This window comes from Muscardinus avellanarius (genome assembly GCF_963383645.1).
Source record: "Muscardinus avellanarius genome assembly, chromosome: 4".
Taxonomy (NCBI): domain Eukaryota; kingdom Metazoa; phylum Chordata; class Mammalia; order Rodentia; family Gliridae; genus Muscardinus; species Muscardinus avellanarius.
This window is the reverse complement of record NC_137789.1, coordinates 154,818,527-154,889,257: the sequence shown is the minus strand read 5'-3', so window position 1 is coordinate 154,889,257 and position 70,731 is coordinate 154,818,527. Positions and strand designations below refer to the sequence as shown.

General features: G+C 51.6%; 1 protein-coding gene across 1 annotated transcript; it reads left to right on the top strand.

The window, feature by feature from the left end:
* Positions 1–39,317: 39,317 nt before the first annotated feature.
* CHST15 (carbohydrate sulfotransferase 15) lies at positions 39,318–68,078 on the top strand (the record flags this gene model as incomplete). The annotated part of the gene is made up of 7 exons (XM_080694554.1): positions 39,318–39,866; positions 40,563–40,902; positions 43,244–43,390; positions 47,203–47,359; positions 61,058–61,214; positions 66,047–66,194; positions 67,888–68,078. The coding sequence occupies 7 exons, from the start codon at positions 39,318–39,320 to the stop codon at positions 68,076–68,078; spliced, it is 1,689 nt and encodes a 562-aa protein (XP_080550680.1).
* Between the last annotated feature and the right edge of the window lie 2,653 nt (positions 68,079–70,731).

The window sequence follows — 70,731 nt, the reverse complement described above, 5'->3', positions numbered from 1 at the left end:
TCACTTCCAAGAGAGTTCTCAGGCAGGGCTGTTAAAGTGCGGGCTTAAATTTGAGAAGTGTGGGAGAGGGGTGGGGGTGAGTGTCCTCCCAGGAGTCGGAAGTTTGACATCTGGCCCTGTGTTTATGTTTGGGGAGGCTGTCATGCTGGTGGAGAGAGCCGTGCACAGCAGGATATAGGAAGTATCTCCCATGGCAGAGAGACTGAGGCTCCAGGGCCGCCTGGCATGCCTGTGGCTGGGTGGGGCTGGGCGAGGCCCCGAGGGCTGGTGTGTCAGACATTCAGTAGTAAATCCATGAACCCATCATGTGGACAATGAGACTCTGCATAAAACTTCTTAAATAATTTTGTTCACCAAAACTGAACCTCTGGGAGGATATTGTGAGTAATAAGATAGATGGGCCCAGCCTTCATAGGAGGGAACCGACAGATAGCTGTTAAGCAGACAGATGAAACCTAAGTTTTGGTTAGACCCAGGCAAGATGATAAAACAATGTGAGGTACAGGCAAAGAGTGAGCTGTAAGGGGGGCTCCTTTTCCAGGGGTGACAGTTGAGGCTCAGAGCAGTGAAGCAACTTCCCCAAGGTCACACAGCTGATTAAGTGGGAAGTCAGCCCTGGTCTCTGAGCTCCAGCTCTCAGGCTGGCTCTTCCATCATTACTGTGCGTGGCTGGGACCTCTTACAAACTTCCTGATGAATCGGTGTGCCCTGTGGTTGGTAGATATCCATTTTTCTGTCCATACATCCTGACTCTGTCCACTTTCCCAGAACCTCAGAGGCCCAAGATGGCAGAGATACCATGTGATTGCGTGAGAGAGGAGTCGTCTTAAATGCTAAAAGCAGAAACTATTTTTAAAAGTCATAGCTGGCTTGGGAGTGGCATTCATCTGAGCAATCAGTGAGCGAACGTGTCCTTAGCAGTGTGTGATTTAGAAGGACTCTTCCCGTCACTAGAGAGAATAAGGCGCCCCACCTCCCCTGCCCTTCCTCAAGTTGGGAAGCTCAGGTATGATATTAAGTTACTTCAAAGGGTAACTTTGTTCCTGTGCTGTGAAAAGACATCTTATTTGCACTTAGCTGCCTAAGCACAGGAAACAGTTGCAACTTGTACTATATATTATAAAATATATATATATATATATATATATATATATATATGTATATATGTATATATGTATATATGTATATATGTATGTATTTGTTCCAAGGGATGGAAACCCAGGGCATTCTATCATGGAGCTACATGCCCCAGCCCTCTTTATTTTTATTATGGTAATATGTTTCCTTATGGTCCTCAAATATTAGAGTCCGATTTCTTCACTGAGAGCTTCCCTTCTAAAACTGAGCACCAGTAGGGACAGACGGACACAAAGCTCGAATCTCCACCCGTGCCTTCAGCAGGAAGGTGGGGGCTACCTACAATATGGCCGCTGAAATATTCAGGAAGAAAAGTAAAGTTTTTTGTGTTGATTTGGGCCAGTGTACTCTGTTTTTTTTTTTTTTTTTTAATATGAGAGTCGAGGAGGAAGGAGGTCAGCCATGCCAGCCATCACGAGCTGTGTCCCTGCAAGTTCACAGTGGCCCCACAGGCTATGCCTTTGCCATCTTAGAGGACTGGGAGGCTGCTGGGGGTTGTGCAGGTAGGGTTTGGCCATTGCATGTGCAGGAGGAAGGAGCAAGGACTGTGGCTGAGGAGGGAGGGTGGCTGGGGGAGGGGGAGGGGAGAGGGAGTTGTGAATCAGCAAGTGGTTAAGTTGGGGGAGGCGGTGAGTGGGAAGTGGTTTCTCATCTTTGCACAATTCAAAGGGCTGGAGAGGGAAGGGGAGCGGAATCTGTCACTTGCAGCAGCCATCTTCAGCATTCATGCGTTCTCCCCTCTAGGCACAGCCCGGCCCAGGTGCAGGGGGCAGAGAGCACCCCGCAGGCAGCAGCAGTGCTGAGATGATTGGGGCCAGGAAGACTTACAGAAGGTTGCTGACGGGCGCCTCTGAGGGGCCCCGGGAAAACGCAGGGGGCCTGGTGAGCCTCTTGGAGATGGGCGTCTTCTGGGGTGACCTCCGGCTCTGGCTCCCCCACCCCTGTCCTGTCAAGAGTTAAACCTTGCTGGGTGCTTGCAGCGGTTCCTGACATACAGCAAGTGCTCAGGACACACTGGCTCCTTGAGAGCTCATAATCAGGGATGGAGGAATGTCTTGGAATCCTCTGGAATTGCATGCTGATTTTTTAATGTTTATATTTATGTTTCTCGGGGGAGAGGAGAGGCACACCTCCAGCATATTCTACCCTCGAAAAGCACAAGGCCAGGGACTCTGGTGGCTTGAGATTCAGCTGGGGATCCTTGGGCTGGTTGCTTGACTGTCTACGCTCTGTTTTCACATCTGTGCAAGCGGTGCTGGGTGGAGCGCTGCCCTCTCCGCAGACCTTGTGGGCAGGCTGTGGCTCACTGGGTCCCTGCTCTGATTTGACACATAAGAGGAGACCAGGCAGCTCGAGAATGTGCCGGTGCGGCTCACTTTTGAATGTCACATCTTGAGTCCCTCTCTGAGCTTAAAAGAGTCCCGAGCAGGAGTGTCGGGGCCTCCTGGCTGGGGCAGGCACTCCCTGACACCTATGTTTCTAGAACGTATCCTGGTTCCAGGCCTCTAAGGTTTCTGAAGAAAGTGAGGCTGACAGATCCTCAAAAGCAGAGGGTGTCGTGCTAATGGAAACTTGGACCCTTTCCAGAATTGTGTTTCTGGAGGAGATATGGAAGCAGCCTAGTCACCCAGGTGCCTGGAAAATACCCCAACACGGGCGAATAATTAGAGACAGGCCAGGCCTGGTGTGTTTTTCCTACACGATGGAACCTGGTGGTTTTACATTTTCTCTTTAAATGAAGTACTCGCGTGCTGGGCCATTCTCCCTCCCTGTTGACTACCCAGCCAGGACAGAGGTCTGTCCAGCTTCTCTGTGTCCTTCTCGGTAGCTGCTCTGTGGGACTGGGCCCTGGTGGACCCTGAACTGGTGATCCTCCTGCTTCAGCCTCGAAGGTGTACGATTCCTGTCTCCTTTTGTAGAGGGGGAAGTGGCGGCTGGTCTCACGCGGTGCATGTGAGACTGGCAGGCCCTTCCCGATTTCCATCCTCACTTGATGTTTTAGGCCGGCCCAGGTTTGGGGCAGACAGATGTTCTTCCCACCCAAGGGTTGGGCTTTGTGGTCCCACACGTGCTCAGCCTCAAGCCCCTGTGAGTGTCTTTGTTCCATCCAGTCACCCCAGACGAGTGGCTTACTCTTGTGTCTCAGTTTCCTCATCCCTAAAATGGGCTCGGTGATCTCTACCCTGTGAAGAGGTTTGAGTAACCGGAAGTAGTACTATTTAGGGTTCAGGGGAGCTCCCTGAATTGAAGCACTCTTCTGGTCCAGTTCTGACTGCGGAGACGTAGCTGAGGAGGACAGTAGAGACCAGTTGTGATAGCTGTTCCTGGTGGAAGCTGGTGTTGAAGGATGGCTCCGGGCCGCCTCTTTCCTTCACTGGGATGCAGGAGGAAAGTGCGTGCTCGCCCGAGGGCCGGGCCTGGCTGGCCTCTCCCAACACTCTGGGATGGTGTAGACACCTGCAGAGTCTACAGATCGAGCTCCTCCTCTGGGCAGGAAGCAATGAATTGCGGAGCCCAGTGCTTGGGCTCTGCTGGTGAGGGTTGAAAAATGGCATCTGGTGGCCAGTAGGGCAGCCGCCGTGGGCGTAGAGTGGCAGTCCATATTGTCATCTGCTGCAGGAAATTACCTGGCTATTATTATTATTATTATTATTATTATTAATTATTATTATTATTAGTTGTTGTTTTTATTATTATTTGTGGGTCTGGGGAAGGAACCCAGGGGCATTATACATCCGAGCTATACCCCCTGCCCTATTTTTATTCTTAATTTTGAAACAGGGTCTTACTGAGTTGCGAAGGGCCTCACTAAGTAGCTGAGGCTGTCCACAAACCGCAATCTTCTGGTCTCAGCCTCCCGAATGCTGGGATTACAAGCGTGCACCACTGCACTCGGCTTTATTTTTAAGTGTGTGTGTGTGTGTGTGTGTGTTTCTGGGGACCAACCCAGGGGCATTCTACCTCTGAGATACACCTCTAGCCCTTTTTACTCTTTTTTTGGGAGGGGGGTAGAACTCAGGGGCTTTCTACCTCCGGCCTATACCCCCAGACCTATTTATATATTTTATTTGGAAACAGGGTCTCACTAAGTTGCTGAGAGCCTCACTAAGTAGCTGAGGCTGGCTTCGAACCTGTGCGATCCTCCTGTCTCAGCCTCCCAAGTGCGGGGATTACAAACGTGCGCCACCACTCCCGGCTACTTTTTGTTTTTTGAAACAGGGTCTCACTAGGTGACTGAGTCTCTATACTTGCTGAGGCTGGCCTCAAATCTGTCATCCTCCTATCTCTGCCTCCCAAAGACTGGGATTATAGTCACGGCTTTTAAATTCAAGAAGAATGTCTCTTTCTCACTTCTTGCAAATAGGACCGATGGGCCTAATCTGTTAACAGTTACGGGTGGACCTCAAGTCTGGGCTTGAACACAATTTCCTCGGAAAGTATGCAGTGGCTGACTGCTGTCTGGAAACCTCTTCTGCCCTTTTCCGTGGTCCCCCTGCTCCCAGATGGCCTGCCCTTCTGTCTTTACAGCCGGGCAGGGCTTGGCTGTGCTCAGGTCCCCTGGCCCTCTACAGTGAGGAGGGTCCAGGGCTGGCCACACATTTAGGTAGCTGGACACACTCCTGTCCCCAAGTGACTCCATTCCTTGAATTCTCACCTTGATGGAAAATGATACTTCCAAAGGGTGGCTTTTCCTGGAGTGTCTCTCTAAGGTACACTCAGAAGGCGGAAAGCAATCCTGGATTGGTAGCGTAGCCTGGGAGAGTTAACGCTCACCATTAAACCTCCCAAGGAGTCCAGAGCCTACTGTAATGACCTTGGACTTCCCGGCGTCAGGTTCTGGGGCTATTAAAAGGTAGTAACCACAGCACTTTTTATGTGTCTTGAGAGTCTTGGGGAAAAATGCTGTGGAAATTTGGTTGGTGTTTCAGGACTAGAAACAGGAGCCGTCGACTAATGGGGGGTCTGCTAGCATTTCTTAGAGCTGGTATAAATAGCTTGTCTTTAGGTTCTACCTGCCTTTGTTTGGAATGTAAACGTTTGCGTTAAAAACATAAAGTATGTCCTGGCGTTTATTTTTAGGGACCATAATTTCTAAGCCCCAAATCAGACGATTGGTCTACAGAGGCTTATTTTCCCCTGATTTGTGAACCTGTTTATATAAAGAGTCGTCCAAATGTACACACACCAAGCGGTGTTTGCTTGTGGGCACAAGGGATCTCCAGGACTCCAGAAAAGTGGGTGGCCTCGGGGGGCTGGGGGAGCGATGGAGGTGGAACTTCTCAGGGCTGCTTGGATCCTGGTGTCTGTTAAGTTGTGGCGCCGCCGGGGGTGGGGTGGGCAGGGGGAGTTGGGGTTGGGGCCCCCTGGGATCCTGGGCGTGACTCCCCTGTCCCATTTCCTGGACCTATGGGTGGGCTTGGCCGCCACTGGCTACCCTGGAACTGACTGCGTTTCAGAGCTGCTGCTGCTTTGGAAAGATGCTGTGGATGCTGGGGAGTGGCCGTCTTCCGTCGGGCTGGTGTTAAGCTGGGGAAGGCCTCTGGGTCATGGCTTCCTCTGGAGGATTCTCAGGAGTACTTTGGTTTTATTTATTTATTTATTTATTTATTTATTTATTTATTTTGGTGTTGAGGATTGAACCTAGGGGCATTCTACCATTGAGCTACAACCCCAGACCTTTTTATTTTTATTGTTGATTTTGAAACAGGGGCTTGGTTAGTTGCTAAGGGGCTTGCTAAATTGCTGAGGCTGGCCTCGAACCTGTGATTGTCCTGTCTCAGTCTTCCAAGTATTGGAATTACAGGCATGTGCTACTGTACCTGGTATAATTCGCTTTTAAATTATCCTATGAAGCTAGGAGTGCTGGCACATGCCTGTAATCTTAGTACTTGGGATTCTGAGACAGGAGGGTCACAGGTTTGAGGCCAGCCTTAGCAACATAGTGCCCTCAGCAAATTAGATCCTGTTTCAAAAAAAAAAAAATAGAGCTGGGGTATAGCTCAGCAGTAGAATGCCCCTGGGTTCAATCTCCAGGCCAAAAATAAGAGAGGAAGAAAGAAAGAAAGAAAGAAAGAAGAGAAAGGAAGGAAGAGGAAAGGAAGAAATGGTCTTAGGAAGAACATCTACACCTGTCAAGTGCTCGCCTGCTTATCTGGCCCTCCATGTTCTCTGGGTGTGGGAGGCTGGGGGCTGCCTGGATCTGCGCCAGGCTCTCTGTCCCTGTCCCATACTGGGGAGGCGGCTCCTGGGACTATATCACTGGGCAGCCCTGGCTGGAAACTGTAGCTGGGTGAAAAATGGCTTCCCTCCATGCCTCTAGGTTTCTTGGCTGGGTCACAAGTTAAATTGACGTAAGACAGATGAACAGGAGGAAAACTCTGTGTAATTACATATACACAGGAGTCCTGCAAAGTGGGACAGCGGCAGAAGGGTAGGAGTGATGGAAGGTATCCTGAGCGGGGGAGGGAGGAGGGCTGGGACCTTGGGGGTCACCAAGGGTGGACAAAGGTCTTCGCCTTGTGGGCAGCGACATAGACCTGTAATCCCAGCACTTGGGAGGCTGAGAGAGGAGGGTTGCAGGCCCAAGGCCAGCCTTAGCAATTTAGGGAGATCCTGTTTCAAAACAATAAAAAAGGGCTGGGGATATAGCTTGGAGGTAGAACCACCCTGGTTCAATCCCCAGTACCAAAAAAAAAAAAAAAAAAAGATTGTATCTTTATGCAGATAAAGTCTCAGGTCATCAATTGGCCTTTGGAACAGCCCCCAAGAGGAACTGGTAGAGAGTGTGTCTGGGTGAGGTGGCTTCCTTGCCCTGGCCCCAGGGAAGTCCCTGGCTGATGAAAGTCTGGGGGTGTTTGAGTGTCTGTGAAGAGCCTCTCTAGGCAGTTGAGGGGGCTGGGAGAGGTCCTCTGCCTGCGTCTTCTCCCCCAAGGCCCCAGCAGCGGAGTGGCCCATGTGGGCTAATCTGCAGGATTCCTGGCCTGCTTGGGTGTGGTGCTGACTCTGCTTTCTTTCCCTATTTCCACCTTGAGAAAGGGCACGGTGTTCTGGGTACAGAAATGTCTAGCATCTCTTGGCTTGGGAGCCTTTCCTTTACTGGAGTCCCAAGACACTGAGCCCCACTGGGAAGAGAGAATGAAGGACGGGGTGTCCAAGAGGGGAGGAGTGAGGAGCTCTGAGTTCAGGTCCTCTCCGGCAAATCCACCGCCAAGCATGGAACCTCCCACTTGGTCCTTTGACCAAACAGTGAACATCCCACATCCGGAAGGCAGGTTCTGTGGGCTCTGGGAAGGGCCATCGCCTGGGGTTCTCTGGGTATCGTTGAACTGAGCCGTCGTATTCTCTGCGGTCATCTTCAGCCTGATCTGTGATAGTGCGGCCCTCCTCGCTATTGGTCTGAGTTTTTTGATAAAGATAATATGTTTTAGAAAGTCACTGCCTGATAGGTTGTATCAGGCCAATGCATTCTATTGAAAGCCGGAGAAAATAGCTGCTTCAGTCATTTATCAGTAAGAATAAATGAGGGGACAAAAGGACCGGGCCGTTAATGAGAATGGTATCAGCCTGACATTTTGTGTCGTCCTAACTCTGAGAAGCTATTTATACCCACTCGATAGCAGTTTCGGTGAGAAATTAGATAGGAGAGGATGTAGGAAGGCGGAGAATGGGAGCTTAGCAAATGCAATCACCTCGGCAGACATGTCTTCCCAGCCCTCCACCAAAAGCAAATCAGATTTGCCCGCTGACCAGCACTCGGGACGACCATGGGTCCTTTGCATTGTACCCAGTTTGGCTCGGAATAAAGATGATGGATTAAGAAGCTGATGACCCTTCAGCTGCCATCTGAGACGTAGAAAATAAATTTGCTTTCAGCCATTAACACTGAAGGAAATCAATAGAAAAATGCAGCTCTGTCCACTTTGGAGTTAGCAGGGTTTTTTTCTTTGTTTGTTTGTTTGCTTATTTGTTTAGAGGAGGAAGATGTTGCCACTGGGAACATCTGGATCCATCAGAAAGCTGTTGAACTGGCTAGTTTATACATACATATAAAACAAAGCTCTCATCTGATTTATTTTGGAAAATCATCCAGCAGACTTTTAAAATCCATTCAACCCATATTATTCACAACTTTATTGAGATATAATTCATATGCCATGCGATTTATCCACTTAAAGTATATAAGTCAAACCTGTGGGGTGGTGCATACCTGCAATCCTTGTACTTCAGAGGCTGAGACATGAGGATCGCCGGTTCAAGGCCAGCTTCAGCAATGTAGCATGACTCTCAGCAACCTAGTGAGACCTTGTTTCAAAAATAAAAAATAAAGTGGGCTGGAGGCATAACTTGTAGGTAGAATGCTCCTAGGTTTAATCCCCAGTACTGCAAAAGAAAAAAAAAAGTATATAAGTCAGTGTTTTGTCCTCTATTTAGAAATAGGTGCATTACGCCAGCACACCCTATTAGAGCACTTCATCGTCTTGAAAAGCGGCTCCTGCACCTTTAGCGATTACCCTCTACCTCCTCGTGCCTCCATCTCCACTCCCCTGCCCTCAGCAACCACAAATCCACTCTCAGCCCCTGCCGATGTCCACATCTCTGCTCTGGACTTTCCTATGGACAGGGTCATGTGGAACGTGGTCTTTTGACGACTCCTTTCCCTTTGCGGGGGTAAACACTGTTGGCCCGGGTGGGAGCATGCACTCTGCATTCCTTTCTATGGCTAAATAATAATATTCTATGGTATGGACAGGCCACAGTTTTATTTTTCATTTGTCCAATGGTAGAAATTTGTATTGTTTCCACATTTAAGCTCTTATGAGTAATTCTGCTAGGAACATTTATTCACAGGCGTGTGTGTGTGTGTGTGTGTGTGTGTGTGTGTGTGTGTGTATTTCTAAGGTTATGTTTTTGGAGATGTTTCTATCTTCTCCTAATAATGAGATTTGTTTATTTCCCTTTCCCTATCCCTAGAGAACTCTTGATTCTCAAATGGGGTTCTGATCTGCCTTACTGAAATCTTGGCTAAGATGGCAAATGCTCCAAATTTTAGAGTTGGAAGGGCTTCAGAAGAGGCAGTTCAGAGGCTTAGTTTCAGAGGGAGAAACTGAGGCCAGAGAGGTCTTGCAGGGTCAGAACTGAGTCCAGGTTTGGGGAATCACAATTCAGTTATTCTGACTGTTCCCTTTAAACTCTTTGTGAAACCCAGGCTGCCTTTTTGCCTAGCCAGAGGCACAGGCCAGGGTTGAGGGGATGGAGGGTGGCTGCCCCGCCCCAGTCCGCTGTTCTCACGTTCCCTGATCTGAGAAGGTCCCAGAGCATCTCATTCGCCACCAGCTGCCAAGCAAGAACTGCAACTTGTGGCGCCAGCGTCTTTCTAGTCCTTTCCCCTGCAGCATTGGGAGGCCAACCACTTATCCGGGGAGTAATTAAATTAGGAACCAATTCAGAGAATGAAATTTTATCTGATCTGGCCAAGCCCATAAACAAGGGGCTAGGATTGTGACTCCAGGATACATTAAAAAGTTGTTTTTCAAAGAATTGTGCTGGGCTAAAAATATTGGGAGAACTGTGGGGGCCGAGCTGGAGGCCTCCTGGGGCTGGGGTCTTGCGTGGGCTGGGGTGCAGTGCTGGGGTTTGGCTGTGTCCCTGGACCAGCCTCTCGAGTGCTCAGTTTCCATCTCTCATTTGGGCCCTGATGAGATGGACGCACATATTTTGTGTCTGGAATGTTCTCTCTGCCTGGGAGAAGTCTTCAGGGAGCAGCTAGTGGAAGGCTAGGGAGTATTACACCGTATAATGTGCCCAGTGCTGCCCAGGCACAAACAAGGCGGTCAGGATGGCTGGAGCCGATCCTAGGAAGCCAGAAGGAATGCTATGCCTCTTCAGATGTGCAGAGAAGTGGGAGGAAGACCCAGAGGTCCTTGTTAGTTTTGTAGAAATGTTTAAGAAGTGCCCTGAGAGGTGCATTGTCTGGGTAAGAAAAGCCTACGTTTGATAAAATGGCAAAGGTGGATAAAGTCCTCTGTGATCAGAAAATTATGGATTATGGACCAGCGCAGGGAGGCCAAAAAGGACTGTCTTGCCCCCAGAAGACCACCACGTGGGTACTGCCTGTGCTTCTCAGAATCTGCCCTAAGATGAATCCACAGACGCCAGCATCTCTTTTGGAGACGTGGCGTGAGACGCAGGGTGTGTGAGCAGCGTCAGAGAGCAGCTGTCCTTCGCGACAGCGGTGACGCTGGAGGAGACGTACCAGCAGGCAGCGTGTTGCTGACTCTCTCCAACGAGAAGTTTGATAACGCCAAGGGTCCAGCTAATATCACCGGGAAAATAGCGCTAGCGGAAGATGAAGAAGAAGAGGAGGAGGAGGAGGAGGAAGAAGATGAGAAGGAATAGGAGAATGAATTTTAAAAACAAAGAGAAAAAGATCTTCATGGATATATATAATGTTATCATTGACAGGCCAACCACCTTCACAATTGGAATAAGACATAAATTTGGTAGGAAACTCGATGACTCTAATTAGGGGTGCCGCATCGGGGCTCCCGTGGTGCCTTTTGAAAGGAACACACATCCTCTGTTTCCAAGTCTGTTGTGTCAGATCTTTGGAGGTGAGCTCTGGGCATGTGTGTGTGTGTGTGTGTGTGTGTGTGTACGTGTGTATGTGTGCACACCTGCCTCTGCACACTTATGTGGACTTGCATGCAGTAAGCTCTTCTGCTGAGAAGCGCTGCTAGGACTTGGCAGGGATGGTAATCACCTTTCTGAGGAGCGTGTCCAGTTCTTCTGGCAATGACAAGAGGCAGGTGACCAGTCCAGTGACCGCGGAGCCAGCCTCATCTGTCCTCAGGCTTCCACTGTGACTGTCTCCAGAGTTCATGTCCAAGGAATGTAACCAACATACCTTGTCCCTCCTTCTGCCGCAAGTGTGGAATTTTAGATCTGTCTTCCTTCTCTTTGTGGATGGCTCTGGCCGTGTCTCCACAGCGGTCAGGCCGGAGATACAGCCCATCCCCTTTGACAGGGCGCTGGCCAACGCACACCTGCCTCTGCCGCTAGAAGGTTCTCGGTCCCTGTGGGGCAGGAAGCGTGCCTCATTCAGGGTTGTGTTCTAGGTCCTGGGAAAGCACTGGATGGCTGGAGAGACAGAGACAGGGGTTGAAGGAAAGGGGATGAAGGAAAGAGACAGGGGCTTCTCGGGCAATCACAACCCTGGACCCCCCAGTGCTGGGACGAGAGCCTCCAGAGGGCACCCTGTTCCTCCACCTGCTCACTCCCCTTCACAGCAGGGGAAACCGAGGCCAGCTGGAGTAAGTGACTTGCCCTGGTTCTCCATCTTCCTTCCTAAAGAATACTTAGGAACTTGACCCTTTGGCTTCCCCAAACCTCTGACTGGGCCTCTGCATGTCTCCTCCAGGGTAAAGAGCCCCCTAAGGACAGGGCCCAGCTGTCACAGCATCTGTTCTCATGGGGAGAGGCGGATGGCGAGTGAGTCATAGATACTTGGGGACACACACACACACGCACACGGACAAACTTACCAATGAGGTGACATCTTGGCTGATCCTTGAATGACATGAAGGTGTTCCTGGCTGAGTCTTGGGCAGAGGAAGACCAGCGTCAAGACCCCTCAAGGGGCTCCCAGCCGACAGGATGGGCTTCTGTTTCCCCAGGCATACGTGATTGGTTTAGGACACCCATGGCCAAGTCTCTATGTCCTCCACATTGGCCTGTGCTCCCCCCTCACTGTTCCCCTTGGGCTGGAGAACTCTTGTCTGAGCCTGACTGGCCGGCAGCTGCCTCAGTTTCAGAACATGGGGAGAAAGAGAAACAAAGACAAACCCAATGCCCTTGTCCTCTCTCGTCAGGTTTGGCTTATGAGCAGAAGCTATTTTTATGTGAGCACGTGCTTGAAGGGGGAAGTCCCGGGTGGGCAGCTGAAACCACACTCAGAAAAACAAGACCAAAATAGATTGGCAAGTCCCAAAGGTGAGCGCAGAGCCCTGCCCTGGGTGGGCCTTCCCAGAGCACCACCTTTACGCTCTGATTCCCGCAGGACCTGACCTCCCCGGACCCTTCTCAGGGGGAAGTTCTTGACCCTTCCCATGGCAACCTCCGGATGTTTCTCCTCGTCTGTAGGAACCTCAGCTTTGTGAGAGTCTTGGCTACAATCCTCTCCCTGCCTTCTTGATACCGGATTCCAGGCTGCCTCCCACCCCAAGTCCTGCTCTCTCTCAAAGGACCGTGGTCTCCATGGGACAGCACTCTGGCTTCCTGGGCCCTCTGTTGGAATGTTCTAGATCATGTTCATACTTGGACTGCTGCAAACAGTATGTAGCTGGTTTATGCTAACGCAGCCTTTCCAGCATGGAGACCACACCCGAGGTGCCAGTCGGCTAACTTGACGCACAGCACGTTGTTCCTGTCTTATTTCCATAACTCAGTGTCTCTGGTCTCCCTGGACATCTATGGGTGCAGCCTAGCACAGTTTTCCAATTAAAAAGCCTACCAGTAGTCCTAGCAGTAATATACAGCTCCATTTTATGTTGTTTATAGTTGATTTTTAAACTCTGGACAAAACATAAGTTAGCCTGTGTTTTAGTAAGTGGAGAGATGAAAGGAGACAGTTTTCTTTTACTTCTTCCAAATAGTTTGATTTAGAAGCATTCCAGATGTTTACTCAGCATCCTCTTCCCAAGTCCACGTGAGGCCTCGCCAGCCCCCGGAAACGATGTTGACATGCTGCAGACTTGCTGAGAGCCCCCTTAATCTTTCAGCACTCCTAGGCGTTGCCACATAAGTTTATCTTTTTATTTGGAGATAAGTTTACACTCATGAGAAGTTGCAAAAATAGCTCAGAGTTCCTGTGTGCCCTTCGTCCAGCTTCCCACAATGGTAGCATCTTTCTAGGACATCCGAGCCGGGCAGGACGCTGGTGCAATGCCATTAACCAGCCTGCAGACGTGCCCTGCTGCCTTCTGACTTCTTTGCAGCTATGGGTCCATAGCACTTTGTAAACATTTTAGAATCGCATACATTTCAGTGTTGTTGCTTATCTTTTAGATTAGTTTTGGATCCTGTCCAATGGTCAGCCAATTAAAATTCATTTCCATCAGGTCAAGGATACCGGAAGAGTCGTTTCTGGTGTTCGAGGGGCTCACACAATGCCATGTCTTACTTTCGTAAGGCACTGACCCTGGGGTGTGCACACAAGAAACCTCCCTCCCAGGGCCTGAGAGATTCTCCGAGGTGAGAACAGAAGAGAGTAGTTTGCTATAATTGAACTTGGGCCAGGCAACTCGAGGAATTTGAGTTCTGAGCGCAGTAACCAGCATGGGTTGACTATTTGATGAGCTAGGCTCATTCTACTTGGTTTCCTTTAGTACTTTCAGAGGCCTCTGAGGTGGATATAATTAGCTCTATTTCACAGAAGCTGGCCTGACTGCTCGGAGCCTCGTCGCCACATCTGGGATGCGAGGGGCCTGAGACCTGCCATGTCCCTTCTCTCTCCACACAGTCAGTTTTCCTGGTGAAGCGCCTCTACTAGTACTTGTGTCACAGATAAATTTCTACCCCGCCCTCAGTAGGTACTTCTAAGGTTGGGGAGATTTCTGCAGCCTAATTAGGTTTGATGGGAGGCCCAATTCCAATGGAATTATGCTCTGGTGTATTTTAATTAAACCATCTCCAAACAGATTTTTTTCAAGATGCAAAATCTTCATGTAACCGACTATGCCTGTATCCTCCACACTCAGCTCCAGAGTCGAGAGATACTTGGCCTAACCAGAGGACCTGGGCGTGCGTGCGTGCGTGTGTATGTGTGTGTGTGTGCGCGTGCGTGCGCGCATGTGCACATGTCTACATGTCCACCTTTTTCTTGGCCTTCCCAGCAGCATTATTGTGAGATGCCACCTGATCGGATACAAGGGCTTAATCTATATAAACCTAATTGATTTTGCATTCTCCACCAAGGAAGGTTAAGGCAAAGCCTGTTTGTAAATGGCGTTTAAACTGAGCAGGCTTGGGATGAGTTGTAAAACTAACAGAGCAGGGCACTGGTAGAAGGGCTTAATTTTCTCTTCAGGGTGTGGACTGAGTGCATCACTCCACGAAGTAAAGATTTTCCCGTTTCCAGGGGCTGTGCGCGTGAGCCTTGGCTCATAAATTTCACCCGCGGCCTCAGTCGAGTGCCTGTGAGATGGCCTGGACTCGGGCTGAATGTGTGATCACATTAGCGTGATAAATTAAGGGGCCTCATATTTGCCAGGCAGAGCTGCATTAGAGGAGATAGCACTAGAGATGGGAGTTAGGATAAACAGGCTCGTGGCTTCGACTTCCGCTGACCTCCTCCTGGATCAGAGTAGGTGATTCTGATTCTTATTCTGAAACACCCCTCGAAAGGCCCCGCTCACCCCAGAGATGAGCTAAACCGGGGTGCGATCCCATTTCCTGAGTGCTTGCTTGCTCTACCGCTCTTAAGTGTTTCAGGAACAGGAGGCGCTCCCTGGATGCGTTCTCTTTCTCCTTTTAATCCTGATTATTTAGGTCTTTAGGGATCTCCAGGACCAGCTACCAGCTATATAATTTGCAGGGCCCCAGGGAACATGACAATGTGAGGGCCTTGTGTTAAAAAATTACTAAGAATTTCAGAATGGTATAGCAGAGCCGTGTGTGTGTGTGTGTGTGTGTGTGTGTGTGTGTGTATATATACACACACACATATACATACATATAAATATACATACATATTTTATTTTTTATTATTTTATTTTATTTTTTTGCGGGTCTGGTGATGGAACCCAGGGGCATTAGACCTCCAAGCTACAACCCCTGCCCTATTTTTTATTCTTTATTTTGAAACAGGGTCTCACTGAGTTGCAGAGAGCCTCACTAAGTAGCTGAGGCTGTCCGCAAACTGCGATCCTCAGGTCTCAGCCTCCCGAATGCTGGGATTACAAGTGTGTGCCACCACGCCCAGCTATATACATACATACATATATATATATATATATATATATATATATATATATATATATATAATTTGGAAACAGGGTCTCTTAAGCCAGAGAGGCTGGCTTTGAACCTGTGCGATCCTCCTGTCTCCGTCTCCCAAGCACGGGGGTTACAAGCGTGCACCACCATGGTCGGCACTAGCAGAGCCTTTTTTTTTTGTAGTGGAATTGAAGCCATAGGGCATTCCACCTTTGAGCTAGATCCCTAACTCTTATTTTTATTTATTTTTTGTCTTGTATATATGTATATATTTATTTATTTTTTATCTTGCATATATGTGTGACTGTAATCGTGGGACTGCTGTGTCCACACCACAGAGCCGGCTCAGGGACTTCGGAGGATGCCGAGCCTGGAGCGATTGGGGGAGCAGATCGTAGACCCCGGGAGGGTGGGGCTAGGGCAGGCTCCTGTCTGCGCTGTGCCCATGGAGTCTGGCAGCGTGCCTGGCCCAGCGCATGCCCAGGAAATGCTCATGGCACTCAGTTAGCACTTAGTGATTCCCCTGGTCTGCTGCTGGAACCTCTTCCATCTCGGGTTCCACGCATTGGGAACCTGGAGCAGTCTACCTTTATGCTCTTCAGAACGGACAGGGACAGGAACATGATTCTCTCATGAAACGCATCGTCTTGACGGTTCTACTTTAATAAAGCTTGAGTAGAAAGCCCAGTTCAAATTGTGTGTGTAGAACCAGGTGTGGTGGTGCACTGTTTTCCCAGTACTTGGGAGGCCGAGACAGGAGGATCGCAGGTACGAGGACAGCCTCAGCAAATGGTGAGACTCTCATCACCTAATGTCTTCAAATAAGAAATAAAATCGGGCTGGGGTATAACCCTAAGGTAGAATGCCTCTGGGTGTGTGTGTGTGTGTGTGTGTGTGTGTGTGTGTGTGTGTGTGTGACCCTCAAGGCCTGGTGACTTTCCCCTGCAAGTGGAAAGGACCAACAGAGCCTGTCTAGTAGTCCAGTACTATGAACGGCCATGCTGGGATTCTGTTTGTGGTTCCCTGTCTCAGTCCCAAGAGGAGGAAGCCCGTCTCCTCTTGGCTTCTGATCTCGGGTTCTTTCTTTCTGCGAAGGCCTCTGCCCTTCCTTCTCAGTGGAGAGGAAAGGTAGGATTTCAGCACCACCATCTTACTAGTCGCTTCTAGATCAAGAGAGGCAACTTGCAAAGTGGGGGGTGCACAGGGAGGGGGGTGCCACATTTCTTGAGAGGGAAACAAAACCCGGTTCAGGGGTGTCGTTCCCTGGAGCAGGGCGCCAGTGCTTGGAAGGGCCCCAGGCTCCTTTCTGTCGAGCCTTTGTCCTGCCCAGCATGGCCAGGCGCAGTGGCTGCCCTTTCTCTCGGAAGCTGAGGGAGGGCCAGAGCAGCATCCAGGGCTGACTGCCAGCGAGGGGTGTTTCCAGCCCAGGAGATCCCAGCTTTTTTAGGTTTTAAACAGGAACTGGGAACCTGGCCTGAGGATTAAAGTTACCTTTATAATGGGGTGGGGGTGGGGACGGATGTGAATGCACAGGCATCGCTGCAGGCCCTTCAGAGCAGTGCTGCCGGGAGGGCCCCGCTAGGGTCTCCTCCTTCTCGCCTAGGTTTGCGCAGAGGCCCCTGGACGCGGGGGCTCAGGGGGGCCAGCACGCTCCTCTCTCCCTGCATTGTCCCAAGAGCATGGGTCTGAATGGGGCTGTGATCCTTGAAGAAAGAAAGAAACCTCCTTTTATCCATCCGGGCTGCAGAGAGGAAGCAGGGCCGAAGCCGGGGACGGGAGGGAGGTGTGCGCTGTACCTGGCCCTCGGGAATTGTGTCCTCCGGAACCTGGGAGTGCTCAGCCAAGACCTAACCTACTCTGCAAATAACAAATAGAGTACCTGCGCGTTTAATTAAGCGGAACAGGTTGTGTTTATCTTTCCTGTTAATGCGTCCATAATCATTGTTTTTATTTTGAAAAAGAAAATAAGAAGGAGCTTTCTTCTTCACCCCTCCCGGCCCCCCATCACACACAATACTTTTATTACCTGATGTGGGAGTCTGAGATAGCTTGAATAATAAGTTGTAGTTTAAAACTATTGGGGAAAAATCGTGACACATCCTGTCTGTCTGTCTGTCTGTCTGTCTCTCCCCATGCCCTAGTTGTGTGTCCCTTTCTTTTTATGTTTTACAAAGGTCTTGTTTGCACAATTTCCCCCCCCAATAGTTTTAAACTACAACTAATTATTCAAGATGCTAGGGAGGGAGAGAAATGACATTTGTGGGCAGCCAGGTGTTTGGGGTGCCTTGGCACCTGTACTATGAGCTGTAACCCACAGAGGGACACAGATAGGGCCCTCTGCAGAGATGAGGGGCCCACCCTCATGGACCAGGTGGCAGCCCCTTGGCAGGTGACCAGCTGGCTTTAGCTGTGGGGAGTGCCACCCAGGAGCGGCAGGGATGGCTCTGATCTGTGAGCGGCCTCGCTCTGTTGCTGTGGCGAGCCCGCTGAGGCCGAGGGTGCAGGTGCTGGTGGAGAGCTAGAGGCCTCAGTGGGGGGAGCCTGAAGCAGAGCCCAGAGCAGGCAGGGAGGGCAGGCCCTGCAAGGCTTCCTGGCGGGACAGAGCCTGGGGTTCTTAGGGTGTTGAGGGCCCTGGGGAGCATCCGTGTGGAGGTGACATAAACCCCAGGTAGACGCCTGGACTTGTGGTTCTCTTGTTAGGTACAGAACATGCTGGGATGCTTGTTCCTCAAACTGGGTTGATCTCCATAGCTGGCTGATCCTCTCCTCTGGCACCCACAGCCGTGCCCTCTGCTGGAGGGGACCTGAGCTTCCTCAGCTGCCATTTATGATTCCAGGGATTTACTTGTTTTCTTTCTCCTTGGGGAGAGTTAAGAAATTCTCTGGAAGCAGCTTGCAGGGTGGAAACTTTCCTGGAGCAGCGGTGTGAGCTTTGGAGGTCTTCCTGGCCCAGGGGCACTGGCTCCTTCAGTCCACAGATTGACAGAAGGATCCTGGGGGGGACAGCCGTGGCCTTCTGTGGGGGTGCAGGAGGACCTTCTTGGGCTTGCTGCTCCTTGCAAATGCTTCTGCCCTGGGAAAGCCTTCTATGGAAAAGGCTGAAAAGAATAGGTGGGTGACATACTTTAAAAGCCCTACCTGAGCCTGGCTTGTAGGTGACTGCCACATGGAACAGCCTGCAGCCTCTGTCTGAGTCCACCAGAGGAGGCAGTTAAGACCCTGGAAGCCCAGCAAACCTGGCAACTGGAGGTCATTAGCCGTCTGACTGCAAGCCGGGTCGTAAAATAAGCCCTAAGTGGTTATGAGCTCTGCTAACCCCTTAAAAATGTATGGACAGAGGAAGCTTTGGTTTGGCGCCTCTGGAAGAAAATGGGCGTTGGTGTGATGGGAGAATTCTCACCTTCATGGTCGAGGTGCAGGGGCCAAGTCACAACTGTGTTAGCTCCCCCATCTTGCATGAAATTGCCCCTGGGCCCTTTGCCTCTCCTTTGGTTTCTTACAGGGCAGAAACTTAACATCACCATCTAACTTTCTTTGTTTTTGAACTGTTTTGAGTTGGAGTGTAATATATGTTAGATGAACAGCATCTACCATAAGCTTGACTGGTTTCCACAGAGAGCCTGTGCATCTAGCACCTAGAACAGGTGTATGAACAAGCAGCCCCAAAGCCCTGGCCCGTTCGGGTTGTTAACCACTGCCTCACCCCGTCCAAGGAAAATTCTATCCTGACTTCCATAGCCTAGATTGCTTTGCTTAGTTTCGGAACTTTGTGTAAATGGAATGTTCTCCTTTGCATCTGGTGTCTTTTGTTCAACACTACCTTTGTGAGATTTTCCCCATGTTTGCTTATTTTCTTAGCTGACTTGCATCGGTCCAGTCCACTGAGTAGATACCGTGTGGTTGCCAGTTTGGGGCGTGGCTTTGCAGTGACTGTGGGAGGTGTTACAGCACGTGTCTTTTGTTAACATGGGCCATGTTTCTGTTGGGCACATGCTCAGGAGTAGATGGATGATCTGGGGTGAGAGTGTGAGGCTTCAGGGGATGCTGCCAGCCTTCTAAGAGATCATACCATGATCCAGGCCCCACTGGGAACTCCCAAGAGATCATACATGATCCAGGCCCCAGTGGAACTCCCAAGAGATCATACATGATCCAGGCCCCACTGGGAACTCCCAAGAGATCATACATGATCCAGGCCCCACTGGGAACTCCCAAGAGATCATACATGATCCAGTCCCCAATGGGAACTCCCAAGAGATCATACATGATCCAGGCCCCACTGGGAACTCCCAAGAGATCATACATGATCCAGTCCCCAGTGGAACTCCCAAGAGATCATACATGATCCAGGCCCCACTGGGAACTCCCAAGAGATCATACATGATCCAGGCCCCACTGGGAACTCCCAAGAGATCATACATGATCCGGGCCCCACTGGGAACTCCCAAGAGATCATGGCATGATCCAGGCCCTACTGGGAACTCCCAAGAGATCATACATGATCCAGGCCCCAGTGGAACTCCCAAGAGATCATACATGATCCAGGCCCCACTGGAGGCTTCCAAGAGATCATGCCACGATCCAGTGAACTGAGAACCTGGCAGGGTGGAGGATGAGATGGAGTCCTTTTCATCGCTTGCCCAGGTTTCCTGAAAGAAAAAACTCCAAGGGAATGACCAGGGGAGTGAGTGGAGAGAAGGCCCATGGTGCCCCAGAAAGATGGCCCTGTCCCCCCTGGGGTTCTGCACCCCTCACTCACGTTTTATTGGAAACTAGTCTCCGTGTCCAAACTTGGGGCAGGGATTGGATGGTCTCCGAGAAGAGCCAGAGGCAGCAGTTTAATCCCTGCACTGCTTTTGCATTCAAGTGAGGTCCGACCTCCTACGATGCTGGAAACGCCCTGCCCTGCCCACACCACAGCCCAGCTGATGTGGCCAGAGCACTTCAGATGCCACTCCTACAGCCAACAAAATGAAGCTTCACGTTTCCCTTAACTTTACATTTAAAGATGGATTTTCAGTTCAGTTACTGGAACACAGGCTATTTGGAGCAACTTGGGCACATACCTTTCTTTGCTCACCGTAAGATTTATGCAATTTGTGTGTGTGATACTGGATATCGAACCCAGAGGCATTCTGTCTTCTGAGATATACTCCCAGCCCTATTTTATTTTTTAAATTTTGAGACAGGGTCTCACTAAGTTGTGGAGGGCCACGCTAAGTTGCTGAAGCTGGCCATACACCCGTGATCCTCCTGTCTCAGCCTCCCCAAGTCTTGTGATTATAGACATGTAGACATGTACCACCACGCCTGGCTTAGATTTGTGCAATTTAAATACAGATCAGATACTTCTGATGAAAATCTGGCATTCAAATTGAGACATATGTAAGTGTAAATTACATACTGGATTTTGAAAACGGTGTGGGAAAATACAAACCTTTCATTAATGACTTTGATACTGGGATACATGTTGGAATGATAATATTTGGCTAGATTGGATTGAAGAAAATCTATGACAGTTAACTTCTCCTGAAACATTCCAGCTTATGTGTGTGGACCATATTCTGTTTTTGTTGGGCAAAACATCCCTTTCTTTTTTCTTTCTTCCTTTCCTTTGTGTGTGTGTGTGTGTGTGTGTGTGTGTGTGTGTGTGTGTGTGGTACTGGGGATTGGATTCAGGGGCATTTCACCTCTGAGCTGTACCCCCAGCTCAATCCTAATTTTAATTTTTTTGGAAACAGGATCTCATTGAGTGGCTGAGGCTGGTTTTGCCTGTGATCCTCCTGTCTCAGCATCCCGAGTCCTGGCATTGCAAGTGTGCGTCACCATACCTGGCCCAGAACCTCCCTTTTCTGTTGGAACTTGACCCAGGTGAGGGGAGCCCCTCTGTCTTGCATCAATTTACTCACCTGGGAGTAGGGTTTGGACTGTCTACCCATCTGGCCCTGCAGATGGCCTCCAGGCTCCGAGCCAGGTGCCCTGAGCACTCGCTGGCTGTGGCAATCCCGCCATTGGGCACTTTGTCTAGAGAGCACAAGACCTCAAAGCCCAGGCTCTTACCCCAGGTGGTACTGTACGAGGTGTTCTAATGCTCCAAGCCAGGAAGAGAGAGAGTGAGTGTGTCTGTCCTGGGCAGCACCACCGCTTCCCCCTAGTGGGTCAGGGTGAGAGCTCTGCTTTTGAATTCAAATTTAATCTAATTCTCTACCCCACTGGGGTAGAAAGTGCCTCTGAATAGAAAAGCAGTGGCCCAGAGAGTGAATTTTCTGACTACCTCCTCTGCCCCTGTTTCTGGAGGAGCAGCAGGACTTGCAGAATCCAGCTGAGCCCGGCTTGCTTGCTCTCTGTATTTGGGAATGTGGGAACTCAATGTGATGTGGGTTTGTGGGGTTTGCATCCTGGCGGGTGAATCTCCAGGTGGAGACTCCTCTGGGGAAATGCCTGGTGGGGGCTGAACCCCTGGTGTCCACAGGTGACAGCTGAGAGGCCACTGCTCGCCCTGCCCAGTCCGCCCGGTCCGCCTGAGCAGCCAGCTCAGAGCACATGCTCGGGCCTGTCTAGACACTCTAAAATAAAAATGATCCTGTCTTCATCTTTTGAATTTGTGTTGCTTATTAAAATGGAACAATTTACAGTTATCCACAAGACAAGATCTCCCTTTATTTATTTTTATTTTTAGTGGTACTGAGGATTGAACCCAGGGACATTATTCTCTGAGTTCCTCTTTCAGCCCTCTTTCTTTCTTTCTTTCTTTCTTTCTTTCTTTCTTTCTTTCTTTCTTTCTTTCTTTCTTTCTTTCTGCCCTGGGGATTGAATCCAGGGGCCTACTATCTAGGAGCTAAACCCCCAGTCATATTTTTTTTTTATTTTGAACAAGGGTCTCACTAAGTTATGGAGGGCCTCACTAAGTAGCTGAGGCTGGCGGTGAGCCAGTGATCCTCCTGTCTCGGTCTCCCAAGCGCTGGGATTACAAATGTGTGCAACCATACACAGCCCTTCCCCTCCCTCCCTCCTTTCTCCCTCCCTCTCTCTCCCTTCTCTTTTCTTTGAAACATAGTCTGATAGTTCGTTGAGAGTCTCGCCAGGCTGCTGAGGCTGTCCACAACCTGCAGTCCTGCTGTCTCAGCCTCTTAAGTACTGGAATCACAGGCATGCGCCACCATGCCTGATCAAAGTCTCCCTTTAGAAATAACGGTTTCCTCTGCCTTTCTGATTTCCTTTTTCTTGGACCTGAGAGCAGGGACATTAAGGCAGGTGATGAAGGAGTTTCTTAGAAGAGCAGGCGATGCTTTTCACCACTGACCTAGAGGGGGTTAAAGTGCATGTGTTTTCATCTTAGGATTTTGAGTTGGAATACGGGGGCTCAGTTATTGCAACAGACAGTCAAGTAATTCGTTTCGGATGCATTTCAGCGAGCCAGGCTCCTAGAAGAAACCAGAGTGAGCACAGAACCTCACGGCACAGGCCAGAGCCGGCCTGAGACACGCCCTGCATGTCGCCAGACAAACCAAAGAGCGGGAGGTAGCGGGGAAAGTGGCGGTGAGGATTATAATAAAGACAGTGCTCAAGTGTTCTGGCGATTGCAGGGTGCTGAGCACGTCCCGCCCTCCTTGTAGCTCAGCTGGACCAGATCTTATCAGTCATCCCTACTTTTGAGAAGAGAAAACCGAGGCAGGCTTGGTGACGAGAACCCCAGGTGTCTAGATGACACATGTCCTTGTAACCACCACTCCACTGCCTAGTCTCAGCATAAAGTGCTCCCGCCTGGCGACTGGGCTCCGCCATCCCTCCCTCTGCCTCTGCCCTCCAGAGAAGGTGAGCGCGTGAGCCAGCTATTCCCGGAATTAGCCATATGCTTATTTTTTGCTTCAGTTAGTTGACTAATCGAGGCAAAGTTTCTGGGAGTTTTGACATTAAGTACCTGGATAATTGCTTCAATACATCATTTTCGCTTTATAAGCTTAGACGCAACCTTTAATGAATTTGAAAACCCGACTCTACTCGGGGGAAATGATACTAACTTGAGTTTCTAACTTTCTTTCCAAAGTACTTGATGAATTGGGCTTGGAGTTAAAGGCCCAAGTGCCAAACACAGAAGACTCTCCATCTGCCCTGCTTATCAGGTTTCAAAGTCAGCCTTGACTTGGGGGAGATTGCCTGACCCTGCTCCTTGTCTGGAATGAGAAGGGGTTAGACAAGATGGCCTCTCTGGCACCTCAGTTTGGATCTGAGCGTTGGTTCCAGCTGCCTCGGTGTCTGCCTGTTTCGCACATCTCAGAAGCAAGTCAGGAGCGTGCCCTTCGTTGCAGCCGTCCTCAAGGACTAGTGCTGATTCCTGAGCAAATTGGTCTGAAAGATGCCAGCCATTTCAATGAATGATGTGACTGTAAATTACTGGCCAGAAAATATGCATAGGAGGTAAATATCTATCTAAGAGCTTCATGCTGTGGCTGGAAAACATCTCTAATCTCCTCTTTCTGATCCCCAAAGGTAACGTTAAGGGGGCTTGCGGTAGGATGATTGTAGGAACCTGGCATGTCAATTGCATCCTCCGGCGTGCATGTAGGATGTGGAGTCTGGAGGTACCGTCTTGTCACCGGGGGCTGGAGGCTGCATGCCTACGGATACTGTGAGAAGCCTAGCCAGTTACTCTGGGATGTGCAGACAGCTTTCCTTCTCCAGCTACAAAGCCCCTTTGGGATGGAATGGGTCCCAGAGGGGATAGGGTGTCTGGTACACCCCAGCCTTCTCAGGAGAAGGCTGAGCTTGGGGTTTGCACTAACATAGTCTTCTTGTCACCCAAAGGCCCTGCATGGTCTCAGAAAACCGTAGCGGGGTTGGGATCCAGCTGGTAGGAGAGCCAGAAGAATCAGGGAGATAGCAGCCCAAAGAAGGGGCAGCCACTGGGCTTGGAGTACTGGCCCCCGGCCAGCAGGGAGGTGCTGGGCAGCCCAGGTCAGGATGCTCCTCTCCCCAGCATGAAATCTCATCATCTCTTTTTCAATGAAGCGATCACTATTGGCCATTCCTAGGGAAAAATAGCTTTGGGATTTGTTTATGCTCATTCCTTTTTGTTCCAAGGTTTTGGGTGTGAAAAACCTCAGAAAAATAGTCAACCAATACAGTCTGGCGATATGATTTATTTCATCACCCGAGGGTGAAAGCCACCCAGCCTACGAACATTGAGAGAAACGATCATCTCAGATTGCTTTGTGCAGCTTTTTTTCTTTCGGCCAGTTTCACAAGAGGAGGGGGCAGGCCCAGAAACAGATGCAACAGCAGGGACACAGCCCGTCCCCGGGGTGGTGGAGACACAGCCGTGGGTACCAGCCCCAGCGCCGCGCTAGCTACAGAGGCCGAGAAACAGGCCTCCCGCTCCCGTGCAGCACCCCCTCTTCCCTTGCTGGGAGAGCGCTGCTTGACTCCAAACCCAGCACTCTTTAATGTAAAGAACAATGACTGAACCCCCAAATTCCACACCCCTATACCCAGTAAATCTCTCAAATTCAGTCTTTGGAGGAATTCTTTAAGCAGCATGGTATATTATCTTTCCAGAACAAGAGAAAAGAAAGAAGGCAGGCAATTGGGGCTTTCAGTTGACTGAATACTCGAGGCTTTTGAAATACTTCCAGATTTCCTTTATGGGAAAGCAATGGAGATGTCCGCAGGGAGGACGGGTTTCTCCCTGTCTTTTGTCTTGAGCTCAGTACCTGGGATCTGAAATATGCCCCAGAGGGTTATAAGGACTGAAAAGGGAGCAAAACCCAATGAAACGGAGAAAGCAAAACTTGTGCCACAGATGAGAATCGCGTAATTTACTAAGGCATATCACTTTGCTCTAGTGTGAAAGCAATTCAGAGGTGGGAGGGGCAGTTGAGATTGTGGCAGTGAGACCCTCTGGGGCCCTTGTTCTTGCTCCCAGCAGGACCGAGGTGGGGCTTTTTTGTGGGTGTCATGCACCCCCTGGCCAGTGAAGCCAGGGCAGGCCCCCAGACAGTCCCATGGCAAAGGCTGGTAATAGCATCTGGCCTGAAACACCAAGACATGGGTTGGTTTTCATTGACAGAGACAGCCATTGTTTTGTGAGGCAGGGCTTTTAGACCTGCAGAATTTAAAACTCCATTTTCATCACAAACCCACCCCCATTTACTGGGAGTTTCTTGTTTATGACTGTGCCATATGTTTATACATGTTGCCTGCCCCTCTCTTTAGTTTTCTCCCCTTAGGAAGTTTCTGTAGAAAGGAGCAGAGAGGCTCTGGGGTCAGGAGATGCCCAGAGTCATGCAGTTGGTGGGGCTCTGCATCATCTCCCAGCTCCACTGAGCTCTTAACTGCCACAAAGCCAGGAACATTCTTGCTTGGCTCACCCTGGATTGCTCTGGACTCCAAGCCCAGTGCTCATGTCTACTCCCCACTGAGCCCTTGTAAAGATTGGAGGGCATCACATAGGCACTTGGATTGTGTCAACAGGCATCCTTATGGACTCTGAGCTGACTTAAGGTCTAACCGACTGTGCTTTAGCCAAATATTTATTTTTCTGAAACAGAGACCAGAACAGTCCTTGATAAGAAGTTAGCTACAAAGCCGGGCGTGGTGGCGGACGCTTATAAATCCCCACGCTTGGGAGGCTGAGACAGGAGGATCTCACAGGTTCGAAGCCAGCCTCAGCTGGCTCTCGGCAACTTAGTGAGACCCTGTTTCCAAATAAAATATAAAATAGATCTGGGAGTATAGCCCGGAGGTAGAAAGCCTCTGGGTTCTACCCCAGTACCATAAAAAAAAAAAGTTAGCTACAAAGATTTAAGTTTTCTTTTCTCTTTGTTAATTTGAGATTCACTTTTAGCCCAGGAGAACAAGCCCCAACCATCCTAACGGAGCCTGAGTGCCCTCCAGATCTTTGCAAAAGAGATTCCTATCTTTTGGGGTTCATTTGAAGAGGTTACAGATTTCTCGTATCATAGATGGTTTGCTTTGTGGGAGTTGTCCTGCCTGAGCCAAGATCCACTTAACTACCTTTTGAACAAGTTTTCTTTGATGGGCTTGTTTACATAGATCTGCAGACCCGGAGCAGCCCTGGAAGCTCAGCCCTCGGTCTCTGCGCTTGTTGTCTCTTCCCCTCCTCACTCTCTGCACCCGGCGGCTCCCCCCAGGGCTGGCGCAGCCCCTGACAACAGGCTACGGGCAGACCTGGTGTCAGCAGTGTCTCAGCTGCACTCGGACAGACATCGATGGCATTCTTGGACAACATGCCCTTACTATAATATTTATCGAATGTTCACCTCTCCATCTGTAAATATTGAAACTTAGGGAGATCTTTAAGTTTGAAACAGTCACACCCCTCCAAATGCTTTTAGGTTGCCTTTACTAATGGAGGAGAGGATAGGGGAAAAACCAAGATTCCCTCCTGATAGACCCAGCATCTCCACGTTTGGTGTCTCAGGTAACACATCTATAAATAAACACTTGTTTGACCTAGTTTATAGAATTTGGGAATCGAGATTGCAAATTTGAATGGGGTTCTCAGAAACTGGGTCTGTTTTCTAACATTGAAAGGACATCTGAGAGGAGAACTTCTGTCCTGACTCTTCCCGCCCCTGGTAGCTCCTGACTCCAGGTACCCTGACCTTGGCTGAGGTCCTGCGGCGTCGCCAGCTCAGTGGCAGAGTGGGCACCTCTGCGCCATCTTGTGTAGACTTGGCTGATCCGCTGCTGCCCTTGATCTGTCTGAGTTCTTCTGCTGCGGATTCCGACACCAGGCCACAATCTCTGCTGCCTGTTGAGCTCCTGTTTGCAGAGACCTGGTGTGTGTGTGTGTGTGTGTGTGTGTGTGTGTGTGTGTGTGTGTGTGAGGGGGGGGCACGGCAGGTGGTGGTGGTTCAGGGTGGGGTTATTGGCGCTGGGACTTGGTGAGCACCAGGGAAGTGTTTTGTAAGAATGATCCTGTTTAAGCCCTGCAGTGCTCTGTGCATTGGGTGCTACGGAGTCCTCCATGGTGCAGGGGAGCCAACAGGCTGAGAAGTATACAGCAGTTGGCGCAAGGAAACACAGCTAGGAAGAGGTGGATGCACCCTAGATGGCCGTGTGTGTGTGCGCGTGCACCTGGGGGATTGTGGTGCCTACGCTGATAATGATGGGTGGGCATTACAGTGTGGCCAGGGCGAGGATGTTCTTCAAAGATCACTGGAGAAACGAGGGGTTAACGTGAGCCTGAGATGAAGCTTCCTGTTGGACTCTGCACACAGCCCCTCAGCCCCATGCAGTCCTCCAGCCTCATCCATTCCCCATTCTACCTGGTCAACAGGGCAGGTGAGACACACATGTTCTCTCAACAGATGGTGAACTGAGGCCAGAGGCAGACTGGCCAGAGGGGAGCGCATGTCCCGATTCTCATCTCAGTCTTCTGTTTGCTGTACCACTGCTGCTCAGTATTTACTATTTTCTTCTTTCCCCCTCCCCCTCCCCCTGCCCCTCCCCCTCCTCCTCCTCCTCTTCCTTCTTCTTTTTGTGGTACTGGGGATGGAACCCAGGGGCTTTCTACCTCTGGGTTATACTCCCAGACCTAATTTTATATTTTGTTTGGAAACATGGTCTCACCACATTGCTGAGAGCCTCACTGAGTAGCTGAGGCTGGCTTTGAACCTGCGATCCTCCTGTCTCAGCCTCCCAAGCGCTGGATCATAAGCGTGCACCACCACGCCTGGGTTACTGTTTTTTTCCCTTACTACCTTTGTACTTACGAAAGAGACATTTGCTCTGAGGAAGTAAAGCTGGGAGCCAGATGAAGCTGTATAGGTTTAAGGCACAGTCAGCCACTTCCTACCCCAGTCAGTACCTGGAAACTGAAGTGGGATGTGGATGTACGTGTTCCCATCCTCGGGGGCGCAGCTGGGGCTTCAGCTTGTGTTTACATCAGCCCTGTCTCTTGCTGCTATGTGGTATAGGTGAGCTGCTTCCTGGTCTGGGCCACATCTACCTTCAGTGTTGTCGCAGTCAAGAGCGGATGAGATGCAGTAGGTTCCCAGCATGGGGACGGAGCAGAGGTCAGATCCTGTATCAGGGTGCTCTCTCCTTCCATCACAAAGAAGGAAATCTCAGTGAAGTGTTTTCAGGCGCTTCTTCTCCTTCAAGGGTTAACCAGACTCTTATTTTGCTTATCTTTGGAAATAAAACAATGTTTAAAACTATTCCGATCAGCCAGGCCATCTGGTGGGGAGCGTGCAGCTGCTCCCCTTTCGATGGTGACGCCTCTAATTTATTCATTCTAGGGCGCTGTGGTACATCTGCAAAATCATTATTCGCAGTTGGTTTTGAATGTGTGAGCTCTGTGTCCACACAGGCCCTTCCATCTCCACCCATCCTGAAGGACATCCGGGCCGGGCATCTCTGCTGCTCAGCACCCTCTTTGCTGTCCCTGAAGTCAGGCCGCAGTGGGCAGAAGGGGCCTGGGGACCAACGGGTGGACAGAGCTGCCCTTCTCCTTTGGGGCTAATATATGATCTCTGTGTCCTTCTTTTTATTTGTTTTCTTGTTTGTGTTAGGGAAAATTTGTTGGCAGACAACTTGAATGTACCTGTCTTCTTGATGGTCTAGCCGCGTGAGAGCCAAAGGGATCTTTAGTCTGAAAATGTGTCGCTCCTCCCTGGCAGCTGAGATTCAATGTCGTATCCCTGGAGTGTGTGCGAAGACAGTGACCATAGAGTTTCTCAAATACCCCAAGCTCCTCGGGTCACTGGGTCGATGTGGCCACGCTGAGCCTCCCAAGTCCGCTTGTCTGTACGACGCCGAGAGTCTTAGGGCCTGTGGTCATGTGGCTAGTTACGAGGTGTGGCTGGTGCTTTTCCAGGCCCTTGGCTCCCCAGTCCTCCCCAGACCCACATCTCTCCTGAGTCTGTGAGTCACCCCGAGGAGGAGGTAGATGCCATCAAGTTCTCTGGGCACAGACTCCGCGTCTGTGCACTGGGGATGATAACTGTACCTCCCTCTTGGACCATTGTGACATTTCACCTGGATGGTCCATATAAACCCCAGCCAGGTGTGTGCACACAGGAAGCCCCCGCCAGTGTTGTTACTCTTATTTTGTTTACCTTTTGAAATAAAACAGTGTTTAAAACTATTCAAACCAGCCCAGCCTCTCCAAGTCCTGGAGAGTCGCTGGGAACTTGCTGTGCTTTCTGGAGTTTCTTTCTCGACCCACTAACTTAGAAACCACTTACCAAGTGCCTACCCTGAGCAGCCCTGTGCTCCTCGGCTGAGCCTCCCTGGCCCCGGCCTTTGGTTGAGCTTACGGCCCTGCCTTGCTCTTGGCGCCGGAGGCAGGCGGCTGGTGGGCTGCGCGATGGCTGACCAGCCTTCTCTGCCAGCCTCTGCTGGTGACAACTGTTTGCTGGTGACTGCTTCATTCACGCGACACAGGAGAGAGGTCATGGGCTTTGCAGCAAAGCAGCCCTGTGGCTGGCTTTGGCCACTACTGGCTACGTGTGCCTCAGCTTCCCACACATAACTTGGGGGTTTCCAGGCCACGGCGAAGGGTCCTTCTGTGGTGCTCTGCGCCGGGCTGACTCCAGGCTCGTGTTCATTTCCATCTTCTTTCTGTCTCTGGAGTCGTTGCAGAGCTTGAACTGAGTCCCGGGGTTCCTTTGCAATGCCGTCCGGTTCTGTGCTTCCTAGAGCCGCCATGGTCGGCTCCCGGCCAGCCATGAAGCTTGTCTTGGGTAAGCGCCGCTTTAGCAGAAAAGGTTGTCAGTGGACAGATAAGCTCGGGTGGGAAATCTAGTACCACCGAATTGTCACTGGAGATAATAAGATGAGTGCTATGAAGTAGCCCCCCCATGGGTTTCAGAAAAAGAAAAGTATTGGTTGTGTCACAAAGGACTTTAGAGCCTTGTGTGCATTTTGCAGTCGCTGGGCGGAGATTGAGCATGAACGTATTGGAAACCCCTCATCCCCTGCCCCTTTGTGGAGAAAACCTCATTCTGTGGCGTGTTTCAGACGCTGGGCTGTGTGGCCCACTCATCCTGTGGCACCAGGAGCTGGGGCGGACTGCCCTATTGGAGGAGATGGGAAGACCCCCTTGTCTCCTGCCCTGCTGTCGGGACCGGGGTTCCGTGCAGCGCCCTGTGGTTAGGTTGCCTCCTCTCCCACCCCGGCAGAGCTGGGTGTTCTGCAGGTGGGAGTGCATGGGCACGGAGGCTGAGAGGGGCCTGCGACGCTGAGCGTGGCCATTTTCCTGCAGACCTTGGAGCTTTTGCTCAGGAGTAGTCTTGGAGGCTCTGGAGGCCTGGGCTGAGCGCGTTCACAGCCCAGGCAAACGCAGCCCCGGCACCGCATGGGTGATGTCGCCTGTGATGGATAGCCGTGTGCTGAAGGGCGTGGCCGCGCATCAGGAGAAATGCGAGCTGTGCCTTTTGGAAGAACTGAACAGCGTCTGGCGCATCTAATAAAGCAAGTACCGTGCCATGTTTTCAGTATTCACCGGAAAGTGTGGGCCAGGTGGGCAGCTTTGGAGGACAGAACAGGGATGGCATGGGGTTTTTATTCAGGAAACTTAACTTCAAGTCATACACCTGTGTGGGTTAGGGCTGAAGGACTGGTTTCAAATCCATAGCTGGCAAATGGGGAAACTGAGTCTCAGAGAGAGAGGCGGTGACTTGCCCAGGGGTACCAGCCAGGCTAGAGATCCAGTATGTACTGAGGTATCCCTGGGGGAGGTTCAGCCCAGGGGCCACGCTCAGGGGCTCCCTGGAGAGTCGAGGTTCTGGGCTGAGGAGGGAGGTGCTGAGCCTGAGGAGGCAACCCCCACTTACCCCAGCTCTGCCTCTGCCATGCTCCTTGCCCTCTGCTTCCTGGACGTCTGTGGGCCTGTGAGCAGTTCTTTAGGAAGGAATTCCTGAAGCAGTGGGGAGGGATGGGAGTGTCTAGGGCCTGGGTGAGCGGCAGGACCACTGGGCCAGGCCAGAGGTCAGGGTGGGCTTCTCCATTGCGGTGTGGTGCCGTGCAGTGGGGGAAGGCTGGCACCAGGCCCCTGCCCCCCCTGGCCATTCTTCTGGAATGAGCTGCATGTCCTTGGGAAGTAGACAACCTCGTTGGGCCTCAGTTTCCTTCTGTAAAAGGCAGGGCTGGACAAGAGGTGCCTGCAGGCTCGCCCTGCTCCGTTGATGATTCGCCTGAGCTTGCCCAGTTTGACCTGGCTCTGAGCATTCCACCATTGCCTTGGGGATGGTCCCTGGTTTTCACGTTGTGCATGACATTGCGGCTGAATCCCCAGGGGTCCCCATGAGCTCCTGCTGCCTCTCACCTCCCATCTTAGATGAACACATTTCCGGAAAGTTGGTTCTGTTTAGCACCAAAACAAGTTCTGGATGGCATGGCTGTTGTGCAGGGTGGAGCTTTGGCAGGCTGGTCCCCACGGCTGTACCGGGCTCTCCAGAGCGCCTGGCCCTGGTTGTTGAGACACCTGAACAATCCCAGCTGGCTTTGCTTTTCAGTATCTCATTTCATCTGCAAAACTCAGCGCTAGTTTCTGCATGTCTACCTCAGATGCCGCCTGCCTCTTCCTATCCATTACCTCAGGTCAGTTGCAGATAGGAAAGGTGGATCTATACATATATTGGTTACACGTACATTGCGCCCAGGGTTATGCATACATTGTGAGTGTGTGGCCCCCGGAGCGAGGCCCCAGGGACGTGCCAGTGGCAGCGCAAAGAACACCTTTTGCTTATGGAGGCTTGCTACATGCCGGGTGCCAGAGAAGTGTTTGATGTTTGTTAGCTTTTCATATTCATGGTGGGAGACCATGATAGCTTATTCCCATTTTACAGATAAAGAAATGCTTAAGTTTGTTGTCTGTGGCCATCAAGCCGACACACAGTTGAGCTGGATCGAGGGGCAGGTCCGCTGGCCTTCAGATCCTCATAAGACACCTCACTGTGAAGGCCAGGAAGCTGTTTTCTCTACCTCCAACCTTTCTACCCAGCCGAGACTTGATGGGCCCTGTAGGCAGGTGGCCAGGGAGAAGTTGGCTGCCGATTAGGGAGATTTGATCTGTGAGAATGTTTTTTTCTCGTAGCTGCAGATATGGGATGGAATGAGAGAGTGTACTTTATGCTGTAAGGCATGTCAAGAAGTTGTTAGTAACAAAAATAATGCTGGTGACCTCACTATTCAGCCTAGTACGCTTTAAAAATAACTTGGAAAACCTGCCCGTGGTGTGTGTGACACACGTTTTGGGCCCGCCAGGAAAATCTTGTCAGTGAAGCTCAGAGAATCTTTACTGTAGACAAAGCACAGATAAGGTGTCCCGGTTATTGGGAAGGACAAAATAGGGCAAGACAAGCATAGGATAAGATGGGAAGGGCCTGCTCAGGGAGAGGAATCGAGAGAAATGACAGTGATTCTGAGAGGCCAGGAGGAAGGTCTCTAGACCAGGAGGTGGGGAGGTGGGGTCGCTTGTCTGGTTGGTTGTCACAAACGCACATGTGCTAGAACATGATCTGGTGTGTGATACTGGGGGCAGTCGTGTCCTGATTTGGGATCAGCTCCCATCCAGGTTTCCGGCATTGTTTTAGCATGTCTGCATCTGGTGGAGGGATTCTTAAAGAAAAAGTTGAATGGATTCATGTGTCTTTGGTGAATTGCTTTGGCCTGAATTGCCCCTAATTTACACAAATGAGTTTTTTGGAAATTATAAATGTACACTTACTCCAGTTTAACACTGTAGCACCTATATTATATATTCCTAACTTAAGGAGGGTGTATTGGTCAGCTTTCACCGTATAACAAACCGCCCCAAACTCAGTGACTTAAAGCAGTATTTAGGGATTGGCTGGGAGCCACAGCTGCAGGCGAGGCTCAGCCAGGTGGCCTCGACCCGTGCGGCTCTCCTCTTCTCTTGGTCCAACCTCGCTCTTCCATGGCAATGGTAAAGAAGCCAGAGGGCAGATTGACACACATTTCTGCCACATCCTGTTGCCAGAGCAAGTCAGCTAACTCCAGCCAAAGGGCAGAGAAAACCCTGCTCTTTTAGTAGAAAGAACTCCAAAGTCGTTCACGTGGCCAAGAGCATGAATGCAGGGAGGAATAATAAATGGGCCCAGCAATGCAAAGAGTAATAAACTACTATTTGTCACATACTTACTGTGGGCCAGGACTGTGCACATGTGATACTAGCTAACACATTTTGACTGCTTCCTGTGGGCCAGGCACTCTTTGAAGCACTTTACATGAATCAGTTTCCTTAATGCGCATGATATTGGTCCTGTGATTCCCAATTACATCCAAGGAGACGGGGGAAGAGGTTTTTGTCCTGCTCAGAGTCCAGCTTGGGCAGCGTGGCTCTAACATCCAGAATACTCAGGCTAACTCCAGTGCGGTGCACCGTCTGGTGTTGATGGGGATTCCATCTGAGAATACAGAGGTCGGATAACTGAAGCGACGCATCTAGAGGCTACCGTGTAGACACGAGTTTGGAATCCCAACCTGTGTGACTGCCGTGTCTTGTATGCCAGAGGGCAGCGAGCACCAGTTGGAGGGTATAGGTTTATTCTGTTTATTGACTAGGATATGATCAGAAATATAAAACCCCAGATGTAAAACTGAAGCTGCTCACTTTTTGCTAGTACAGAATTCTCCAGTCTTGTTTCAGCGTCAACCTTATGATAGCTTTGAGCTAAATGTAAAAAAAAAAAAATAAAAATTCTCGCTTCACTTGTTGATTAATATTCCCTGAAAAAATGTGTTTCCATATGCACAGCTTCAATGGAGATATCAGCATTTAGACGTCCTAATCAGAAGAAGGCTTTGTGTTTTAGTAAAGCTTAATTAAGACCCTTGCGTTCTTTCCCTTAAAACATAAAAGTAAACTAATGCAATTAGCTATTTTTCCCCCTCTCTCTCTCAGAGGGCAGATTTAAATGTTCTACCTAAATGAAGCTATTTATTTAAAGCCATCCAGATTTCTTTTGAAGTTTCATATACCTTTCTTCTGCTATATCAGCTTATAGCTACAATAATTTAATAAGTTTTTCCTGGGGTGAAATTGGATGCCCTTTATCGATCTTACGCTGAGGGGGCATTCAATTACTTAATCTAAAGTGGTATTTCTGGGTCTCTCAATTGCAATTTTGTTATAAACGGCTTGCTAATGATGCTGGGGGTGCAGAGGTTAATAGGGGGCATCCAAGCAAAGGCTGGTAATTGAATGCTTTTTCTATTTGAGGACCAGTTATCTGATCTCTCACAGTAGCGCTGGGTTCCCACAGTTAAGGTCTGCATCCACTGGATGCAGATAAGAGCCCAGGTGGGAAGCACTCTGACCGCAGCGTACACCTGAGCGCTTACTCCAGGGGGTGCGTGCGTGGGGCGCCAAGGGTCCTGTCTAGTCTGAGAGGACTGGCACCGAGTCTGGGGAGCGCAGGGGGACGCGCTAAGTCTTTTGGAAAGAACAACAGCTGAGTCTTGGATTCCTGAACGGCTGTGCCTGGGGTCATCCTCAGCATATGGAAAGGTCAGTTAAGGAGCATGATAGCAATCTATTTCCCTTCCAGTACAGGCAAATTAATCTGATTTTTCTTCACTGAGCTGTGTTATTTAATAGCTGCACACGTATTGTAAAGATCTTTTTGAAAGAAGAGGTGCTGGGCCTTCTTTCCTGCACCAGGGCAAGTCCCACCCCTGACTCTGGCCTTGAGCGCGGTGCAATCTGCCCCCTGCCTCCTCACCCATCGGCTCCTACCCCACCAGCCGTCCTGGGAGGCCCCACCCCAGTAGTACTCAGGGGCTCTGAGCCCCGGCTTCTGCCCACAGGCTCTCGCCTGCTCCTGTCTTGATGGACCTGGCTGCCTCCCTGCCACTCTGGCTCAGCTCATATGACCCCTCCGAAGCGAGCCCTTCTCTGGTCCCTGGGCATTGTGTTCATTCCTCCAAGACGGCAGCGCCTACCTGCCGTGACTCTGCTCCCCAGGGGACACTGGACCAAATTTCAAGACATTTTCCATTGTCACTCCTCTGGGGAAGGGTGCTGCTGGCCTCTGGCAGGCAGATGTTGGCTGCTGCTCAGCTTCCCACCAGGCACAGCCTGCACCACAGCAAATGACCACCAGCCCGGCTGGTGCCACAGCGGTGGAAGCCCTGTGCTGTTGGTGCTACTGGGGTTTGTCCCGTAATTTTCTTCATAGCCTTTATCAGAGCTTGCATGTGACGTCTTTCTATATCCTCTCTCTATTTCCCCACAGCCCCCAGTCCCTGGTAAGAACAGGACCTCAGGCAGGGAAAAGGCCTCCTTTCTTGTTTCCCTCCATACCATCTGTGGGGGGGATTGAGAGCTTATCTGGAAGCCACAAAGCTCCAGGCCCTTCACTAACACGGGCACCAGAAATGTATTCACCTGGCCATACACTGACATTTTAAGCCAGCTTTACAGATGTCTATTTTACATGCCATACAGTGGCTGCAAGTTTTGTTAAACATTTTAAGACATGTTAATATTTTTTTCTCATAGAGGTCACCCCAAGGAGTATTTCCAACACCAGCCAATTCTCCAGCATACCACATGTGGAGTCCTGCTACACAATTCAGTTAGGACTCCAATTACCTACAGTTTGAGGGTGGAGTCCCTTGAGATACTGGTCACTTGGCCAGAAAGGTAGGGATTTCCATGAATGCCTTCAGGAGCCTAGTCATGTCCTGTAGCCACTCCTTGTGCTCAGGAGAGCCCCTTCCCAAGGTCAATGATTGTCATAGAGGACACGTCTCTGACCACCAGCAGGGGGCCTTCTTGAACCCATCAGGACCCACCAGGTGCCCAGGCTCTGCATACCAACACCCACAGGTACCCAGCAACCTGGTGGCTCCCAGCCCCCTGCCCTTCAGTGGGTTTTGAGGTTGCCCCATCATCTTGGTGTGGCTGATTGATTACACCAGAGGCCACTGTGCTCCCCTTAATCTCCAGCAGCCCCCTTCTCCTACTTGGAGGTGGGGGTGGGAGCCAGACTTAAAGTTCCAAGCTTCTAACCAAGGCTCTCTAGTGACCAGCCCTGTCCTGAAGCTACCTAGTAGCCCACCAAGAGTCACCTCATTAGCATAAACTCCAGTGTCCCTGAAAGGGGGTTGTTATGAATAACAGGAGTCTCCCATAGCCCCTAACACTCAGGAACCCCAAGTCAAGGATTTAGAATGTTGTGCCAGGAACTGAAGGTGAAGACCAAGTGCATGTACCTGCCTTTATAGGTACACACCCCATCTTGCACTGGCTCCAGGCTACCGCACCAGGGCATGGCCAGTGCCGTCAGCCTTTAGAAGCAAGTAATAAATGACAGATGAGAAAATATTGTGTCTGAGTGCTCATATAAGGCTTCTCAAATGGTCTCCCATGTGTATATGGCTCAGAAGGGGACCTGGGGCCTTGGAGTGGCCACCAGGGCTGGTGTGTAGCTGCCCAGTACAAGAAAGCTCAATGCCGACCCCCTCAGATGCCCAGTACAAGAAAGATTGTCAGCATCCCCACCCTCCGGGTTATTTCTGTTGCTTGAAAGAAGATGCCTTGCTCTTGGCTAGGAATGTTTTGATGGTTCTGTTGGGCCTCGATTATGTACATTCTTGTCTTGTGTCTTCAAAGTCCCTGTTTGTTTTTCTTAAGAAAGGAATCTAATTAGACCTTCTGAAGCAGAAAGACAGAGGGTGCGAACTCCCTCCCACCGAGCTGCTGGCAGGAGGCTCATTTTTAACCCAGCTTGGCCTTGTCTTCCACATGTGAAAAAATGTTTTCCTGGCTTCAGTGATGCAGTTTCCAAGTAGGGGATCTTGCCCTTTTGTTTCTTTGGTTTGGAAGAATTGTTTGTACCAAGAGATGGGTCAGAGGGGTTAAGCAAGTTGGAAGCAGAAGTCTGAGCCTGGAGGTTGCTGATATGCGCCTCCAGCTGCCCCAAGGGATGTGAGAGCAGCAGTCCCCAGGGCCCCGACCCATGCTCCCTCCTCTGTTCAACTTCCACTGCCCCCACCCCTGCCCGGTTCTCATCTCTGCCCATACTGACCAGCACTTCTCAGACTGGTTCCTTGAGCCCGTAGTGAAGATTCCTTGGCCAATTATGTTTTGCAATGTTTGTGTATTATATTCTTCCCTTGTGACGCACAGGGCTCATTAGCCTAGTAAAGGCCCCGAAAAGTCCTGCTGTCATGAATTCTGTGTAATTTTGTCCATCCACCTTTCCTCCACATAAAGTAAGCGCAGATACTTACTGATGCATGCAGAGCACTTTGTGGGTGGAAGATGTTTGGGGGAACGCTGCTCAGCTATTTCTTGGTCAACCTATTTCAAGAAACTGTGGGCCTTTTGGTCCAAAGGAAGTGAAGTTTTCTTCCGGTGAGTTCTGATTGTTCAGTCTTCCATCCAGTACATGAAGGCTCTGATGAAGGGTTCGTTAATGCTACCTCTCTGGAGAAAGTAAGGATTATTTGAGAGGTGTGTGAATAGTTGGAAGTGAGTCTACTGTCTGTGGCTAATTGTCAATTGCTAAGGCAAAACAACCTGGTGTAGGATCCCCCATCTGGAATTGCATTTCAATTGTTCTTGGCATTCCTTGACAATTAAAAATCATAATCGCTCTAGTCATTGGTGACGCTGTTATTTTCAATGCTATGAACCGTTTATGGGATGCTACATACGTATCGGGTATTATATAAACTCTTCACACCTACTAACTCACTTGGTACTTGTTGCAAACTTATAAGGGAGGCACTTTTATTGCTCTGACTTTATTGGCGAGGACACCAGGGCTCAGCCAGGGTGTATGGCTTGCTCAAAGTCATACAGCTAGTAGGCCCAGGTCTACCACGGCTAGAAACCAAGTTGGTCTTTTTCTGTTTTGCTCGTTCCTTTTAAGACATCTACAAAGCGTCATTTGGGTAACAATATATCGTACAACCATGGGATTGCGTTAATGGATTTTAAAGAATCATGTCTTTCCCAGGATGATGAAAGGGAAAAGTTATTTCAGGGTCTGAAGTGTTACGTTGCTTGGGGGAATACTGTACATTGGATTTAATTGCTTAATAACTCAAAGCCAAATGTTTTTTTTTATATGATACACTCTACTGAAGGAGAGAATCATTTCATTGTTTCTAAATTTTCATTAACTTTTGCCTCCTGAACTGATAGTAAAGGTTAGTGTTAGCTGAAAGATCCCCAATGCTTCTGAGAGGGTGGGAAAATACAACAGACCTATGTCCCCTGCCTATTCCCACCCCGGCCATTGTTATTATTCTTCAGATTTTTCACCGACTTAGAAGTACTGATATTTCAGCTTATCCCTCAAATCAGGCACCCGCTGTGTAGAAGTCTGAGAATGACTGCAGAACCCTGGAACCCGGAGGGGCCATAACTTAGGTGCACGAAGGCAGAGGTGTTGGAGGATGAGCGGGATTGTGTACAGAATGAGGGACTTGATGTGGTGTTGGCATTTGGGGATACGTTTCGTGGCAGAAGTTGAACCCCGGAGTTAAGCAGAAGGAACCCAGACCCCTTCCTCCATCCTCCGTGACCTTCTGTCACTTGCTTGTAACCAAGCAGGCTTGGCAGAAACTGAGAAGTGAGAAAGAGAAGTAAATATGTATTTCTCCCTGGACCACAATCCTTGGGTGATTGCTACTACCAAATAATTGAATAAAACTGATTTTCTTTATGTTCAGGTAATTGGACATTGCTAAGAGGTCGCTGTCAGTGAGGAGGAGACTGTCGACAGGGACAGGGATGTCGACATAGAGATCCACACAGCATCTCCAGGGATGGCGAGCAGGTCCATGTGTCCAGGAGAAGGCCATGATGTCTTCTGGTTTCTGGCGGGCCTCCACCTTCCACAGTGACACTGCTCCCGCTGGTTTTCGTGTGATGGGTAAAACCTGAAGGTCAGGCGGAATTGCTCCCGTCCTGGGACCACCTTCGTGGTGCAGTGGCTCGTGCAGAACATGACACTCGGGATTCACTTCCTTTTGTTGTTCAAAGCTGAACCAAAGAATGTACTTCCTCATTCCGCAGAGCATTGGTTTCTGCTTGTTTTTATGTTTGTTTCTGTTGCTGGTGCCTTTGGACCATCTTCTGTAATCACTAGACGCCCTTAGAGTTTCCTAGTAGTACTCCTACGCACAGCCTCCTCGGGCTCGCCCATGGCTCGCTAAGCCAGCAGTCCCAGGGCACTACCATGAGGCACTGTATTAATTGTTGCATACAGCTGTTACCTGACGACGACGCATGCAAACAGCAGGTCAGCTGCCAAGGAGGCCCCCACCACAGTCACCAGGTGTGCCCCGCATGCAAAGGAGAGAACAAAATTCTGTTCCGCGTGGACAGTAAGCAGATGAACTTGCTTGCTGTCCTCGAAGTGAGGACGGAAGGGAACGAGAACTGGGGCGGGTTTTTGCGCTTTAAGAAGGGAAAGCGATGCAGCCTCGTGTTTGGACTGATCATAATGACCTTGGTGATGGCTTCGTATGTCCTCTCTGGGGCTCACCAGGAGCTTCTGATAGCATCTCCTTTCCATTACGGAGGCTTCCCTAGCAACCCCAGCGTGATGGACGGCGAGAGCCCGAGTGACATGAAAGAGCACCATCACCAGCCCTCTGTAAATAATGTTTCCTACGTGAAGGACTACCCAGGCATTAAATTAGTCATCAGCAGCATCACTTCCAGGATTGAGTTCACCACCAGACAGCTCCCGGACTTACAGGATCTCAAGAGGCAGGAGTTGCACGTGAGTAGCCCTGTTTATCTCCAAAGGTTGACTTTAAAAAATGGTTCCTTCCTTTTCTACCACCTTCTTAGGGACCAGAGAGGGAAAATGACTGGAAAACTTCTCAGTTTTAGTGAGGTTGATTTGACAGCTTCTCGGATAAGAGCACACCGTCTGTTATATACAACGCGAAGAAGGGGATTTTCTGGACTCAGTAGCTCAGCTAGAATCATTCAAGGGCCCCCTCTTCCCACTATAACAGCCATAATAGCACTCCAGGACCTCTTGCTTGGAATGGGGCAGTGGTTGCTTTTGTAGATCACCACCATCTGGAATTTTAAAGTTGGGTTCGATTTGATTTTTAAAAATTGTGTCTTAATCAGTAATGTCAGCTAGTAAAAGGAGTCCAGTTATTTTGGACTGCTGTGTGTGTGTGTGTGTGTGTGTGTGTGTGTGTGTGTGTGTGTGTGTAGAAAAGTCATGGTAGAATGGCTCTTTACTAAACTTTTATCTTAAATCTCTCTAAAAATTTTTATTTCGGAGGGGAAGAAAACACAGTCATTGGCTGTCTCCTAAGTTTAGTCCTATTTTATCTTTCAATCATTGTCAAATATAGCTGAAATTCGAAGACTGTAATCAGACATGATCGTACTGGGACCAGAACGTGCTTCGCTAATTATTTTTCCCCTCGGGGTATCTCTCCCTTTTTCATTGCAGATGTTTTCAGTAATCCCCAAAAAGTTCCTCCCAAATAGTAAGAGCCCCTGTTGGTACGAGGAGTTCTCCGGCAGGAACACCACCGACCCCTACCTGACCAACTCCTACGTGCTCTACTCCAAGCGCTTCCGCTCCACCTTCGACGTGCTGCGCAAGGCCTTCTGGGGCCACCTGTCCCACGCGCACGGGAGGCACTTCCGCCTGCGCTGCCTGCCGCACTTTTACATCATTGGGCAGCCCAAGTGCGGGACCACCGACCTCTACGACCGCCTCCGGCTGCACCCCGAGGTGAAGTTCTCAGCCATCAAGGAGCCACACTGGTGGACCCGGAAGCGGTTTGGTGAGCGTGGCATCTCCCCTTCGCCCTCTCCTTTTCTTCTGCGCACTATAGTGTCGGGGCTGGGGTGGGCACAAGGCTGTCTGAGAGAGGCAAGAAGACAGATCCCCGGTATTAGTCAGTTTTGTGTTGCTATAACAAAATTAAACACTTGTATTAGTCAGTTTGGTGGGTAGCTTACAAAGGGAAGAACTTTATTTGGTTCATGATTCTGGGAGCCGAAGGTTCTAAACAGCATGGCGCTGATGTTCTGCCAAGACCCCCTTGGCTGTGTGATGAACATGGCAGAGAAGCCAAAGGGAACTGGGTAGGTGAAGAAGAGCCCAGTGCATGGGGTGGCCTTGCGTTGTAATAACCTACTCAGGGAAACTCACTCCAGAACCAGCCCTAATCTCTTTCCAGCAGTGCCCCTGACCTAATCACCTTCTCCTAGGCCTCACCTCTTAAAGGTTCCGTCACCTCTCAATATCACCACCCCAGAGACCAAGCTTTCACACATGAACCTTGGGGTGGATGGCACACTCAATCCACAGCATCAGTTCCCAGGCAAAGACCCACCAAGGGCTGCAGCCCAATTCCCAGCCACCACTGAGCATTGATTCAGGGCCAGCTGCATTCAGGGCAAGGGGACAGGTGCAGAACGAGCAGTTGGTCATATCCTAAGGAGCCTGGGCACATGAGCCCAGCCGGGAGCGGTGTGTGCTTGGGATTGGGCCAGCGAGAAGCAGCCCCGCCAGGTGCAGGTGGCTGATGCCCAGCTGGGTGCTGGTTCCTCGGCTCCCACACTGGAGGAGAAGCAGCTACTTTGGGCTGTGGCTTCTCTGACTTGCTCTGCCCACCTCGCACGTTTTGGCATTAACCCCAGTGGAGATAACTCTGGAGGCCCTGTTGTCCGAACCCCTTGGCCACAGAGTTCACCCTGGACACCCGTCCCTCCTCGTGGGCTGGTTTCTGCCCCGGCCCAGCCCCAGGAACCCTGCAGTCCTCCGGTCACTGTTTCCTCTCTGTAACCTTTTCCTTTCTGCCAGCAGACATTTGGTCACTGAAGCTCAGGGGTGATCCATGGCCAGTTGGCTGCCAAAGTCTGGGTGGACCACGAGGGTGTGTTCTGCATGACAGACCCAGGTTGCCCAGAACAGAATCTCAAAAGTTTTCCTTAGAGAAGCTCTAATTGTGCTTCCTGACAGATGTTTGACTTCATCTTTGATGTTCATCCTGGAGGGAATGAAAGTGTGTTTCTTTTGTGGTTTAGCAGTGGCCGCCATGGCCGCCCAGGCTTCAGGTCCCACTCATTGGCCAGCCGTGTCTGAACACACTTCCCCCGTAGGGTGCCCTTCCCTCCACGGTGCGCTCTTTTCCCTTGATGAAAACCAGCTTCTCACTGGCAGGGGAGACGAGTAGGGGTGTGCCTTGGAAGCTGGTGTTCAATGCCACCTTGGACTTCTGGTTGTTTTGACCATTGGCTTTCCAATTCACAGTAACTGGTAGCTGCGGTGTAGGCAGTGTGTTTTAAATGTTTACCAGTAAAATTTACCCAGTTTTAAGGCAGGGAGCACATTTTGGCTGTATGCAGCTGATATCAGAATCTGTGCATCCAGGAAATGGTCTTTCCCGCTTTCTGTTTGGATAGATGGCTTGCTGCTGGCCCAGATAGGTCAGAAGGGAGAACACCCAAGGCCGGGCGTGGTGGCGCATGCTTGTAATCCCCGCGCTTGGGAGGCAGAGACAGGAGGATCACGCAGGTTCGAAGCCAGCCACGCGCGCTGCCTTAGGAGAGCCTGTTTCCAAATAAAAATGTAAAAATAGGTCTGGGAGTGTAGCCCGGAGATAGAAGGGCTTCCAGGAACCCCAGTACCACAAAAAAAAAAAAAAAAAAAAGAATGGAGAACACCCAGCCGATGTTGATTGGGCCCAGATGAAGAAGGCGCTGTGAAGTTGAGAGGGTGCTGCCCCTGCTGCCTGACTGCCAACTCTTCTCTTTTCCTCTCTGACACACTGTGTGCACCCTGGGTATCATGGCTGCCTGGCCACTTGAGGGTCCTGATGCACACCTTAACAAGCCCAATGCTGGTCCTCTACATGGACACATTTATAGCTCCTGTGCCAGCCTTTAAGCAACCTGTGCCGAGCTGCAGTGGCATCTTTCACCCCTTGAAGCACATATGCACTGGAAGAGGACCAGCAGCTTGCACCGGCCTCACCCCACCCCCAAGTGATCCCTCGTGAAGCTTACCTGGGCTGGGCCCCTCGTACCTTTTGCTCCCTCTCTGACCGCTCTTCAGGAAGCCGCCACCCTAGCAGTGGCAACTTGTCCTCAGGAGCGTTTGCTTCTTGGTTCTCATAGGGATCGTCCGCCTGAGGGATGGGCTGCGAGACCGCTACCCTGTGGAAGATTACCTGGACCTCTTTGACTTGGCTGCACACCAGATCCATCAAGGACTGCAGGCTGGCTCTGCAGAAGAGCGGAGCGAGATGAATAAGATCATTATCGGTAGGCTCCTGCCTGGCCCCCGGGGGCTGGGGGCGAGCTCTGTGGGTCCTGGCTCCTGCTCTGGGCCCCGCCTCACCTGCAGAGCCTTGCCTGTGCTGAGATGAGCCTGGGGCCTCCGCTCCCCCACGGTGTGAAATGTTCACCTCACCTTACCCACTCTAAAGCAGAAATGTTTAGTCAGATTCATAATTCCACGCAGTCAAGAGGAACTAAGTGGCTTTTTTTAAAAAAGTTGCCACATCTTTGTTTTTACTTAAATTAAGCAGACATGCATGACTCTCTTTATAATCAACTAATCTATGATGGATGAGATGGGGGATTCTAAATGCAGCTGATTCGTTTCTGATTTAATACGTGGACTTTTGTAGCCTGGGTCACTGCTGCTGGAGGAGGATGGAGACAGTGTTCCTTGAAGTAGACAGAGCCCTCCACAACATCTGGGGTACTTGCAGTGCATTTTTATATTTAGGGGTACACGTGATTTATTGTGTGTGTGTGTGTGTGTGTGTGGTACTAGAGATTGAACCCAGAGGTATTCTACCTCCAAGATACAGCCCCAGCCCTTTTTACTTTTTTTTTCCCCCACGGGTCTGGGGATGGAACCCAGGGGCATTTGACCTCCGAGCTACACCCTCTGCCCTATTTTTTATTCTTTTATTTTGAAACTGGGTCTCACTAAGTTGCAGAGGGCCTCACTAAGTAGCTGAGGCTGTCCTCGAACAGTGATCCTCCAGTCTCAGACTCCCAAATGCTGGGATTACAAGCCTACGCCACCACGCCCGGCTCCTTTTTACTTTGAACGGGGTCTTGCTAGGTTGCTCAGTGTCTCACTAAGCTGCTGAGGCTGGTCTTGAACCTCTCATCCATCTATCTTAGTCTCCTAAGTACTGGGATTACAGGTGTGCACCACCATGCCTGACTACTCATGATGTTTTAATTTATATATCCGTAAGAAATTATTACTTCAGCCAAGCAAATTAACATATTCCTTTCCTCACTTACCTTTTTATTTTTTTCTGGTAAAAGGACCTGAAATCTACTTTCTTGGCAAATTTCCAGCACGTGATACAATATTATTAACTGTAGTCATCACGCTGTGTGTTCGATCTCTTGACTTATTCATCCGACATAACTCTTGTTATTGGATTCAGCTTGGGCAAGGCACTTATCCACTGATTGGTTCTGAAAGAGAGAAATTTAAGCATACATTTTGCTTAAATTGGCTACCTGAGGCAGCGATCTGCTTTTTATTTTCCTATATCCATTGTATTTTGATTCCTCAGATCAAATGACTCTCTTAGCCAGCAGATGAATTCTAGTCGACCTCCTGAACAAGGACTCGTTCCCCCGCCTCCTGTCCGAGGGGACAGGCGTGTGTGTCTAAACCTTGAAGGATCAAAACAATTTTTTTTTTTTTTTGGTGGTACTGGGGTTCCTGGAAGCCCTTCTATCTCCGGGCTACACTCCCAGACCTATTTTTATTTTTTTATTTGGAAACAGGGTCTCCTAAGCCAGCGCGCGCGGCTAGCTTTGAACCTGCGCGATCCTCCTGTCTCTGCTTCCCAAGCGTGGGGATTACAAGCGTGCGCCACCACGCCCGGCAACAACAATTTTTTTTTTAATGGTACTGGGGATGGAACCCTTCTACCTCCGGGCTACACTCCCAGACCTACTTTATATATTTTTTTGGAAACAGGGTCTCTTAAACCAGCAAGGCTGGCTTCGAACCTGCGCGATCCTCTTTTCTCCGCCTCCCAAGCACAGGGATTACAAGCGTGCGCCACCATGCCCGGCTATCGAAACCATTTTTTAACCCAGAAGTCAAGCCACTGGGTGCCAGTGCGTTTGATTGTACCCAACATCCACTTGTAGTATGAATCAGCCATTAGTTATTTTATTTATTTTGGCAAAATCAGGGACAGTAAGTCTAATTAATATTTCTTTAGGCCTCCCATACCATATGCTTCTGGGAGATCTCAGGTTCTGTGAAAGAGCTAAAAATATTCCTCCTAGGACCAGAAAACAAACTTAGATAATAAATGAAAAAGGAAAGCCTTCGTTCGGTCTCCTAATTTTAGTTACTGCTAGGTTTAAAAAAGGCGATGAAATAAAAATACCACACTGATATTTACTTCAGGCGGGGCTTGGTGCATCCCGTGCGGCCCGTGGGGTGTGATCGGTAGGTGGAGAGGCAGAGGAGTAGCTGATGTGCCATGCGCGCATTGCTGACCAGGGCGGCTCTGTGCCACACGACAAGCCAGGCTTTGTCCTGAACTCAGTCTGTACATCTGTAACGTGGGAGTCCTGGACCAGATCAGGTCTGGGTTTCTGCCAGCCTTAGCTCTTCCACCTGGTTAGGTCCTTGGTGGAGACGGCGGGTCTCATCAGCTTGGCCCGTGGGTCTGAGGGGCCTTCCTCAGTGGTCTCCAGCAGCCAGAGGCACACAGGGCCCAGGCAGCTAGGTGTCATGGGGCCGGGGCCTGGAGCGTGCTGGAAGCATGTGAGGCATCTGATGGCTCTCATTATTATCTGGTTTCCTCCTCGGTTGTCAGGGCCAAGAGCAGAGGATCCACGCGGTCTTGCTCCCTCTCCTGTCCCGGGCCACACACAATGTAGGGCACAGAGTAGACACCGAGTGAGGGTTTCTGGTGATGATGGACAGAGAGACAGCTGGATAGATAGATGCCTCTGAGAGCTGGCAGAGTCTGTGCTGGTTTAGATCTAAATGCTTTGTTTGTCTTTTATGTTTCCTTCTTCATTGCTAGTAGGATTTTCAAAGGGCTTCTGAATGACCTGACTTTTCTGTATCCCAGCGTATTCTCTCTTAAAGCGAGAGAGGATAAAAGGCCGGGACAGAAAGGTTCACCCGGCGTGACGACACGGGAAGTGGGCCCTGCTGACTTCCTGCCTGATGCCGATGCGCTCATCACTGACCAGAGAGGCTTAGCATCTGGGCTCAGCTCTTCCCTGAGTGAGCGACTTTGAGACGTGACCTCCAGTCCTATGCACAGCGGCAGGAAATCTAGTGTAGTTGATTGATTGAGCCATCTGCTTTTCTTTCTGAAGACAACACTAAAAACAAACAAAAATCCAATCAAGGTATTGGCTCAGTTATGTGAGGGAGTCTGTCGTGGAAACGCCCATCTTGGCCTTACCTCTGCCCTTGAAGGTGTGGTCAGGGTTTTCATCCATCAGTCAGGTGGACCGTGATAAAACAGGCTGGGGCCTGTGGAGTGAGCGAGGGCCAGCTGTGTGCACAGCAGGGGAGAGGTGCGGGCAGCAGACAGATGGCCACAGGAGGCGGAGCCTGAGGCTGAGGCCCCTGGGCTTTTAGCAGGATCCTCCTTCTCTTACTTGGTCCTGGGGTGCGTCCTGTGACTAACCATCAGGAGGACACATGCCAGTTGCATTCAGTTCCCTACTGAGGGCCGGGTCCCCATGCTCCTTCTTTCGCTGACCCATTTTAAAGGAAACCATCTAGTTCATTCTCAGTAGAAATACCACAGAGCCCCGAGCTGCCGGCAGAGTTAAATAGTGTGGCATTAGGGCCTGGATGCTTTTGTAAAGGCTATATTTTTGTTTAGCCTAGAGAAGGAGCTGGGGGTTGGGCGCCTGGCTCTGCCGATGGAGGCCCTGGGGTGGGCGCCGGGCCTCTTCTGCTCGGAGCCCCATCTGCCAGCCATGGCCCATCAGCTCGCTGGTCACGGTGATTTAAGAGGAAGGCATGGGAGCCGGGCTGGGCCTGCAGCTCTCAGCGGGAGCCCCGGCCGGTGTCCCAGCAGCTGCTCATGCGAGGGGCCTTCTGTTTCCAGGGGAGGCCAGCGCCTCCACGATGTGGGATAACAATGCCTGGACCTTCTTCTACAACAGCAGCGTGGACGGGGAGCCGCCGTTCCTGACGCAGGACTTCATCCACGCCCTTCAGCCCGACGCCAAGCTGATCGTCATGCTCAGGGACCCCGTGGAGAGGTGAGTGCGCCTGTGCTGTGCATCTGGGGTGAAAGGAAAAAACACTTTGGAGAGCTGTGTTTCTGTCTCATCACAAACAAGACTTAGCCTCTCTAAAAAAAAAAATAAATAAACAAACTTAGCTTGCAATGTCGCTGTTATTTCTTGTGTAAATGTTATGCCTGGGTAATTCTCCCTGCCTTTAAACAAAGTGTAGATTGTTGTTTTAGCCTGGCCTGTGGGTCTTGGCCTCTGGTGGGTGTGACCTGGGGACATGGGATGGTTTTCGGGTGCTGTCAGGGCTTGGGGTACACACCCTTAGAATCAGGGATGTGGGGTTGTCCATGTAGCCTCACTTCCAGAACCCTATGTTTCTAAAGTTGGCCCAGGCCTTTTCCCTTGTCCCCCCAAATGTGTACTCTCCAGCTTTCCATGAGACCCAAAGGGAGAGAAATGATGGAGAGAGCAACTTTGGTTTTTAAGGCCAGGGGTGACCCAGGCGGGAAGAGGCAAAGCTGGTACCAGGGCACCTGGCTGGTGTGGGCAGCGTCTCAGTCATCGATGATGCTTGCAGGGGTCCCAGAATCTCAGGGCTGCCAGCACCTGATCCTTCGGCTCACATTCCCCCCAGATGCCACATCAGGCATCAGAGGCACCTCCAGTCTGCCCAGTGTCCTCTGAGACAGGCGTGGCCCACACAAGGTGGTCAGTCTGGGCCAGGAGAACTCAGTTTTTCCTATTTTAAGTCCAAGTCTGGTTTGGGGGAGCACCCACATTTTGGCTCCACTTCTTCTCCTTCGATCCTGCCAGATATTTAAAGACAGGGGCCACAGCCCTTGTGTCTTGTTTTTCTTTGAGCCAACTACATTTTGTTATGCGTTGAATTATGCAAACCCCCCTCCCCCCCGCCCGCCTCCATCCTCGACAAGATGTGATGGAGTCCTCAGCCCTGCTCTTCATGACTGCGAACTGATTTGGAAATGGGGCCTTTGCAGATGTACTTAAGCTCCAGTGAGGTCATATCGGGTTAAGGCAGACCCTGTCCCACCCTGAGACACCGTGGGCGTGCCATGTGAAGAGGCTGAGCGACTGGCCACAAATCCAGGAACACAGATTGCCAGCCAAGGCAGAAGCCAGAGACAGTGTGGAGCAGCCTTCCTCTGAGCCCAGAAGCAGCCCCCTCCCTGCCAACACCTGGGCTTCAGACACAGGGCCACGAGACAGCGGTGCCTGGTGTATCCCCGGTGTGACCACTTGGCAGAGGCCCAGGCGACACGCACACCTGATTTCTCTCTGGGATGGTGTGCCAGCCTCTTCCCAACAATAGTCATGTTTTCTGTGGAAGTGTTAGAAAACTATAAAGGAAAACTGTTCTCAAAAACACCAATAGTCTCCCACCCAGATCACTACTATTTATATTTTGGTTTTCTCTTCCAGACCTCTTTTCTACGCAGATAAGTATAGTGTGCCTGTGTGTGCATGCATGTGTGAAGAGACAGGCTCGCCTCTTCTTCTGTTCAGCATCCCTGCCACTAAGGACTTACTTCAGAGTCCACACTGGCTGGGTTGACCCCTGCATCCCTTTCACAGCGATCTGAGTGGACCTGGCTCCTCCAAGTACAGCTGGTCGGAGGAGACTGAGGTTATCCCTCCCTCAGCAGCCCGGGCACGCGGAGCCCTCTTGGGCCCTGGACAGTGCCGGCCGCTGCTCCCCTCTGCTCTCTACTCTCTCCCAGCCTGGGGAGCACGTCCATCCCAGGTCCAGGTCAGCTGTGTCGTACCTGCTACTTATCTTGTTCTGGAGGCAGGAATCCAGCTTCTCTCCTCAGGAGGTGGGCTGTCCCCCAAGCCGGAAACAGTGACACAAACAGTGGCTGCCATGTGTGGACGCGACTGTGTGACCGGCCAAGGTGTTTTCCTGGCTGCTCTGCAGCCCCAGCGCCTGGCTCGGGGGTGGGACAGCCCCTGCTGGACACGTGTCTTCTGTCACTTCTTGGCTTCCTGTTCTGAGGTCGGTCAGGCCGTGCCCATCCTCAGGGCTTGGGAGCTCCCTGGCACACAGGCTGCGCTGTGTGGACTGGCTTCTGTGTGCCGGTCCTGTTCTGGCCTGGGGAAAACGGGAGTTCCTGTGCTTGTCTTGGAGACAGGCGTGGCCAGGGCTCCTAGTGGTCCTGTAGAACCCGCAAGAACTGAAGGGAAGGGAATGGAGCACGAAGGGCGACCTAGCTGGGGGCGCTGACACCAGGCTGAGTTTTAAAGGATGGTGAAGGTGTGCTGTGAACAAGTGAGCCAACAGGGAGAAGTGTCCTGAGCAGGGTTCATGAGAACAGAGGCCAAGGCCACACACCCTCTTGCTGGAGGATAGGACCAGGTTCTCTGATGTGTCCTCCCTTCCTGACATCCCTCCTTCACCTCTGAGGGCAGAGCTCTGTAAAAGTGAGCCTCTGGGCAGAGAGGCCAGCCCTTCTGTTCAGGCTCAGGTGCTTGGCCAGCAGCAGGGCCTGCTTGGCTCACCTCCCAGTCCTGGCCGCAAGTCGGCCATCTTGCACTCACACTGGCTTCTCCTGAGAGCCGCCATATTTTCTTCTGCCCTTAAAAAGCAAACACAAAACACAATACTAGTAACCGAAGGTAGAGATTTCACGCCTTCCTGGTCCTGAGCTTAACAAAACTAGTTCATCAGCTGGCACGCTTATGAGCCCTACCTCATGCTGAGTGCTAAGGACTGGATGGCGGCCCAGCGCCTGCCTCACTGGAGCAGGGAAGCGGCCAGTGACTGTTGTCACCCTTGTGATGTGCCGCGGAGAGGGCAGGACGCCTGGCAGCGGCAAGCATGAGGATGCCCGGCCAGTCCTCCGTGGTCTGCTGCTGTACCCCAAGGTTCCCCAGATGACACCCACTTACTTCACAGTGTCTGGGGTCAACCTGGGGTCCTCTTTACTGGGTTCTCCACTTGAGCCTCTCATAAGGCTACAATCTAGACGTCAGCGGGGACTGCAGTCTCACCCGAAGGCTCGCCTGGGGAAGACTGGCCTCCATGCTCACATGGCTGTGGGTGGAATTTAGCTCCTCAGGGGTTGTGAGGACGAAGGCCTCCGTTCTTTGCGGGCTGTTGGTTGGAGGCTGCCCTCAGTCCCGTGGCACTGGGCCTTTCCAACTCAGCTGCTGGTGTTATCCAAGTAGCACGGGGCGGGGGGTCAGCTAGCAAACTGGAAATCGGGATCCTTTGTACCCTAAACACTGGTGTGACACTGACATCCATCACCACTGCCACATCTTATTGGTTAGAACAAGTCACCAGGTGTAGCTGCACTCACCTGGAGGAGATTACAGGGTGTGAGTACCAGGCAGCAGAGGGGATGCTGAGGCCACTCTAGAAGTCAGCTGTCACCCCACCTGATGCTAAGGACACTGTGCCCGCCTCAAAGCCCGGAGGAGAGTTGCTCGCAGAGGAAATGTGTGCTTATGTGCATATTTTTCTCTGGGGGTTACTGACAGCAGCAGCTGGCTCATTGCTTCTTAAACATTTATAAAACTATGTAACAATAGAAATCTCTCCTTCTAAACCCCTGTGACTCATGGCCTGTCTGAAGCAGTTGGGTTTCCATCCAAGCCAAAAAGGATGATAAATACTGTGTGTTTAGGTCACTCTTGAAGAAACAAACACTCTGAGTCCAAGTTCCCATTAGTCTAACTGGCTCGGGGCCTTTAGCCCGCTCCAGTGACCTCGCACTTCTGCAAGTAGGAGATTCCTTGGGCTGATGGATGCCAGTTGGATTGGTCCAGATTGTTCTCTTCCTCCTACAAATCGACTTGGAGGAAGAAAATTATTTCTAGTTTTAGATTCATACTTAGCTTTTATTTCTATAATTGATCAAAGGTAGAGGTTTTGAAAATGTTGGAGCTCGAAGCCAAGCCAAATCACTTTTAAGTTTCCAGAAAAGGATATGAACAGTAAGTCCATTTTTTTTTTTCCTGGAGGAGGACAGAGGAATAATGGAAAGAAGTGGGTGGGATGGTTCATACGGCAGAGGCCAGGCAGGCAAGGCTTGTGTTCTGAGCTTCTCTCTGCAAGGGACTGGCACACGTTAGAACTGAAGTAATGCGTTTCTGTGCTAAATCGGTCCACTTCATTAAGAAGAAACTGCCAATTACAAGCAGAATTTTCCTTCATTTAATCTCACTCTTAAATGGCAGACTGTTCTTTTCAAATGCATCTCGTGACGGCCTCCTGCCTCTTCCTTTGTGAGCTGGTTGACAGAGTTGCTTCTTAACTCGGTCGGTTACCGTCCCATTCAGTGAAAATAATGGCTCTCCAGTGCCGCCGCGCAGCCTTACCTATTCCTCTTCCACTCAAGGGACGTTTGGAGAGGGATCCTGTACCATCTGCTAAGGGTTTGACAGTGTCTACGTTTTGCTTCTGAATTCTGCACAGCCCAGAAACGACCACTACAGAAATCAGCTTTCACATTTCCTAATGATGAGTCTTCAGGGAAGGAAAACCCAGCTCAGTTAAGAAGTAGAACTCAATTTTGACCCTGGAGCCTGGGAGCCTGGGTCGCTGTTGTTTCCCTCTGCTTATATAAACTGACTTTTTAAACAATCCCCCGGACTGGCTAAATAATTCATCTACTTATGATAATAAGCGAGGATTAAAATGAAATGTATCCATTTATATGCAACTGCTCGTGGGACACAGAGCAATGACCAGGAATTCGGTTCCACTGATTGTACTCAGTATGCAAAGTGTTGGGGGTCCCGGTGACAGGGCAGCTGCCCAGACCAGACAGAGCTCACCTCTGCTACTTACTGGGCAAGGAATGTAACTTCCCTGGGCATCATCTCCTCATCAGTAAATTGTGGGGAAGGAGTCCTATTTTTAAGGTTTGTGAGAATCAAGTGACTTTTTTTGGTGTGTATGTGTGGTACAGGGGATGGAACCCAGGTGCTTTCTACCTCCGGGCTATACTCCCAGACCTTTTTTATATTTTATTTGGAAACAGGGTCTCACTAGGTTGCTGAGAGCCTCACTAAGTAGCTGAGGCTGGCTTCGAACCTGTGCGATCCTCCTGTCTCAGCCCCCCAAGTGCTGGGATTACAAGCGTGAACCACCACGCCTGGTGAATAATTGATATAATATGTGTAATAACGAGTTTAAACAGAATTGGACCAATGGAATATATTATATAATTATTTGCTATTATTAGGTACCATTAGGTAGTAGTAGCTATTTACAATAACCAAACTGATCGCTCACTCTCTATTTATTGGGCACCTTTGATGTGCTAGAGCTGCCATGTATATAGGAGAGTAAGCCCACCCACCCACGCTCCTGGATGTGTGTCCCAGGGACCGGCCTCTGTGAGATGAGATCTTTGTCAAAAGAGCAATGACTCCGGGCCAGCTCTGTGCCATGCCTGGTTGGTTACTGCCTCACTGGACTTCACCAGCAGGTGCGAGGGCCATCATGATGTGTGGACAGGTGAGGGTGTGGGCCCAGCAGGGCTCTATCCCCTACTCAGAACCTCTCCTTTAGTGGGTGGGTAACTGGCAGAAGATTCCATCACACACAGGTCTGCTTGAGGAGCCCAGAATCTCACCCCATCTGGGTCAGTTCCCAGATGCACACTCTGAGCCCATTGTTAGTGTGCAGATGGCTTCTTGGGTGCTTTGGGGCCACCCTCTGAAGGGTTTGGGGGTGGTATAGGCAGAGGGAGGGGTGGGGCTCCACTGCAGCCATGGCAGAGAGGGCAGCCGACTCCCCAGGAGCTCCGGGGCTGGGACTGCCCTCAGAGTGTCTTTGCAGCTGCAAGTGCTGTTCTGAGTTGTTCCCTGTGGAGGCTGCTCCCATCCCGCAGCCACTGTGGGCTGCCTGGGACTTTGCACCAGGTGACACGGGTCCTTGGGCGTTTCCTAGGGGACCAGGACTGTGAGTCATCAGCAAAATGACCCTCCAGGTTAACCAAGTTCTGAGCAGTAAGAACCCTAGTCTCTGCAGTGCCTGAGCCTGGACTCACCTCTACATCAGAGGGACAAGGTGCCAGTCCCAGGACCCTGGCCCAGGCGAGGAGGCTCAGCGCATGGCCTCCTCGGAGTGGCCACACACCTTTTAATTTTTATTTTGGTGGTACTGGGGTTCCTGGAAACCCTTCTACCTCCAGAGTACACTCCCAGACCTATTTTTGTATTATTTTTATTTGGAAACAGGGTCTCTTAAACCAGCGAGGCTGGCTTCGAACCTGTGTGATCCTCCTGTCTCTGCCTCCCAAGCGCGGGGGATTACAAGTGTGCGCCACCACGCCTGGCGTCCGCACAACTTTGACTTGAGACCAGAGCTCCTGCCGTGCGGACTGTGTGAAAACCCTCCTCCATGCAGCTGTGTCCCCCCAGGCCTGGAACCCGAGGGAATGCCACGAATGTGTCCTGGCCAAGAGGGAGCCTGGCCCTGCAGACATCACGCTGTCCTCTCTCCATAGCAGATCTGCACAGAGACTGAAAAGTGGCCTGTCCCCCAGCATGAGGGATCAGTGACCCACACAACACTCTCAAAGGGAGGTTGGGAGAACTCCCCTGTAGGTGAGGGGCAGAGTGGAGAGAAACATGGTGACCAGCAGCACCATAGCTTCCTCCCGCGCCCTCGCCCTTGGTTCTGAGACTTTGGGGATTTGGGGATGAGGGAGGGCAGAGCCATCTGGGGAGCTGTAGCACAGTAGATGCTTCTGGTCACATTCCTGTTGGGCATCTTGCTTCTCAGAGCCGCCTGAGTAGGTGTCACTGACACACCTTTCAGTGGGCCCTCGAAGTGGTCCGAGGTCACTTTAATAGGGCCGATCTGTCCAGCCAGAGGGCTGCGGGGCTGGCCTCAGGGAGGGAGAGTGGCTGCAGCCAGGGCACAAGGACAGCCGAGGCCTTTGTGAGGAGGCTGCTCTCTGAAGACCACTGGGTGGCCACCTGGCAGGGACTGCATCTCGTTATTGGTAGAGAGAAGCCACCAGGCAGGCAGCCCGCTAGTGTTCACACTGATTCTTTTCGGGGAGGTTTACAGAGCCCTCTGCAGTCCTGGGTATTCCCGTGGGGACTGTTTGGAAAGGTGGTTCTGTGCAGGAAGGGGCACGCCCCAGGGAAGAGAGCCCTGTTGTTTCTCTGCCTGCGGAGACGCAGAGCTCAGGGAGCGGTGTCGCCTGGGCCGGGACCAGGGGGTGGACTCCGGACTGCAGGAGAGCGCGGGACCTGAGCACCTGCAGCTCTGGGGCCGCTTAGCAAGGTCGGCTGTGTTGAAGGAGGGGCGGCGGTGCGTGTGGCGTACTGGGTGGCCCTGATGCGTGGGGCCACGGCTCTGCAGTGCCAGTTCCTCACCCAGGACCCAGGCCTGGCTGGGAGCTGGGTAGGTGCGAGTCCTTAGTTTTCTCACCTTAGGGACGTCTGTGTTGGGATCATTGGTGAGGTGTGGGAGGGGCTTTGCAAGGGAGCCATGGCCACAGCTTGGGGATGCAGGTTCTGTCCCAAGAGGTTCTCACTCCAGTCTCAGCCATGACGAGGCCCCCATTGGATGCACTGGAAGAAACAGGTGGGTGCAGAGCCAGCTTGTGCTGAGGGGCCTCAGCCCTTGCAGAGAAGAGAAAACCCCCGCCCAGAGCCCCCCCCCCCACATTTTCCTAGCTGCCCAGCATAACTATGTTCCATAAGCGCCTCTGCTGCCGCTGTCTGTGGCAGCGAAGTTCCCGTGTTCGTGGTGAATGTCTGCGGACTGCTCGGCTGCCCGTTGTAATGTTTATCAGTCTCTTGTGGCTTATTAAGTAGTTTTGCAGCAAAATTGACTTTTGCTTCCAAATCGCTGTGTACCTAAAGCAATAGAAACGCCCAAACAAACAGACCCCGCCAGAAAGCAGCGGCTCTGATGGCTCCGGCTCTGCTCAGCCACGCACTGCTAAACCTCAGGGGCGGGGTCGTGTGCTGTGGGGTCAGGCAGACCTGGGTTTGTTCCTGGGCCACATGACCTTGGGGGGCCTCTCTAACCTCTCCAGGGTCACTCTCCTGCCTAAGACGGGGCAGCGCGGGTCCCACGGCGTAGGTGTGTGTGTGGTGAACCGGGAACATGAACGAGGAGTCCAGCATGAGGTCTTGTTTCGGTTGCCAGGGCGTCCACTAAACCTGGCGGGTTCTCGCCCATCACTGGCCCCCAGGAGGAGCCTGCAGACTGGCAGCTGCTTCTGCTTCTTTTTTTTTGTGGGGCTAAGAATAGAGCCCAGGGCCTTCTGCCTGCCAGGCAAGCACTCTACCACTGAGCCACACTGCCAGGCCTTGCTCCTGCCGGGGTAACCGCCGATATGCTGACCTCTGCTCACAGCGCCTCACAGAAGTGCCCCTTAAATGTCCCTGAACAAATTCAGCAGTGGCCCCCGGCTTCCCATCCGAATGTTACAAGGAGGGGCCTCGGGCTGGCTGCCCGCCACGCCGTTGTCCTGCTTCCAGAGGGAGCGCCCCACCCCACACACATCCGATCCCTTGCCCGTTCTGGGGTCCCAGGGCCCTGCACCCCCAGGAGGGGGGCCTAGCGGCTCTACATGAGCATGGACCCGCATCGCAGGCCCCGCCAGCAGCCTTCTAAAATAACGGCGGCACAGAAGGCCTGGAATGTATTTGGGCTTATATTTGGAATTGCCGTTGGAAACAGGCCTGGCCAAATGTAACACCCATCTGTTCAGGATGGTTCAAGAGTAAGAAAAGGAGGTGTCTCCGCAGGAGGGGGCTGGGCAGTTCCCAAGCCCAGGGCTGGAGGGCTGGAGGTGCCTGGCTCTCATGCACCCCCAGAGCCCTCGCCCTCCAGCCTGGGCTGCTCCTGCCCCCCGGGGCCACTGCCCTGACTGCAGACAGGGCCCTTTCTATGAAAGCTCTTTCTTCCAGAACCTTCTGTCTGCCGGTCAGTCCTTCGGGAGTGTGGAGGAAGTCCTTTCCTGCTGGGTCTCTGCTTCCCCAGGGGGATGCACACCTGCCCCCTCGCCGTCTGCTCTTCCCTCCCCTGCCTTTCCGGCAGTGCCTCCTGAGGCTGCACCATGCCCTGCACCTCTCTGGCAACTAAACCCTCCTGTATTTTCCAGGTCGGACTCTTCACTTCTTCATTGAGCAGCTGATTTTAAAGACCGCAGTGTGGACGTCTGTTTCTCCGCATTTGTTTGTGTGTGCCGGCCGCAGCTTTGCGTGGTCCCTTAGGTACTTAGTCTGGATGCAGACAGTTGTCACCTCAGCACTTCCTGGTGTCCTCAGTCCTCCCAGGTGGCTTTCGCTCATGCCAGGTCATTAGCTGACCTCTTTTCCCAGAAAGGAGTGGTGCGGACATCATAGCATTTATTGAAGGCTTTCAGAGGCTCTGGGAATCGAACCCAGGGGTGTTCTACCTCTGAGCTGCATTCCCAGCCCTTATTTTATTTTTGAAGCAGTTTCACTAAGTTGCTAAGGCTGGCCTAGAACCTGTGATCTTCCTGTCTCGCCCTCCCAAGTACTGGGATGACAGGCATGTGCCATCATGCCCCACTATTGAAGATGTTCTGATGACTCTGTACCCTAAGTCTCCAGGCAGACCCAGGGTGCCCCCGACAGAAGCCTCCTGTTTCACCCCTTTGCTGCCCACATTTCTTCGTGGAAAATCTTGCCACATGGCCATCGTCCTTCTGCATCCTCAAGGCCTCTAAGAGGCCTGGGGTGGAAGAGGGCTGCTCACACAAATAGCTTCTTAGTCTTCCTTGGAATTTGGGGTTAGAATTTGCAATCATTTCTCAGGGCTATTCTAATAAATAGAACACTTGGTGGCTTCAAACAACAGGAATGTATTATTTCGCAGTTCTGGAGGGCAGAAGTCTGAAATGAAGGTGTCCGCAGAGTTGGTTCCCTCTGGTGGTGCTGGGGGAGGCTCTGTCCCGTCCCTGGCTCCCAGTTTCTGGAGGCTTCCAACATCTCCTGGTGGCCCTTGGCTTGTAGTGGCACCATCCGGGTCTCTGCCTTCACGTCGTGTCTCCCTGTGTGTCTCTGTCCTCTCTTCTTTGTGTAAGGACACCAGTCACTGGATTTATGACTCCCCCTAAATTCAGGATGATCTCATCTGAAGAGCCTCAACATAATTATATGTGCAAGGACCTTGTTTCCAAATAAGATCACATTTATAGGTACCAGAGCTTAGGACTTGGACATATCTTTGAGGGGGCAGCACTATTTAATCAACTACAGAATTCAGGACCCAAGGTGATGGCCATTGGTTCAGGTGAATCAAGTCTGCTCAGATGTCAGGCAGTGTGTAGAGGACCTTGGCATGGGTCCTGGTGGTAATGGGGCTCTGAGACCCCAAAGCCCACCTGACCAGTGGGCAGATCCACGGAACAGGAAGTGACTGAGGGGCCCTGAAATCTCTGCTCCCATGCTGAGAAAGCGGCCTGACCTGGCTCTAAACAGAAGGTGGGGTCCTGAGTTCCTCTCAATGCACCCCAAACAGATGCAAACCTGCAGTCTCACCTGGGTTTGAATATGTTCCAGTTTTGCCCCAGAGATAATTTCTTGAGCTTTGGAGGAATTGTGTGGGATCAGCAGACTTCTTCATGAAGTTGCTTTGTATCTAAAATTGAGGCTGGCTTAGATGTTCTTGTTTTATTTATGAGCCAAATGCCCACAAGAAATGCTATTACTACGAGGGGAAAAAATCTCAGTATGGAAAGCTTGAGCGATGATTGGGGGAATTTATGTGATGGAAATCTCATTCCCCCGAGTAGTTTGGATAGGTCTGTGGGGCATCCTTGGTAAGAACTCTGGACTCAGGTGCATTGATAGAGTTTTCACCAAGTTTCAGGAGCATCTGTTAGTTTTCATTGACCTAGTTGCTTGGGTTTAACCATACTAACAAGTGGACTGACGGGAAACCTGTGAGCCAGGAGGAAGGGCATCCTGTGAGCCCGATGGCCACGTGCGACCCTCGGCACATGCAGCCAACCCCCTTGTAGAGGTCTGTGCGGATTGGATTTTGGCACTTGTCAACCAGCCCTGTAGGTTCCACTAATTGTGGCTGATGCTGGGGTTCGGGGTGTTGTACTTCAGTCCCGACACGTCTGGATTTAGAGAAGTAGCTCAGCTGGTTTGGGTACCAGCAATGGACTAATCTCATGGGAATGTTCTCCCGTGAGTCTGGCTCTAGGGCCATCCTCTCCTCAGTAACTGAGCATCTTTGGTGGCTGTCTTGTGGCAAGTCCTTTGGGGAATTTGACCAGGATGAGATGCACAAGATACTCCATTCTCGCATGTGTGTGAATTCTGGGCACCTCTGTGAGGCGTCTTCTGTGGACACTGGCTGAGGAGAAATTTTCCAGGGCTGTGTCCAAGGAACTGTGGAGGGCGGGGCTGCAGAGGTGAATGAGACCTGCTTCTCCCCCTAGGAAGGAGCATGCGGGTTATTGTGACCTAAAAGAGGTGAGAGTGGTGGACGAGAAGCCCTGGGGCAGACCTGGCAAGGATGCCAGGGCTGCTGCAGGGGTGTGTGTGGCCAAGTCTAGTGTGAAAACTCTGCTGTGACTTTCCATGCAGACGTGCATCTCCCATGCACTGTGTGCAGCTAGGCTCGCCAACTTGCCTTCACTGGAGGGAGGACGGGCATGCTGGGGCATTGTAGGGTAGAGAGCCCAGAGCTGTAAGGAGAGGGATGCACTCCCATGGAGCCACGGGGCCATTCTGGCATCAGCCAGCTTTGCCCTAGGCAGGGGCTGCAGCCTGGACTGATGGGTACCAGGATGGCGTTGGGTAGAGATTTGGGCTCTGTGTGATGGGAGGAGGAATAATGTCTAGAAGAAAACAAAACAAAACTCCAAAGCACAAAGGGATTCATGAAAGCCAAAGAGAAGAAATGCTTGCCCTTTCTGCAAACAGAAACAGAGGAGACAAAAAGTAGGAAACTTGTAACCCAGAAGTTCTGTTAATGGAAAAAATTTCTCTGATGTGTGTTGAAATGATGACAGGGAATATAGGCAGGATTGATGCAGTAGGAACCGGGTCAGCTATGGTGGGACTTTGTGATAGAGGAGAGAGATTGGGCTTAACTTGAAATACAACAAGAAAAAGTAGGGATTTTATAGCCAAGGACTTGGGGGTGGGGGTGGGTAGAAAATCACTGGGAAGAAACTTCAAGGCAAAAGGGGATTCTTGGCTAAAGCAGCCTACTAGGATTTTTGCTGGGGTTAGGCCAAGTGACCAGACATCTCCTGAGCATTGAGAAGCCTGATCAGGTTTGGAGGGTGGGAGCTTCTGGCTAAACCAGCTTAGCAGTGTCTTAAAAAAAAAAAATCAGTGGATTCTGTTTAAGGATCGAATTGGCTCTTGTGAGTGAGTGGGAGTCATGAATTGGGCAGCAATTTATTCGTGTAAAAAGAAAGGTGCTCTGATAAGCTGAGAGCAGGGGTGGGTGTTACAGGCAGGAGAGTGTTGAAGAAGGAGAAACGGGAACACGGAGGAGAGGGGCTGTTGCACAGTCCCCTCCTTGTGTGGGTTGAAGCAGGTGGACGTCCTCACCATGCTGGCTGGGTGCCTGGGCCCCTTTGGACTGGGTGCTGAGAGGCTCCTGTGTTTTGGTCCCAGGCACCCAGCGTGAATGACTGTGCCCTGGTTTGGTCTGGTCTTTGGGCCCCAGTATAAAAGCTCTGTCCCCAAACAATGACCTCCTATACATTTGCTTTAACAAGATTTTTGCTACCATGAGGTGGTATGAGGATGGACATGGATGGCCAAAAGTTGAGTTTGGTTGAGGATGACCATGAGTCCCATGAAGAACGTGGTCTCGCTTGTGGGTGGTGGTACCTGAACACAACCGAGCCTAGGGGTGACCACACCAGCCTGCAGGTGTGTATGTGTCTGAGTGCACAAGAGTGAATGCTGGGCTAAAATATAGGTCCCTGTGAATCTAGGGAGACACATTCCATGCTTTGTTTAAATGTTAGGAATGTCTTTGGGAAGAGCCAGGAATTTCGCATGGGACCATCATGCTGGGAAAGTGATGAGCACTGGGTCCTTTCCTAGAAGAAGGAACGGGGAGCGGCATACGATTCCCAAGGCTTCTCTTTACTATTGTACACGCTCTCTAATCTAATCTGGTGTTACAAAAACAGCCTTGAGCCTGGTGCAGTGGCACAAGTCTGTAATCCTAGGACTTGGGAAGCCAGAGGATCGCAGGTTCAAGGACAGCCTCCGCTGCATAGTGAAGCCCTCAGCAACATAGTGAGACCTGTTTCAAATTGAAAAGAAGAGTAAAAGGGGAGACCTGGGGGCAGAGTTTTGAGCTAGAAAGCTTCTGGGTCCAATTCCCAGTAAACACACACACACACACACATACACACACACATACACACACATACACACATACACACACACACACACACACACACACACACACACACACTAAAAGAAATAAAAAAAGAAGACAGCGCCTAAGTCTAGGTAACCAGAAAGAATTTAAAAAACTCAAATCCCATTGTTGATGGTTTGGGGCCAGCGTGGGCCTGCCTGGTGGGGAAGGGCTGCCGGCATGGGAGGGGCGGGAGCAGCAGAGTCTCCTCTGCAAGGGAAGAAAGAGAAATGGCTGTGTTTTAAGGAACAAAACTAGATAATGTAATTGCACATCGATTTTCATTGTCACCCGAGTGGCGCGATTTCACATTGGCGGATGGTGAAATTATCCATTTATTTTATTCGCAGGTTGTACTCAGACTATCTCTACTTTGCAAGTTCGAATAAATCTGCGGATGACTTCCATGAAAAAGTGACAGAGGCTCTGCAGCTGTTTGAAAACTGCGTGCTGGATTTCTCCCTGCGCGCCTGCGTCTACAACAACACCCTCAACAACGCCATGCCTGTGCGTACCCCGCGGCCACTCTGCTGGCTGCGCTTATTATGCGAGGGGCGTTGCGGAGTGGGGGTTAGGAACACACAGAAACACACAGAGAAGCATCTTAACGTGTAATGCCGCTCCTGCCGCCTCTGAGCGGAGGCTGATGCACAAACAAATATTCATGGATGTCAAAACTGTGAGACTGATGGGCCTTTCAGCAGGCTCCCCCTCCCCCCCTGCTGATCACCCAGGGGCTGTGCTGTCCCCTCCCTCTGCGACGCGACCAGGGTGCATTTAGGAAGATTACCATTGAGCGAGGCTCCAAACACAGCCGGCAATTAGAGTCGGCAGACGGGCGCACACCCGGCTCTCAAATTGTCCTAAGAGCCTCTCTGTAGCGTGGGTTGTTCTGTTGGTTTTTAAAATCACCTTCCAGTGACTGTGAGGCTTCTCTGACAGGATCTCAATTGAAAAATATGCCTCCTTGTTCCACCGCCCGTTCTCTTGTTTTCCTTTATGGAATGTATCTAAGTATGTCCAGCCTTTGTTATGCAAAAACATTATTGAGGGTGAGTTGAGCACCTTTCAGCTGCGTGGCTGGGTGGGTGGGGGGTTTCAAGCTGGGTTCTCAGGGGCCCCAGGAGCATCCTCAGGGGACCTGTAGACCTGCACTCCAGCCCTGAACCTTGGAACACGGCCGGCCGCTCAGGCGGGCCAGAGGTGCATGGGCAGACTCATGGTGATCGGAACTCCACGATAAAAGTTTTCAGAAATCCCTTAGTGAGCGAGGGGAAAGTAGTGACCCTTCTGGATCACTGATGGAGCCTGCCCTAAGCTCCCCACACCCGTACAGGCCCCATTTTACACACGGGAATACTGAGGCTCACAGAGGGCCCCACCCGGAGCTGGCCACAGGCTCAGTGCTCAGTCCCAGGCCTGGAAACCAGGGCAGCCCATCGTCAGGGAGACCTCCTGAAGCAGGGATTCGAGGCGGCGGGAGGCCTGGTGGGCGCGTCTTTATTCCTGTTTGGGTTTTGCTGGGGATGACAGTCTGGTATCTGAGCAGGCAGGAGTGGTCAAAGGGACATCCCCAGGGGCAGGACAGTGGACAGGGAAGCTGTAGTCTCAGCACAGCGACATTCATCTTCCAGTGTGTCCCTGGAGAGCTCTCTACGAAGAGGAGCTGGGGGGTCAGGAAGGGGCTGGCGGCTCTTGGAGGTGAGTGGCAGATCCCAGCCAGCCACAGCATGGGAGCCAGGTGGCTCCTAGGACATATCTGATATCTCAGAGTGTTCACTGGCTCCTTGTGGCACCTGACTGCTGGAGGGCCACCCACTCCCCTCTCTCCATCACCAGCAGCACCATACTGCCTCCTCCTACGGTCCTCAGACACTCAGAACAGTGCTTACAGGGTGTGGTCCTAGAAAGGGATCAGAAATGCATACCCCGTCCTCCATCCCCAGACCTTCCTCCTGCTTCAGACGGTGTGCGTGCGTGCGTGCGTGCGTGTGTGTGTGTGTGTGTGTGTGTGTGTGTGTGTGTGTAGGGAATATCTACCTGGTGGGTGGGCTGGGCCCATCCAGAAACCACTATGGTGCTGAACCTCTTGGCCATTTTTTCCCTTCTACCCAGGAGGGGATCTGCTTCTCCTGCTTTCTGAAGGCTGCCTCTTCCTTAAAAACTTTATTTAGCCGGGCGTGGTGGAGCACGCTTGTAATCCCAGCCTCTGGGAGGCTGAGACGGGAGGTTCGTGGTTCGCGGACAGCCTAAGCTACTTAGTGAGGCCCTTTGCAACTCAGTGAGACTGTTTAAAAAAAAGAAAGAGAAAAAATAGGGCTGGTGGTGTAGCCCAAAGGTAGAATGCTCCTGGGTTCCATCCCCAGTACCACAAAAACAACAACTTTTTTATTTTTTATGGTACTGGGGTTCCTGGAAGCCCTTTTACCTCTGGGCTACACTTCCAGATCTATTTTATACTTTTTTTATTTTTGGAAACAGGGTCTCTTAAGCCAGCGTGGCTGGCTTTGAACCTGCGCGATCCTTTTGTCTCCGCCTCCCAAGCGCGGGGATTACAAGCGTGCGCCACCACGGCTGGCCAACAACAACTTTTTAAATCTACCTGTTCTCTTCCTCCGCCTGATTCGTTTCCCCATAGCACGCATCACACTTAGTGACCACAGATGTGATCCACGCTGTCCACACCACTGGATTGCAATCTTTGTGAGACCAGGCCCACGAATGTTAAGAAGCAGCCGATCTCCATTGCTGTGGCCGGGCGCCTGGCACATAGCATGAGCCCACGCTTTGTGCTGAAGGAATGAGTGGGTAGCTGGGAGAGTAGTGGGGCGGCTGGGTGGACAGAAAGGCTCAGCATGGTGCCTGTCTGGGAAGGTCAGCGTTGGCTCTCTGGTGTTTTCTGGGCTCCCATGGTTAAACGAGACCCACTTGGGTGCGTGAGGGGCCTGGCGCTGGGGGTGTGGACGGCTGACCCGCCTGCAGCCCCTGCCCTCCCTGGGCCTCTGCTTTTCATCACTGAGTCAGTGACACGCCCAGCTACAGAGGGCTCTGGGTGCTGGGATTTTCCAGTTTTAAATACGTTGGGCCCTGGCCCTGTATCTTCTGTCTGCGTTGGCTCTATTTTGATTCTTGTCCTTCTCTTGGCAAAGCTGTAAGTGAGGCCGTCCGGGGGTGTCGTTGTGGATTCCATTTGGAACTGAGACGCTGTGTACGTAGAAACTCCCCCAGTCCACCCCGAACCCTCCCTGGCTGTAAGTGGCTGGGCTGGAGTGGGAGTTGAGGGGGCGCTGGAGCCACAGACCAGCGGCTCGGCCTGAGGAGCCAGCCAAGTGCCCTCCACACCCGAGCCAGTCTGCCTCTCAGGAGGGCTCGCGGGTCTCTGACCCCGCGGATAGCGGAGAGGCTCTCGCCCGGGATGGGGGCGCAGACAAGGTTTCAAGTGTAGGGACAGGCCATGGTGCAGACGCTCAGCGCCTTTCCTTCCAGAGGGTTCTCAGAGCAGAGTCTGTGGATGAGGTAAACCTGGGAGCCGCGGGAGGATTGAGAGCCCCACGCGACATCAGCGCTGCTCACACCCTTCAGTGTCGGAGGCCACACTCTGTTTTTGGGACCGGCGTGTACCCATTTTCTCTGTAGCTGCAGCCCAGCTTGGAGGCGTTTTATGAGCCGATGGATAAGTTAGCAGTGAAGTGTGGGTTGGAGGCAGCTAGTGAATTTTGGAGACAACTTACTCTTAATTCTCTCTTAATAGCTTTTCTTCTTCCCCATCTTCCTATCGTTAAAAAATAATGAAACGGAAAACAAAGAATGGCAAGAGATGAACTACTTAGCGTCTGCACGTGACGTTTCAGACGTGTCGCCATTGTAGCGTTGACACCGAGTCTGAAGTTCTGCTCAGGGTGAGCCAGGCGCAGGGCCCTGCCCAGCTGGGCTGGATGGGGCAGCCGTGGTCTCTGCCCTCAGGAGCTCACGGTCAAGCCGGGCAGGAAGGAAGCACGAAGGAGCATGCCTGAAGAAATGGGGGCTCCCAGGAGGAGCCAGATGAGCTGGAAGTGCAGGCTAGACCCAGGGCCTTGTGTGTGGACAGCGTGGAGGTCTGAGCAGGAGCCCGCCATGCCAGCTCACTGCTCTGCACAGCGCCCTCTGGTGGGAGGCCCAGTCAACAGTGGTGCAAGCAGCCGGGCAGGTGGTGGATGTGGACCAAGGGAGAGAGGTGCAAACAGAGAGACAGAGAGGGGTCTGCTACCCCGGCTGCCCTCGCTTCGGCAGCCACTGCGAGTGCTAGAGGGCTCCCAAAGCTCAAGTTCAGTGACGATCTAGAAGGGCCTACAGGACGCACTAAAGACGGATGTACCTGTGGTTACGACCTCTTACAGGGAAAGGGTAGAGGCAGCCAAGGCAGGAAGTGCGTGGGGCAGACCCAGGGGACTCCGACGCAGGGCCCGGGGTGCTCCTCCTCCCCTGTGGAGCCCCGGGGCAGTGCTGCCTCCGGGCCGCGGCCCATGTATAATCACACTCATGGAGTATTGTCAACCCCTAGTCTGGGTGTCCAAAGATCTTACTGGGGCTTGACCCCATACTGCCTTGTGACTGTTGTCAAAAGTGTGACCTAGCATGGATTCCAGAGCCCTGTCATGAATCACAGAGCTAGGCAGCCCCTGGCTAAAGTCCCAGGCAAACCAAGACACTCTTGGTTGGCCGCAAATGCAGGGGCTTTGAGCACACCTCCCAGGAGCCGAGGATAAAGGCTGGGCCCCTCTTTGGGGTCACTTTTGGGTTCACTCTTCACTGTACAACTTGCAGCTTGGCACAAGAGAAGAAGCAGAATGAGGACCTGGGACACGAGAGGTGGCAGAGAAAGGACAGAACCTGTTGTCCGTGCTGCACGCTGGTCATGTCTCGATCTGCACACACTCACCATCACAGACACCCCTAGGGGCCCTGGGTTATCTTTGAGCATCTGCAGCCTGCAGTGTGCTGGGCGGAGGGGTTGCAGCAGGGGCAGGGAGATAGGATATCCCGCAAAGAGCTTCCGCACCCTTGGTTGCTGCAACCTTGACCTGCCCACAGCCCTTACCTGTCACACACAGGCACGGAGCTGCCTATGGCGGTGTGCAGAGGATTAAATTCACCCTCCATGTAGGAATTCTGTGAACAGGGAGCACAAAACTTATAACAGGAGACACAAGAACTCTCTGTGCTGCAGCCCAGTGCTGAAAGCCATTGCTATGATAACTCTGCTGCATTGGCTTATAGTGAAATGGTATAATGCTTCTGGAAACATGCCTTATCCGTTGGGAAAATCTCTCCTGAAATAATGCCTTCATCCTTCACCCTAGGTGAGGCTGCAGGTTGGGCTGTATGCCGTGTACCTTCTGGACTGGCTCACTGTTTTTAATAAGGAACAGTTCCTCATCCTGCGTCTGGAAGACCATGCGTCCAACATCAAGTACACCCTGCACAGGGTCTTCGAGTTTCTGAATCTGGGTATGTGTAGTGCTTCAGACTGATAACGCGGTGCTTGCCCCAATGACACTGGCTTAGTAGGAGCCTTCTGGGCCAAGAATAGATGCAGCACGCTGGGCAGGGCCTCTGGAAGAGGGGACAGTTTAGGGCCTGTTTATTAATCCCCCCTGCACATGGGTCATTTTGTGTGGTGAGGGGTTCTCTGGGAGGAGAGCTGGTCTTCCCTCTGGAAGCTTGTTAAGTTTTAGCAGAGGGACAGGAGGAAGCCATTGCCCAGCTTGCAGAGGCCCTGGTAGCATGCTGTGGAGATGGTTCACGCCATTGCAACAGGGTCACACTGACCACTGGAAACCCCACTGCTGCGGGACTGCAGAGGCTCATGGAAGGAAAGGGTCTGTGCTTTGAGCTTTGAAGGAGCAGCAGGGTGAAGTGGTGGCCTGAACCGTCCTGAGATGATGCGGGGTGTGGGCGAGGGAACTGGCACCGCGTGGTCACAGGTGTTGCTAGGGCTCCTGGAGTGACAGCCACATGGCTGGGTTTTGGCCGCAGGCCTGGGGAGGGCGCGCCTGACCTTAGCTCCAGGACACCAGCTGGGAGCCCTGAGGGGCACTGTGTGCTCACAGGCTGTACCGCAGGCCCTGGCTGTGGCTGGCCGAGGCATGCACATGGGTGGGGTCCTGCCTGTGTGGATGGGTCACGAGGACAGCTGGAAAAGCTGAGACAAGGTCAGAACAAGCCACACTGCTTCCCAGGACACCCCTATGGTCCCTTTAGTGATTTTGCTGGGAATGTAACCGAATATACTTTGACATATATATGCCCACCACTGGGTTACTTGACTCTTTTTAAATTTTCTGTTTATTATTTTTTCTTTATTTATGAGAGCTGGTGATGTCTTGGAGCAAGATCATTTTTGCTTTCTTTCTAAGGCCTAGAATCAGTTTTCTTTGATTTGCCACCTGTAGACTGTCACATTACAGAACTTGGCTTTTGTTCTTAAGTGGAGCAGTGAGCCTGGTTTTCTCCCTTGCATAGGCTCGGGATGCTAGGATATGCTAGGGACTTTGGCCAAGTCCTGAGAGCCCAGGCTCAGGAAGAGGGCCGTGGAGTGGCAGCCTCGGCTGGCAGCCCTGCCTGGTGTCCCAGGCCCCCATCACCGACGTGCATTGCTGTAGATGACAGGCAGTCAGTGGCTCTCTGGGCACAGGGGCCTGACTTCCATAGCCACCTCACAGTAAGACAGAGAAATAGGCCCAGGCATGGGGCCCTTGGCTTTAGGACCCAGGCATGGAAATGAGTGTGGCCTGTGGCTGGCCAGCAGGGGAAGTGGAACCCCGGGCCGTGCCTAGCAGGTGGCATGAGTATCTAGGACCAGCCGACATCTGGAAAACAGCCCACTAAAGGCTACTAGAGATGAATCCCCCAGGTGAGCCCGTGAGGGCAGCATCGTCCTAAAATACCAGCAGGCCTGCCCCCACGGGCCTTAGATACAGCCTGGGCCACAGAATTTCTTTGCAATTTCATAATGGTATTCCCATCTTCCTCCCTCACCTCTTCCAAGTCAGTCCAGCCAAAGAATTTGAATCCCCACACACATTCTTCTTAAAGGAAACTCCTGTCTCAGCAGGGAGCGTAGCTGGGAATTTTGCATGGTTCCTTTTATCTCTGCCTCCTTCTGTCTCTGACCTGACAAGATTTCTTGCTTTCATTCCAGGGCCCCTAAGTGAGAAGCAAGAAGCTTTGATGACCAAGAGCCCAGCATCCAATGCGCGGCGCCCCGAGGACCGGAACCTGGGGCCCATGTGGCCCATCACACAGAAGATCCTGAGGGACTTCTACGGGCCTTTCAATGCCAGGCTGGCGCAGGCCCTCGCCGACGAAGCCTTTGCGTGGAAGACGCCGTGAGAGGCCTTGTCCCCACTCTGCACCCCTCCCCCATCATTGCCTTGACTTCAACAGCCTCCCTTGGTGGGGAACTGTTTTTCTCACTGTGCAGAGACCCCCCCAGGCTCTAGTCTCCTCTTCTTCTCCTGGCACCTGTTAATTATCACTATTTCAGAATTTCCTTTTCGAAGTTCAGTAGCTCGATACCTGACCCCTCACAGATCTCCTCCATCCAAGGCCATTGGAAGCCGCGCTTGGGCATCGGGCTCTGCGCTGAGTGCAGAGAGGAGGCCGCAGCCCGGCCCTGCCCACCTGCCTCGGGAGAGCCAGAGTCCAGGGCGTGAGAGTCCTGGGATCTGACCAAGCACGCTAGAGGTCACGCCACGGACTTGCCAGAACTCACACTCCATGTGCCGTTTTGAAACACTCAAGCCCTTCCTTTAGATCACTGACCTCACCTGGGCGGGGAACTCGGCCTCTTTTGAGGATGGAGCCTCTTCCATTTTCTTCCTTTTTACTCCCAGATCAGCTCTTCACTGACATCAGAAGTAAACCCTGTTCACTTCACTGTTTCCAAGAGGAAAGAAAAACAGTGCTTGGCAGCTCTTCATCTCCCGGACCTCCTGTCCTGCTGAATGTGGTTAGAACAGACCCTGTCCTGCATCGGACTCGCCCGAGCTTTCCTTCTGCCTCTCTGGCTGGTTTCTCAAGAAATTCAGTTGATGTTCGGGAGGCAGATCTGTACTGTTAATGCCAGAATACAGCACCTCGAGCACCTGGGCCCGCACCCTCACCGCCAGCCGCGGAGGCCTGCCTCCGGCGGGCGGGGCCGCTGCAGGGCTGAGGAGTTTTAACTTTCCCACGGGGATGAACTTACTAGACATATTCTCCATCGCAAGTGAGCGAAGTTCTTTCTCATTTAAGAACGCATAAGATTCCTGTGTCCTGATTCAAAAACATAATGCACAGACTAAACTTGGGCGGAATGTAGTCTGCTGGAATTCAGAGCGAGCTTGCTGGAGCCAGGTGCTTAGTGGAACTCTGCAGGCCCCCTGGCTGTGTGTTTACAGCGGGTGGAAAGGAAGGTCTTGATATTCCTTGGAAGTCACAAAGAGGCCACTGGAGCATCGGCCCCAGCTGGGAACGAGAAGCTCTGCACTCGAGTGCTACCGAGGGCAGCTCCTCCCCGTGGGCCGAGTTCTCAGGACGGGGACCTGTTCGCCCGGGCTAGAAAACGCGAACGCTGCATCCCAGCTGTGGCCTGCCTGCTTGCGCGAGGCAGGCTGGGCCAGAGTGGTCTGCACATCTGTATTGCTCAGCCTTCCTGCCGTAGAAGATGGATGCCCCGCCCGCTGGAAGGTGTGCAGACATCTCAGCCTGAGTGCGGCTGGGGCCGGCTCTGCTGCAGAAGGAGGACTGTGTCCTGAACCTCCACTTGCGGGGACAGTCCCCTCGCCCCTTCCTCTTGCAGCTGACAGTGGGGAAGTGTGGTCTGAGCACAAGGATACTTTAGGGAGATATCACTCCAGTGCGTGTGTATTTATTTGGATCCCAGAGCATGCGTGTGTGCGTGTGTGCGTGTTTGTGCGTGCGTGTGTGTTTGCATGTGTGTGTGTGTGTGTGTGTGTGTGTGTGTGTGTGTGTGAGCGCAGTTTCTGAGTCCTGTTGCTAAGGCCCCTCCGCTCTGGACACAATGCCTTCCTTTATGAACTAATTTCTTCCAGTTAACTTGTCATTTCTAGTACATATTTTACTATTCTGCACCAACCACGATTACAACGAGGAATTTTTTATGCACTCCTATGCATGTGATAACATGTAGAGTAATCTGCTTCTTACAGAAGTATAACCGAAGGTGTTATTTCCAATATTATTTGGTTCATCACGGATCTTTTTATATACGCAGGCCCACCCCTCGGTGCCACCCGGTGCCACCCGGACAAGGTCCTTCTCTCTAGGCGCCTTTTTCCGCAGAGGTCCCATCTGTGGCCTTTGCTCCTCTCGGTCGAGGCCCGGCTCTTGTTGACGGCAGATACTGTTTCGGGCAGCGGCTCTCTAGCCTGTCACCCCAGACCAAAGCAAAATCGAACACTCCCACATCCTGGTAGCGGAGTACTGTGTTCTCAGCACTGTGCAGTGTAGCGGACTGTGCGTTTAACTGTTCTTCCTTGGTCCTGTAAGGTATGTGACGTGGATTGTACTTATGCTGTACTTTTATTAATATTTAACATAATTAAAGATGGACCCAGATGACTGGTGCCTAGAGAATGTGCCACTCCCCGTCGCCAGCAGGCTGTCGCCTCCTTCCAAAGCATGTGCTGTGGGTGGAGTGCATGGAGGAACGAAGGCTGGGAGTCACCGCAGGAGCCATGCGCTGCCATAAGAAGTGTCTGAGTGCAGAGTGTGGCGGGAGAGGGTGTGAGCCAGCACAGGCAGCAGAAGGGGACTCGGAACAGAGCCGGCAGTTCCGATGTGGCTGGAGGCTCCCGCAAGGGTCCCCCTGGGGGGATTAGAGTGGATCTTCTGTGGCCCGCGTTCAGAGAGTGGGGCTGCAAACAAGGCCCCTGGTGCCCTAGGCGCGTGTCATTGCCACTGGATACTTGAGGTTCTCCTGGGACTGGGGGCAGGCAGGCTGTGCTGGTCTGTGGGAATACCACAGACCCGGTGGCCGGGA